This window comes from Halichoerus grypus, chromosome X, assembly GCF_964656455.1.
Source record: "Halichoerus grypus chromosome X, mHalGry1.hap1.1, whole genome shotgun sequence".
Lineage (NCBI taxonomy): Eukaryota > Metazoa > Chordata > Mammalia > Carnivora > Phocidae > Halichoerus > Halichoerus grypus.
This window is the reverse complement of record NC_135727.1, coordinates 43,748,936-43,812,819: the sequence shown is the minus strand read 5'-3', so window position 1 is coordinate 43,812,819 and position 63,884 is coordinate 43,748,936. Positions and strand designations below refer to the sequence as shown.

General features: G+C 39.2%; 1 protein-coding gene across 2 annotated transcripts; it reads left to right on the top strand.

Moving 5' to 3' along the window:
* The first annotated feature begins 32,883 nt into the window (after nt 1–32,883).
* FAM199X (family with sequence similarity 199, X-linked) lies at nt 32,884–62,463 on the top strand. Of its 2 annotated transcripts, none has more exons than XM_078064960.1 (6): nt 32,884–33,410; nt 41,658–41,877; nt 51,221–51,370; nt 51,620–51,781; nt 54,631–54,768; nt 56,198–62,463. In XM_078064960.1, exons 1-6 carry the CDS (start codon nt 33,214–33,216, stop codon nt 56,366–56,368), a joined length of 1,038 nt encoding a protein of 345 aa, XP_077921086.1. In that variant the 5' UTR covers nt 32,884–33,213; the 3' UTR covers nt 56,369–62,463. The 2 variants fall into 2 exon arrangements, with proteins under 2 accessions (XP_077921086.1, XP_077921085.1); XM_078064959.1 differs by having other exon boundaries at nt 32,889–33,410; nt 54,631–54,897.
* The last annotated feature ends 1,421 nt before the right edge of the window (nt 62,464–63,884 follow it).

Here is a 63,884-nt window from a genome sequence, read left to right as displayed (position 1 = left end):
CCCTGTTCACTCCCTTATGTTCATTGAGGAATATGGCATCTCAATTAATTTCTACTTCTCCACCCCCAAGTTTTCCCATTATCTTAAGTGATTTCAAGTTTCACATTTTTACTCATCTAACAGCTTGACCTCTTATTCCCTGATCCTCTTATCTCCAATGACCTTCTTCCATAGTCATTCCTTGAACTTTGTGATCACCTAGAATTTTCTTTACCCTTGAAACAATGAACTTTAGTCTACTACTATCTCTCTAACTCATTCCCTCTCTGATTGGGAGGGTCTGAGATGGTTTCCTTCATGCCTGGTGCCTTAGTGGGAATATCTAGAATGCTGGGCACAGCTGGGCTGTGTGCGGGCACACATGTGCATGTGCACTCTCTCTCTCTATGTTGTCTCATGATCTTTCCATGTGATCTCTCCAGCAGGGAGATCAGACTTCTTACATGATTGCTCAGGGTTCCAAAAGACCAAGGCAAAAGTTGCAAGGCTTCTTATGACCTACCCTTAGAAGTCAGGTAGCATCATTTCCCTGCATTCTACCAGTTAAACTTATTTACAGAACCCACCTGATTCAAGAATAGGGGACAACACAGGGGAATGATTATTGGGACGAATGGTTAATAGGAGCCACATGTTAAAGCCTACCACTCCTCAATCCACTGCAGTCTGGCAACACTCCTTGTCACTCTACTGTAATCACAATCTCTGAGGTAAAGACCTCTCAGTTGTTAAATTCAATGCATACTTCTCAGTACTTACTTTGCTTGCTTTTCCTGCTGAATTGGGCCCTACTGACCACTAACACTTTCGTGAAACTCTCCTCCCCTGGCTTCTCTATACCATTTTTTTTTTTTTTTTTTTTTTTTTTTTGCTGTGCCTTTAATTTTTTTGGCTGTTTCTCAGTCTCCTAAAGTGACTCATTTCTTATGGCTCTCCCCTTAACTACTGGGCTTTGTTATCAATTCTCTTCTCACTCTGCATGTGCTCTCTGTTTACATCATCCACACCCATGGCCTTATCTATTACTTACCTACTGAGGATTCCTCAATATACATCTCCATCCCAGATCTCTCTCCAGTCCTCCAGACTCATATGTACTCTGACTTGGATGGTACCTCAAATGTGGCCAAAGCCAAATTCACCTTCTCCCTTAAACCTGCTGTCTTATAGCCTCTATCCTATATTGACCAACCTTCCAGATGGCCAAGGCAGAAACTTGAAGTCGTCCTTAAGTCTACTCTCTCAAATCCCCCTCATATACTTTGTTACCAATCCCTGACCATTCAGCATGCTATGAAGCTCCTCAATTTATCCATTCTTCTCCATCCCAGATACTAGATCTGGCAGAGGACTGAGGAGGGGTCTTGGCATGTTATAAGGATCTATAAATTGCACAGAAAGTATAGTTTACTGCAATAAACTCAAATAATGTTTTTAAAATTTTTAAAAAGATTTTATTTTTAAGTAATCTCCACACCCAACATGGGGTTTGAACTCACAACCCCAAGGTCAAAAGTTGCATGCTCTATGGACTGAGCCAGTCGGGCTCCCCTCAGATAATGTTTTTGAAAAGCAGAGGTGACCAAGAGATACCAGGATAGGGGATATTTAAAGAGTAAAGCTCCTCATGGAAAGACACTGAGCTTGGTGGTAGCAGGATTCTGCCTGTTCACAAGGAAGTTATTTTCAGCTCATGGGAAAGCCCAACTAGGGGCTTATCAGGCTTCTCCTGAACCTGTCATCCTGAAACTTCATCACGGCTAGCTTATCTGGTTATAACAACTGCTTTTATCAAGCCACATCATCAGGAACTAACATCAGGATCCTGGGTACAATTTCTTACTACCCCACTAGAATATTCTTGCCCTGTTGGCCACAGGTTATATAAAAGTGACCAGTTTCTGGCTTTCACTAAATGACCAAGTAGCTTCTATCAAACCCACCTTCCCTCAAATTAACAATATACTCTGGACAAGACAGTAAAAAACAACTACCTGAAAGTACTGACAACCCAAAGCAGGCAGAAACTGGAAGAGAATCTATACTTAAAAGATAGGATTAGAACTAGGTGGTATTACCATTCTTTAAGGCTTTTAGCTATAGGGCAGGCCTTAATCAGTGGATAAAACTGAATCTTTACCAAAAGGCAGAATTCAGGATTTCAGTGGCTGAAATATGTGGGGGTAAAATCCTGGAATGGAGAGATCCTGACAGGTGGAACCCTAAATTCTTTGTATAAACTCTGTCCAAATCTCCGGCTGACCTATGAACCATGAATGCATGGGGCAGTCTCCAAACATCCCCTAAAGCTAAAAGAACTGAATAGAAACTTCAGCTGCTGCTTACTACCAGGGAGACTGAGTATGGAATTTGAGTTCAGTCAAGTTAACTGCCTGTTAAAACAAACAAAAATCAATACTCTTCAGAGGGACATAATGGAATCTAGATTCTCTACAACATGTCTTCTATGATGTTTAGGAGACAAATCAAAATGACTGGATATGTCAGAAATAGAAAATGTGACCCATACTGAAGGAAAAAGGCAGTCAACAAAGACTGGTTCCAAGACAATCTAGATGCTGGAATTAGCAGGACTTTTTTTTTTTTTTTAGATTTATTTATTTATTTGAGAGAGAGAAAGAGAGAAAGAAAGAAAGAGTGTGGTGGGAGGGGACAGAGGAGAGGGCAAGAATCCCAAGCAGACTCCCCACTAAGCAGGCAGCCTGCCACAGGACTCAACATGGGGCTTGATGGGAGCTCGACAGGGCGGGGGGGGGGGGGCCTCGACAGGGTTGGCTCAGTGGGGTGGGGCTTGATCCCATGACCCATGAGACCATGACCCAAGCAGAAACTAAGTTGGACACCTAACCAACTGAGCCACCCAGGTGCCACTGGAATTAGCAGGACTTTCTAAGCAGTTATTATAACTATGCCCAAGGACATAGTGAAAAATATGTTCATAATGAATAGTGACCAGTTGCACTTCATCCAGGTAAAGATAACCAGCTTGCAGATATGGGCAACTAGTTCTAGGTCTAGAAGAAACATGACAAGCCTGGCCAGGAGCTATAGTGTCCACTGACATCACCTTAGTTCAGATACTTATTGTTTCTCATGTTGACTATCAAAACAGTCTCATAGATCACCTCCTTGCTTCTGGTTGCTATTTAGTATGACCCCCACCCCAACACACACACAGACCCTAAACACATCTACGCTGATTCCAGAAATAACTTTTAAAACACAGCTTTAATCAGGGCTTTAATTGCAAGGGACAGAAACACAACTTTAATTCAAGCAAAAGAGGAAATTTATCGGAATTTTCATATAATCATAGGAAGGACATGGATGTAGGTGGGCCTCAAGGACGATTAAGACCAGAGACTTGAACACTGATAGGAATCTACTGCTCATCCTGCATGTTGATGGCGTTCTCTCAGATAAGCTTCCTCCCTGTGGCTGTTAAAGGGCCTATGAGCAGTTCCTGGCCACACATCTCCCAGCTATACCACAAATGTGGGACACAATATTTTCCCCCATTTAAGTCAGAAAAAAATTGAAGAATTCTGATTGTTCTGATCTAGATCACATGCCCATATATCAACCAATCAAATCAACTACTATGACTGGAAGCCCTCATTAGAACTGCATGGCTGGGGCACCTGGGTGGCTCAGTGGGTTAACCTGCCTTCGGATCAGGTCATGTTCAGGCTCCCTGCTTAGCGGGGAGTCTGCTTCTCCCTTTCCTTCTGCCCCTCCCCCTGATCATGCTCTCTCTCTCTCACTTGCTCTCACTAAGTAAATAAATACAATATTAAAAAAAAAAAAAAAGAACTGCATGGCTGGGGTACCTGGGTGGCTCAGTTAAGCGTCTGCTTTCGGCTCAGATCATGATCCCAGGGTCCTGGGATTGAGTCCCGCATTGGGCTCCCTGCTCAGCAGGGAGCCTGCTTATCCTTCTGCCCCTCCCCTGCTCATGCTCCTCTCTCTCTCTCTCTCTCTCTCACTCTCGCTCTCAAATAAATAAATAAAATCTTAAAAAAAAAAAAAAAACTGCATGGCTGGACAGGAAAGAAGCAGCACCCACCCCTGCCAAAACAAAGGGTTTTATTTCTGGGGGAAGGGAAAGACATTGGGAAAACAATAAAGATCTACCAGATCTCCTGTGTTCTCTATCTCAACTGGTGGTAACACCACCTTCCATGCAATCATTCATGGCAGAGTCCTGGAATTTCTCTTATAGCAGAGACTGTTAGTTGTCCTCAGTATCTGTTCTCCCCTTTCCTCCACCAGGCATTCTGCTGCTTGGAACATGAATGTGATGGCTGGAGCTCTATCTTGTATCATGAAGGAAAGTGTCACACTGTGGAGATGATAGGACATTAAGCCCTTCAGGGTTTAACATGAAAGAGAAATGAATTTCTATCCTGTTTAATCCAGTTATTTTGGATGTCTGATAACTCACAGCTGAAACTGATCCTGACAACCCCCTCACTCGCCAATGTGATCCGGCAAAATAATCTAGAAATTAAGAGTGAACCAGGTTAGAGTACATTAGAGCCAACCACCTAGGCTTGAATCTATGCTCTGTAGCTTCCCAGCTCTGTGATCCTCAGCAAATTGCTTTATTTCTCTGTACCTCAGCTTCCTCGTATATAAAATGAGGTTAATAACATTATCTATATCATAGGTTGGTTGTGAGAATTATGGAAGATAATTCACATAAGCACTGAGAATAATGCCTGGCACATAGTAAGTGCTCAATGAGTGTTAACTACCATTTTTAATGCCTGCCAATTTTACCTACTAAAGATCTTAAAAGACAGTCCCTACCTTCACTGCCCAAGAGCCACTTTATTCTGCTCGAATGAGCCCTGCTTCCAGTCCCATTCCTCCACAGCATCCTCTACAATGTCTCAGCCTTGATTATCTAGAACACCCAGATCTGTTCAGATCACTCTTGTTTTTTGTTTTGTTTTGGGTTTTTTTTTTTTTTTTGAAATTTTATTTATTTATTTTAGAGAGAGAGAGAGCACAAGCAGAGGGGGGGCAGAGGGGGAGGGAGAGGGAGAGAATCTCAAGCAGACTCCCCGCTGAGCATGGAGCCCCATGTGGGGCTCCACCTTAGGACCCTGAGGAACCTTAGGAACCTGAGCCAAAACCAAGAGTCGGATGCTTAACGGACTGAGCCACCCAGATAGTGCCCTAGGCCATTCCTGTTTTAAACTCGGTGATGCCAAAATACTAGCCAATAGGATCCAACAGTACATTAAAAGGATTATTCACCATGACCAAGTCGGATTTATCCCTGGGCTGCAAGATTGGTTCAACATCCGCAAATCAATCAACGTGATACAATACATTAACAAAAGAAAGAACAAGAATCATATGATCCTCTCAATAGATGCAGAAAAAGCATTTGACAAAGTACAGCATCCTTTCTTGATCAAAACTCTTCAGAGTATAGGGATAGAGGGTACATACCTCAATATCATAAAAGCCATCTATGAAAAACCCACAGCGAATATCATTCTCAATGGGGAAAAACTGAGAGCTTTCCCCCTAAGGTCAGGAACGCGGCAGGGATGTCCACTATCACCACTGCTATTCAACATAGTATTGGAAGTCCTAGCCACAGCAATCAGACAACAAAAAGAAATCAAAGGCATCCAAATCGGCAAAGAAGAAGTCAAACTCTCACTCTTTGCAGATGATATGATACTTTATGTGGAAAACCCCAAAGACTCCACCCCAAAACTGCTAGAACTCATACAGGAATTCAGTCAAGTGGCAGGATATAAAATCAATGCACAGAAGTCAGTGGCATTCCTATACACCAACAACAAGTCAGAAGAAAGAGAAATTAAGGAGTCGATCCCATTTACAATTGCACCCAAAACCATAAGATACCTAGGAATAAATCTAACCAAAGAGGCAAAGGATCTGTACTCAGAAAACTATAAAATACTCATGAAAGAAATTGAGGAAGACACAAAGAAATGGAAAAACGTTCCATGCTCATGGATTGGAAGAACAAATATTGTGAAGATGTCAATCCTACCTAGAGCAATCTACACATTCAATGCAATCCCCATCAAAATACCATCCACTTTCTTCAAAGAAATGGAACAAATAATCCTAAAATTTGTATGGAACCAGAAAAGACCCCGCATAGCCAGAGGAATGTTGAAAAAGAAAAGCAAAGCTGGCGGCATCACAATTCCGGACTTCCAGCTCTATTACAAAGCTGTCATCATCAAGACAGTATGGTACTGGCACAAAAACAGACACATAGATCAATGGAACAGAATAGAGAGCCCAGAAATGGACCCTCAACTATATGGTCAACTAATCTTTGACAAAGCAGGAAAGAATGTCCAATGGAAAAAAGACAGTCTCTTCAACAAATGGTGTTGGGAAAATTGGATAGCCACATGCAGAAGAATGAAACTGGACCATTTCCTTACACCACACACAAAAATAGACTCCAAATGGTTGAAAGACCTCAATGTGAGACAGGAGTCCATCAAAATCCTAAAGGAGAACACAGGCAGCAACCTCTTCGACCTCAGCCACAGCAACTTCTTCCTAGAAACATCGCCAAAGGCAAGGGAAGCAAGAGCAAAAATGAACTATTGGGACTTCATCAAGATAAAAAGCTTTTGCAAAGCAAAGGAAACAGTCAACAAAACCAAAAGACAACTGACAGAATGGGAGAAGATATTTGCAAATGACATATCAGATAAAGGGCTAGTATCCAAAATCTATAAAGAACTCATCAAACTCAACACCAAAAGAACAAAGAATCCAATCAAGAAATGGGCAGAAGACATGAACAGACATTTTTCCAAAGAAGACATCCAAACGGCCAACAGACACATGAAAAAGTATTTAATATCGCTCGGCATCAGGGAAATCCAAATCAAAACCTCAATGAGATACCACCTCACACCAGTCAGAATGGCTAAAATTAACAAGTCAGGAAATGACAGATGTTGGCGGGGATGCGGAGAAAGGGGAACCCTCCTACACTGTTGGTGGGAATGCAAGCTGGTGCAGCCACTCTGGAAAACAGTATGGAGGTTCCTCAAAAAGTTGAAAATAGAGCTACCATATGATCCAGCAATTGCACTCCTGGGTATTTACCCCAAAGATACAAAAGTAGGGACCCGAAAGGGTACGTGCACCCCGATGTTTATAGCAGCAATGTCCACAATAGCCAAACTGTGGAAAGAGCCATGATGTCCATCAACAGATGAATGGATAAAGAAGATGTGATATATATATACAATGGAATATTATGTAGCCATCAAAAGGAATGAGATCTTGCCATTTGCAACGACGTGGATGGAACTGGAGGGTATTATGCTGAGCGAAATAAGTCAAACAGAGAAAGACATGTATCACATGACCTCACTGATATGAGGAATTCTTAATCTCAGGAAACAAACTGAGGGTTGCTGGAGTGGGGGGTGGGGTGGGAGGGATGGGGTGACTGGGTGATGGACACTGGGGAGGGTAGGTGTTCTGGTAAGCGCTGTGAATTGTGCAAGACTGTTGAATCTCAGATCTGTACCTCTGAAACAAATAATGCAATATATGTTAAGAAAGAAAAAAAGAAGAAGAAGAATGTAGCAGGAGGGGAAGAATGAAGGGGGGGAAATCGGAGGGGGAGAAGAACCATGAGAGACGATGGACTCTGAAAAACAAACTGAGGGTTCTAGAGGAGAGGGGGGTGGGAGGATGGGTTAGCCTGGTGATGGGTATTGAGGAAGGCACGTTCTGCATGGAGCACTGGGTGTTATGCACAAACAATGAATCATGGAACACTATATCTAAAACTAATGATGTAATGTATGGGGATTAACATAACAATAAAAAAATTTAAAAAAAATCACACACACAAAAAAATAAACTCGGTGATGATTCCCCATTATTTACAGAATGAAGCCTTAACTCCTTAGCCTGGTGACTAAGGCCTGTGTGTGTGTGTGTGTGTGTGTGTGTGTGTGTGTGTGTGTGTTTTGCCCTTTTGGACAAGGCCTTTCTGAGCTTATTTCCTGTCACTCCTCCACCAACCACACCCTGGCTGCACTGAACTATTCTCAACCACCATCTCTTTACCTGCCTCAAAAGTGTCAACCATCCCCACTCCCTCTCTCCTGAACTCTTTCCTCTCTTGGCTTCTGTGGCAACACATTCTCCTGGTTTTCTTCCAATATTCCTGGCTATTCCTTTTCCATCTTTTTCATGCGCTTCTCATTCTACAGCCCCTTGGTGAGTGTCAGGGTTCCCTCCTTAGTCCACTTCCGATTTCACTGCCAGTCTTCTCCCTGAGTGATGGCATCCACTGTCAGGCTCTCAAGATCCATCTATAGGCAATGACTCCCAGATCTTCACTCCTGACCTCTTGCCTGAGCTTACACATCATATGGATATTATCTCCTGAAGATCAGACAGACAAACCCTTAGAATGTCCAAAACAGAACTCATCTCCCCCATCCCAAACTTGCTTCTCTTTTTTACTCTGAATCTATTGATAGCACCACCACTAGCACCCAAGTCAGAAACCTGGAACTCCTCATTCTCTCCATCTAATAAATTACCAAATGCTGCCAATTCCACATTCTCTGTAACTCTCCAATCTGTCTTCTCTTCTCTATACTCACTGCCCTTGCCCTAGTCTGGCTCTCATCCTCTCTAGCATGGACTCAGCAAGAGTCCCCTCTCTACCTCCAGTCTCTCATGCCTCCAATCCAACTGACAACCTGAGTTACCTACCTAGAATGAAAATCTTATCATGCTACTGCCCTGCTTGAAACTCTTCATTGGTTCCCACTGCCCAGACAAAATTACCACTTCCACCCCCCAGTTGTTAAATACCTACTATGTACTAGGGACTATGCTAGGTATTAGTAATATAAGGTTGACCATAAAATGGCCCTTGCCTTTTAAGGAATTTGCCATTCTTCTGTGGGAAGACAGATACATAACCACATATTAATAGCATAATGTGATAAGTCCTATGATACATTCACAGAGCATTACAGAAGCACAAGATGGAGTTCCCTGAGAGCAAAGACTTGTGCCTTCCTAATCTTTGTATCCCCAACATATGATACCAGATCTGATTCAGTAGAGAAGTGTTTTTGAACTGAACAGATGATCTTCTCTGATCCTCAGTTTCTCTCCATGTAAAATGGTTCACAGCTCACATATCAAATGAATGCAATCTATGGGTCTTGTTTGGACCCTACTTTGAATAAAGTAAATGCAATTTTTAACAGTGAGACAACCAGGTAAATTTAAACACTGGCTAGATGTTTTATGATGTTAAGGTATTATTACTTGTTTTTTTTTAGTGTTATAATGGTATTGTCGTGTGTTAAAAAGTCCTTATCTTTTAGAGGTATGTAAGAAAGTACTTAAAAATGAAAGAATGCAATGAAATATGAAATTTGCCTGAAAATAATCCAGTGGTGTTGAGTGGGGGTATAGCTGAAGTACAATTGGCCACAGCTATGTTAATAATTGCTGAAGCAATAATAATAATAATAATAACAATAATAATAATTGCTGAAGCAGAGGGATAAAGTAAATGACAAAATTAATCTCTCAGGGTTTTGTGGCAGTTTAATGAAGTGATTATATAAAATTGTTGATATAGTGCTTGCTGTCTTGAAAAATGTTAGTTTTGCTTCTCCCCTCAGCCATTTACCTCCATCTATGGGGACATAGCAGAAGCAACAGCAAGTCAGTGGGTATGGGAATTAGAAACCCAACATCCAAAGAACTGACATACTCAGCCTCATTTCTCTCCTCTGCTCAGTAAAGATAGAGTGGCTAAGAGTGCCAAAGGGCTCCCAAGCAGCCTTGGGCAGGAATGGCAGTGCTCCAAGACCAGCAGAACACTGGGAAAGAAATCATGGTTTGAAATTTTGGGGAGGACAGAAAAACTGTTTCAGATATAAAGGAACTCTTGGATGGAAAAGGCTGGTCAGTTCCTCTGCTGCTTGAATCCCTTGGCAATACTGCCACCTGGTGGCTCTTTAGCATATTGCTTTACCTTTCCTGGATGCAGTCAGCTCTCCTGGTTCCACACTGAAAATTCTGGAAGGGAACAGTCCCTCTCAATGAAATGTTCCTTGAACTACTCAAAGTTGAGCATATATCATATCATATCCCTCATATCAACAATGAACAAAACTAGTTGAGCATATAAACAGAATTAAACATGTAAACAGAGAGTTAAAATAGCTACCTTCCCACCCACTATAAAAATAATATTTAACATTTGTTGCACACTTAATATATGCCAAGAACTTATCTAAGTCCTTTATGTATATATACATTAACTCATTTAACTCTTTTTCTAAAGATTTTATTTATTCATTTGAGAGAGAGAGAGCACGAGCAGAGGGGAGAGGCAGAGGGAGAGGGAGAGGGGGAAGCAGAAGCCCTGCTGAGCAGGGAGGCCAATGGGTGACTTGATCCCAGGACCCTGGGACCATGACCGAAGCAGAAGGCTCAGCTTAACCAACTGAGCCACCCAGGCATCCCTAACTCATTTAACTCTTAACAACAAATCCATGAAGGTTGTATTAGGTAATGTTATTATCCTCATGTTACAAATGAAGCAACAGAGGCACAGCCAAGTTAGGTAAGTTGGCCAAGGTCACAGAGCTAGGAAATACCAGATAGAACTCAAATTCAAGCCTGACCTGGGTCCAGAGCCCATGCTCTAGTTAAAAAAAATACTACTAAACCCACATCACTTCCCAATGTCTGTTTGATGATTGAATAAATAAAAACCTTGGACCTCTGAAACCCAAGGAGAGAAAAGCTTAGGTAGTAGAATCTCCTAGTAGGAGGTTAAACTGATCAAGACCTCATCCCTCTGAAGCTCACCTAGTCCCTGGAGTTGTCTCTGCTGGATCACTACCTCTTTCACACCCTTTGCCCCCAAAATAAGTGCTCTCCCTTTAATGTGTTGTCTTAGATATAAACAAAAAACACTCCATGATTCTTCCTAACATGAACAAAACATGCTGGCATTTTCAAAAGATGCTACCAAATTCTAAAGGTAAACAGAACAGAAATAGGGGCACCTGGGTGGCTCAGTTCAGCTGAGCATCTGACTCTTGATTTCAGCTCAGGTCATGATCTCAGGGTCCTGAGATAAAGCCCAGCATCAGGTTCCATGCGGAGTGTGGAGCCTGCTTAAGATTTTCTCTCTCTCCCTCTCCCTCTTCCCCTCCTCCGGCTTACACTCTCGTTCATGCTCTCTCTCTCTCAAAAAAAGAAAAAAGAACAGAAATAAACAAGGCAATGGTAGAGAGCATTCAAAAACAGTTTAGATTCTGACCACACCTATGTGGTTTCCAGGCTTTGTGCATTTCAGTATCTGGATTTGTGGCTGGACTCAGATAAAAATATAGCTGCCTTTTGGTGAGCACTCACTCTATGCAAGGCAGGGCAATGAAGAGAGAAAAAGAAATAACAAGCATCCATATTGGAAAAGAAGTAAGACTACCTCTATTTATAGGTGGCATGATCTTGTATATAGAAAATCTTAAGGAATCCACAAAAATACTATTATAACTAATAAATTCAGCAAAGTTGCAAGATACAAGGTCAACATACAAAAATCAACTGCATTTTCTATACACTAACAATAACACTCCAAACAGGAAATAAAGTTAATAAAACAAGTCCATTTACAATAGCATAAAAATACTTAGGAATTAGTTTAACAAAAGAAGTGCAAAAGTTGTATACTGAAACAAAATAAAGTTGAAATAAATATACAGATATTCCATGTCCATGGATCAGAAGATTTAATATTATTAATATAATACTCCACAAATGGATCTACATATTCAATGCAATCTGTATCAAAATCCCAGTAGTCTTTTATTTCAGAACTTGATGAGATGATCCTACGCTTCACATAGAAATGCAAAGAAGCCAGAATGGTCAAAACAATCTTGAAAAAAAATAATAAAGTGGGAGGACTCACAGCTCATGATTTCCAAAATTACTCCAAAGCTATGGTAATTAAGATTGGTACTGGCATAGGATAAATATATTGATCAGTGGAATAGAACTAAGAATCCAGAAATAAACTCAGACCTTTATGGCCGTTGATTTTCAACAAGGGTGCCAAGACCATTCAATAGGAAAAAAAAAAAGTTTTTTCAACAAATGGTGCTGGGTCACCTAGATATCCACATGCAAAAGAATGAAGTTGGACTCCTACTTCACACCATATGCAAAAGTTAACTCAAAATGGATCAAAGACCTAAATGTAAGAGATAAAAACATAAAACTAGAAGAGAACACAGGTGTAAATCTTTGTAATCCTAGATTAGGCAATGGTGTCTTAGATATGACTCCAAAAGCACAAGCAACAACGTGTAACTGAGATTTGTTTTTAGCAAAGGATTAAAGCAACCAAAATAAAGCTCCCGAAAACACTCTTAGATGTAATTCCTTAATTGCTCATGTTTTGCTTCTCTAACACCTATTTGTTACGTATGTGGAGTACCACTCACATCTCCCTTCCAGCCTTCTTTTTTTTAAGATTTTATTTATTTATTTGACGGAGAGAGACAGCGAGAGAGGGAACACAAGCAGGAGGAGTGGGAGAGGGAGAAGCAGGCTTCCTGCAGAGCAGGGAGCCCGATGCGGGGCTCGATCCCAGGACCCCGGGATCACGATCTGAGCCGAAGGCAGACGCTTAACGACTGAGCCACCCAGGCGCCCCTCCCCTCCAGCATTCTGATGGTGCATACACACAAGGATCTGATTTAATAATTTTAATGATAATAATTACAGATATAATAATAACTAACATTTATTTTTTAAAAATATTTTATTTATTTGACAGAGAAAGTATGCACAAGCAAAGGGAGCGGCAGAGAGAGAGGGAGAAGCAGGCTCCCCACTGAGCAGGGAGCCCAACATGGGGCTCGATCTCAGGACCCTGGGATCATGACCTGAGCCAAAGGCAGATGCTTAACCAACTGAGCCACCCAGGCGCCCCAATACCTAACATTTAAACAGCACTTACTCTTTACCAGGCACCATCCTCAGTGCTCTACATATATTAACTCTGCAAATCCTAACAACCCTCTCCTCTATTTTACAGATGAGGAAACTGCAGCATAGATAGATTAAACGACTTGCCCTGGGTCATCAAAGCCTATAGAGCGTGGAGCTCAGATTCCAACACAGGAAGTCTTGCTCCAGAGTCTGTGCTCTTAATCCGGGCAAGCCCCCTTAACTCCTCAGATGGAGTGGTTCTTATAAACCATGTGGCTTAGGACTGGACTGGGGCCAAAGCAGGATTCTTACTCCCACTTCCTCTGCCACATGTTTTATTTTTTTAAACAGTATTTTATTATTTTTTTAAGTAATCTCTCTGCCCAACGTGGGGCTCAAATTCATGACCCTGAGATCAAGTAAGCAATACCCTCATCCTTAAAGACTGTTGTTATCGTCCGGGTACATGAATGCCTACTTACATCCATCACTTATTATGTCAGTAAATATGTATCGAGCACCTATTATGTGCCAGGCACTGTCCTAGGCACTGGGGATGCAGCAGTGAACAAAACAGACACAAAGTTTTGCCCTCAGGAAGCATACTACTTCCTCTTGCTTTTCTTCTTCCCCTTTTTGCTCCTTTTTCTCCTTCATCTAGTGGAGAACATCAAGCTGTGAATTCAGAGATCCGAGTTCTGGTACCTAGTTCTGCCACTAATGTGAAGATACGTGATCTTCACTAGCGTCTCCGGGCTTAGGTGCGTCACTCTACAGATCCTGAAGATGAAAACACCCATCATGGACCTACGGTGAACCCACAAATCAATCAAATACAGACTGTTTTCCAGGAGTTCACAGACCAGCAGGAAGGCCAGACATGCATCCAGATAACTATCATGCAAAACTGAAGATTGAAGGTGACAGAAAAGAGAAACAGGGCAAGAGGATGAAGAAGAGAACAGGAGATTTAGGTTTCCAAAGAAGTGTTGCTGACTTTGGGTCTTGAGTGTTAGATAAGATTCAGGTATGTGTGAATGGACAGAAGTCCTTTTCAAGGTAGAATGCACCTAGAGGGCATAAGCAGATCCAGTAGCAGGAACCGGACAATCAAGGCTCCCATGGGGGAGCGGAGAGTAGTCCAGTGCGGCTGGAACACACTGAATGAGCCAAACACCAAATTCACATGCATTTTTACAATGAAACAAGAGGCTGCAACATTTTGTATTTGGCCCATAACCATGAGGTCAGTTGACAACCGTATTCAACATTTATAATCGGTATCTTTGAGTGCTCACTGATTACATAATTCCAGTATAGTACTAGGACTTCTAACTTACCGATAGACTGACTTACCCAGCAAGAGCTATTTGTGTGTGTAACATATAGACACATATGGAGGCTTTAAAAGTGAACCAGATTCTGCCAAATTAAAAGAATAAAACTCCTATACATGTCACTGGAAACAATATTGTTTGTGTTTTCATCTGACCTCATACAATGAGATAGAGAAGAGCAAATGTCCCTTACCCCTTGGTTACTAAGTACTGTTACCAAGAAAGATTAAAGAGCTAAGTCGTCACAGACAGTTTCAACATTAATGCCATCAAATTGTCTTACCTAAATACCTCAAATAAAGTACACTGAGGCAAACCTTCATATAACTACAGTAAAATTGAAATTATTATTATTATTAGATTTATTTATTTATTTGAGAGAGAGAGCATGAGCGAGTGAGCATGAGCGGGGTGAGGGGCAGGGGGAGGAGCAGGCTCTCTGCTGAGCAGGGATCCTGATGTGGGGCTCAATCCCGGGACTCCGGGATCATGACCTAAGCCAAAGGCAGACGCTTAACCGACTGAGCCGCCCAGGCATCCCCGAAATGATTTGTATAAATAACACATGACTGACTGAAAATGATTAGTGGGATTTTTTTCAAAGGATTGTTACCACAGGCAATTATAATATTAAATTTTGTTATTCATCAAGTAGTTTGCTAGTGTTAATATTACTCCTTTTTTCCTTAGGGAAAAAACCCCCACAAACTTCGTTAATTTTACTCAAAAATTTCAGTTAAATAAATAGTTCAAGATCTTATCTTAAGGGATGCCTGGGTGGCTCAGTCAGTTAAGCATCTGCCTTGGGCTCAGGTCATGATCTTAGGGTCCTGGGATGGAGCCCAGCATTGCACTCCTTGCTCAGCAGGAAGCCTGCTTCTCCCTCTGCCTGCCGCTCCCCCAGCTTGTGCTCTCCCTCTCTCCCCGACAAATAAATAAATAAATAAAATTTTAAAAAATATATATTATTTTAAAAGGAGGTGCAAATTATCTGCAGAAGTTTCTTTTAGCGTACTGGGTAACCTCTTGTTCCACGCTTCCTTCTGTCCACTTCTGTCCACTCCGGGTCTCCGGGACCAAAGAGCCCAGCAGCAGTAGCAAAGCTAAATGCTTTGTCACTATCCTGTGTTTCCTCTACCAATTACCTTCTTTGCTCCTTTCACTCCATCCTTTTTGTTTTAACCAAAATTTCTACCTCTGATTGGATCACTACTGCTTTGCGATAAACCAATCCAAAACAGTGGCATTAAAAAACAATCGTTTTATTCTGCTTTCTGATTCTGTGGTTCAGGAACTCAGACAGAGTACGGCAGGGATAGCTTGATTCTGCTCCATGCTGTCTGGGGCCTCAGCGGGAGACTCAATGGCTAGGAGCTTTAATCATCTAGGGGTATCTTTATTCACAGGTCTCCTGGTGAATGTTGGCTATTAGGTGGAACCTCAGCTGGGACTGCTGACTGGAGGACTTAGAGGTGGCCTCAACATGGGCCTGGACTTTCTCAAAGTATGGCAGCCTCAGGGTAGTCAGACTTCTTACAAGACAGCTCAGGACTCTACAGGTCAACGTCCTTGTAAATAAGGCAGAAGCTGCACTGCCTCTTATGGCTTCGCCTCAGAAGTCACAGGTCTCATTTCTCCCTATTCTATTGGTCAGTACAATCAAAGTCTGCCCAGATTCAAAGCAGAGGGTACATCAACCCTAATTCTCAATGGAAGGGTGGCAAGATCACATTGTAGAAGAATGTGGAATGGGAGATACTGTTGTGGCCATCTTTGAAAAATTCTGCTACATTCTCCCATCTACTTCTCTTGCTTAAGTATACTCTGATCTGATGTTTTTGTTTGTTTAAGGAAAAACAACCTCAGGAGACTACTATTTTCACTGAGGCTTTTAAGTTCTACTAGAGGTTAACCAGAGTCCTTCATCCATATCGACATCCACTGCTCAATCTTTCCTCTTCAGCACATTTAACCATCTTCCTGCTATATACGGCTCCTGGCAGAAATGGAATTTGGTTCCCTACAGGCTGTTGGGCCCAGCACTGATCACTCTTAGGAGAAAAGCAGCCACTGACGAAAAGCAGCTGGCCTAGTCCTCACAGCTAGGCCTTGGTGTTCTTGGCATAAAACAATTTCATGGGCCATCGACATCAGACAAGGCCACTATGTCATCACTGTGACGGAGACAAAAGCAAGACCACTGCATAATCAGGTCTGAAAAGAGGCAGAACATGAACTTTGACCAAACCACAAAATGACCAAACATCCTTCTATCCTGGCTAATGGCCACCACTGCTACTTTACCAATTAGCCTCCTTCTAGTTATCCTCCCTCTAGATAAGATTAACGAAGATACCCAATTATAGCATTACCCCTATATTCTGCAACTTCCTAACAGAATCCAATCCAGAGCAAAGCCTCACTTCTTTAAATCCTCCTCCAAATCACCTAACACAAGTCCAAAACCTATAATAAATCCTTTCTAACACCCTTTGAGACACCCTGCAAGTTCCCAATTATGGGCACTCTCCCTCGATGTAGTGAGTAATCAACCCAACTTGTTCAACCACAGGTATGTTCCTGGTGGTCTTTAGCTAGAGGGCACTGACAACTCCTCTGAGGACCTTGAAATTAGAGAACATATTTCTCACGAGGTCACTTCTGATCTGCAACTCCAGCTTTCAGTCAGACTTTGGATTTGGCTCTTTTACAATGCAGTTTTGGAAGACAATTATATGCATTACTCAGACCTCCAAAAGCTATTAAAATGACCATATAGTTAAAAATTATATTTATATGAGATTCAGTCCTCCAGGTTTCCTCATCGCCTTACCAAGTGCAGGAAAGTTATCATGATAATAGAGGCAATAGCTGCTCTGTCCCCATGATGGTCACAGGACCTAAGGACAACCTGGCTGCAGGCTACAGGTGCTTAAGCCTCTGCTTCTGCTGTGGGAAGAGCTAAGCAGGTATGCACCTGCCAACTGGCTTTTCAGTTTCAGATGCCAGACTCTAGAATATATTTCTGCCTCCTTCTCCTCCTTCTAGTGAGTTCTTTATTTTTCTCTAATTTATTTTACAGTTCTCACTCACTTTATGTAGGGACTCTCATCCTTAGAAAGGCAATTCCAAATAACCTCCATAGCCTTGTGGTTAAGTGCCTGATCCGAAACCCTACTCTAACTCAGGTTAGAGACACTTACTGATTTAAAGTTGTTTAGAGAATCAGCTGCAGCAACCAGGAAATTTGAATTGGAAACAGTCCTATTTGAATTTGGATTGTGGAGTAATCATTTGTGTATTACATGGCCCAAAATTCCCTTCTATCTGTCCACTCTCAGAGATTGTGAAATATTGAGTGCTCAAGCAACAAAATTAAATCATTTCTACCTAGGAATCACTTAGGACACAGTGACGCACAGTTCAAACTAACATAGGTTTGTTTTCTTTCTTTCTTTTTTTTTTTTTTTTGAGAGAGAGCACGTGTGCGAGTGAGGGGGAGAGACAGAGGGAGAGGAAGAGAGAGAATCTTAAGCGGGCTCCATGCCCAACGCTGAGATCATGACCTGAGCCGAAATCAAGAGTCAGACGCTTAACTGACTGAGCCACCCAGGCGCCCCTTCATTTCATAGAAAATTATACTCTCTGTAAGTTTAGGTGATTAGGTAGAGATGAGAACTGGTGTGGAGAGGAGGAATCATTGCACAAATATAATAAGTGAGAGTCTCACTGACCACCTGCAAAATTTGATTAATATTCAAGAGTCATGTATATGAGTGTTGAGGGGGCTCAGGACATGCTATCCCAAAATATGGCACCTTGGCATATTGAATGATTTAAGCTGAAGGATTTGGAAAAAATGGCAGAAGCAGAAAGCTCATTTTGACCTCCTGTTCTCTGAAACAGGACATAAAACACTCATGTGAGAGGTGGCCTCCCAATAGCATGAAGGAAAGCGTATCTTTATCTTCAAAGACAAAGGGATGCTGCGAGAATCCTAACAGGCCTTTGCTAAGTTTCCTCCCGTTTACTATGCTTGCTTCATACTCATTATCATATTCCTCCATGACTGTCCACTCTTCATCAAACCTAGCATAAAATACTTAGGTCTGTTTCTTAGGGTCTTAATTTCCTTATAAAGGTTCCTTTGTCATATAAAACTTAAATACATTTGTATGCTTCTCTCCTGTTAGTCTATCTTTGTCAATTTAAAGACTCAATCAGGAACCCTAAGAGGGTTGAGGAAAATTTTTTCCTTCCATACAGTGTCCTGCTGACTCCCTTGGGTTGTGGATATGACAGATCCTTAGATTTCTGAAACATCCAGAGTACTGATAATCCTAGCATCTTGCTGGTCCCTACAAAGACTCATAATAGACTCAGGCCAGTGCGTTTGGACTTTTTTGGTGTTTTATGTGTGCATGTTTGGTTTTGCAGTTTTGTTTCATAACTGGCCTGGGGAGAGATTTGGGATCCAACATTGATAGGGGTCTAGAATGATTACTGTCACTCCTAAAAATGTGTCTTGGCCTTTTTTAGGCTCATGGGAGGGGTTTGGAGATTAGGTAGAAATGTGGACTGTCTCCCTCCAAGAGCCTGTCTAGGCCATTCCCTAAAGGGAGGTTTCAAATTAAGCTTTGGCACAGTAAGATTCCTGGTTCTATCTGCACTCTACAGTGAATAAACTGATTGTTTCTTCTGAGAAGGTGGGGTTTCATTGAGGATGAAAAAAATAACTATTTATCACACCTCAATTCTAGCTCCTTATACTAATCTCTGTTGATTAGATTCACTTTTTTTTTTTTACTTTTAAACTCAAACATAATTTATTACGAGAAATTAGGAACACTTGAGGGATTTAGGTGATGACATAAGCTGGGGTGTGAGTTCCACTGTAAATACCTAATACCTGAATATAACTGAGCAAGGCATCTGAAAAGAAAATAGCTACGTTGTTTTTTAAACAATTTATGGTACAAAGAAATCTGATACTTATTTGGGAAGAAAAAAACTGGTGCCAGCCTTGCTTTGTTTAGTTCAGGAAGATTCACCTTTGTTCCTCCATCCAAAGCATACAAATGAACAACAAAAACAAATCCATTTCGTATCTACTGAGAGTTAACTCAGACATGTCTAACCTTTAGGAGTGTGTCTGGTTTTCCCTAGAGATGTCCTTTACAGTTTAATGTTAGTTCTGTTAGGACCAGTAGTTCTCCTAGTGTGGTCTCAAGAACCAGTAGCATCAGCATCTCCAGGGAATTTGTTAGAAATGTAAATTGGGGGGCTCAACCCAAGACCCACTGAATCAGCAACTCTGTGGGTAGGAGCCAGCAATCTGTGTTTTAACAAGCCCTCCAGCTGATTCGGATGCACAAGAAAGTTTGAGAACCACTGACTTCGATTGTCCGCTACACTTTTGTTTCTCTGGTAAACAAAGCAGTAGGTTTAATGATTCGGAAGTCTTAAAACATTGCTTAGGATTCCAGGTGGATGCACAATTCTGTGAACTGAATTTGCTGGAAAACCAAAGAACAGGCACAGAGATGTTTCAAATGCTTAGGGCAGAGAGGCCTTGTGTCCTGCACTGTAGTTCTACCCAGAGCTTGCAGGCTATATGTGCAAAGGGAGGCCTTGTTCTCAGGTAAGACTGATTCTCCAGCAGGGGCCCTGGAAGTGCCATTGTGATGGACAACTGCTCTCACCAGGAATGAACTAGCTTGGGCCTTAAGTGTTCCTCAGTTCTCCAGGTAGCTACTGCTCCTGAACTAAATAGGCTTGGAAAATTTTACAGTTTTGCCCTACTTATATTATCTTCAAAGTATATGTCAAATCATCACATCAAAGACTGTCTCGGATTGCACCCTCAGGTAAGTTTGGTGGCCCCCAGCAGGTTTTCAAAAACACTTGATGTATCTATCTCTGTCTTCTTATATTGCAATTGACTATCTCCAAATGCATATCGTTAACTAGCAGGCTTTAAATGTCGAAAATAATGGCTAACTCCTTTCCTCATCCAGAGCCTTTAGTACAGTACCCAGCACAGACTGGGTACTTGGTAATTTAAGGGAATCAACCCATCAAAAGTAAAATCTGAAACCAGGGATCCATTAAAATCATTCCATAAAATCATCCCGTACAGGTACGATTCATAGATGCTGGTGTCCAGCTTTTCCCTCCGTTCATCTGTTCGCCGCTTCCCCCATCTCCAAGTAACCAGGATATTCACGCGTCTCAACAACAGCACTACACAACACATTACACTTCCCTCTCCGACACCTACGCAATCAAGTCTCGCCGCTGGTCCGTCAACCTGTCAGTTCCCCCTACTCCTCATCCCCTCTCACTTCCGTTCCCCTCTCCCTGCGCGGCTGGAGGCAGGATGTGCCTATGCCTTCAGCCCAAAAGAAGTGCTTACAAACGTCCACCTCATCCGCTCTCCAGGCAGCGGCCGACGGCCACTGCCTTGCGGCCCCGGAGACCAACTGCGGCGGCATTAACCAGATCCCAGCTTGCCGTGACTTCACTACGAGTCGGTCATAATAGAGAGACACACAGGATATTTCCCAGGAGCCCACGGGGCGACGTAAAACGGGGTTCCCACAATCCTCTTCGCCTTCGTTTCCCCCATCCGTTCTCCCCCCCGCAAAAAAAAGGGTCAACCATTAACCCTTTCGTGTCTGAGCTCATTGTCCCATCGACGCCTTCTTGTACGCGGATTGCTTTGCTGAGATACAGGTAACTTATCTGGTAAAAGAAATAAAAGACCAGGCCTGTTCTCTTAGTCACAGTCATCTATTGAACATTTTCTCAATTTGCTTGTAAATTGACCTGTAAGTTTACCATTTTTAAATAGGAGCTTAATTTACTTGTTCACAACCTCAATAGTTCATAATGATGCCTTTAAGCTTCTGGACCAGCCGAAACTCCAACTTTGTAGTTGATGATTGTTCACCTTGAACCTGTGCCCTTTCTATCCTACGTTCCCCATCTCCTTTGGTTTGACTGTTTAACTGCTTACCTCAATGGTTAAGAGCAGGTACTTTCTAAACCTGGCTTTCTGGGTTTGAATCTCACTATACAACCGCGGAATCTTGGGCAAGTGATTTAAGCACGCTATTCCTTGGCTTCCGCATCTGTAGGATTGATATAAGAGTAGTACCTACCTCTAGAGTTGTAGTGAGAATTTTATAAGTTCGCATGTGAGCAGCACCTAGAACATTGCCTGGCAGAGAGTTAAGCAGTATATCGAAATAGAAATGTTAATTACTGACCTTGAGGGTGATGTCATCTCAGCTAAGGCCTTCTAGCTAATAAATACTAAATGATAATAACGATTAACGTGTGGGCATCTATGGACCAAGTACTATATTAATTGCTTTAAACCCATTTTGTTGGTTTTTGTTGTTGTTGTTGTTGTTTAATCCTCGTAATTATTGGTGGTAGTTACAAATATTATCCTTCCCTTTCCTCCTCTTTGTTTTTCTAAAGCAGCTAAGAAAATTCAGGTCAGTGAGATAGCAGATAACTCTATAACTTTCCCGTGGTCACAGAGTCAGTAACAAATAGAGCCAAGACTTAAACTCAGATAAACTCAAATATATATGTCCCTTTCAAATATCACTGAGAAAATGGCAATAAAGTATTTTTGAGTGCTCTTTTTTCCCCTAAGAATTGCCTCAATATCTGTGCAGGTGAGGAAGACTAGGTTCTCTTCAGAGGTAGAAGGGCAGCAGGCAATAAAGCAAGGGTCTCTCTTGAAGACTGGCAGCAAAGGAGATGAGCAAAATAGCAATAGTCATAACCAGCTCACTTATTGTGCCCCACTGTGCTAGGCAGGCCCCATTACTGCCTAAGGCCACCAGAGATAAAGATGCAGGATCCCCACCTCACCTGACCATCCTGTAAAGCTGGGATATTATCAAAGATCATGCTTGTTTTAGGACAGCACCAAGAGACTGTAATATACTATTCTGACTCCAGCCAAAGTGGTAGTTATTTCCACATTTGCAGTTCATAGAATCAGATATTTCTACCTCAGCCCAAGAGCACGGGGATATCTCCTTTCCCCTCATTAAAACAAAAAAGGAATTCCCTCCTTTCTTTCAAGAGCCTACAGTACCCAGGGTCTTGTTATTCTTGCTTCACACCCACCTACTACCGCTTCCCAACTTATCCTCAGGCTGTTTATAATGGTTTTTCCAGCAGAAGGACTGGTGATGGTAAAGAGACTGGGGAAGGAGAAGGTAAATCCCCAATTTTCCTGAAGGTAAACCAAGTACTGCCTTGTCCCCACCCTCTACCACTTCTGCTGATCCCTGACCTTCTTCAATCCCTCTTGGCACTTCAGAACCCATTATTCTGCACACCCAGGAAATCTCTGGGCTTGAATTGTAGAAGAATCAACTTCTTGTCTTTTTTCCCCCCAATGCCCATAATAGCATACATGACCGGGCTTGGTCTTCTACTTAAAGAGGTTAAATTTAAAAAGAAAAAGGAAGAGAGATAGCAGGGGAAGGCGTTTTACTTAATCTTCTTCATTATTTCTAGCTGTGAAACTATTAGAAAATGTCAGCGTAGGGGTAAACCTGCAAGAAGTTCAGTTCCAGAGGCTAGGAAAGATAGAAATCTTGGTGCAAGGCAGAAGCGTTGTCAGAAGACAGACAAACAGTCAAGGGTGTCTCTAGGGCCAGTAGAAATAAAGAAAAGGGGGATGTTGGGGTGCAGATCTCAGACACAGACTAGAGACCTTGCCTTTATAGCTCCTTTCACCCTAAACTACATAGCACCATTCCAGAGACTTCATCTGCATTAAATCCTAATCAACCTGGTCCTTTCACTGCTGGGCATCCTGTCCTGATCACTGAAGCCACCACCAGCTGCGACGGCTTAGCAAATAGAATAGGTGAGGGGGGAGGATATTCCTAAACCCAATGCTAGAAAGGGAGATGTGTTCCCAGCATCCCTAACTGTTCTCATATTTTTAGAAACACCATCATACGTAGTTTAAGTGTTCAAGTTTTGCAATGCTTTCTGTAGTATGTTTCAGTTACATGTTTCTTAATGGCCGATTTGGGGTCCTAACATGCAAATGACAGTGTTTCTGTATTGTAGTGTATGTTCACTGCTGGTGACCAGTTCAGGCCCACTTTATAGGGCAGATGGACCCATCCCCTGCAGCTCTGGGTTTTAGCTGCTAACTCCAGCTGCTTCCTTCGCTGGAGAATTGCACTCTGCAAAATATGAGCTTCAGTACTCTGCAGCACCTCCTCTCCTTACACACCCCTGCAACCTGCAGTCAATGACTGAATGATGATGAGGGTACATAAGGCCAGCCACTTTGCCTCAAGGTAAACCAATTCTGTGGGGCAAATCCTACTCCAGTGTTCCTTGTGGGGTCAGGCTAAAGCTAGTCTCCAGTGGCTTAGTTGTTTCCCCCCTTGCCCTGTCCTTCTTCCTTCTGAAATTCCTTTTACCTGAGAGCAGTTCCTCAATAAATGACTTGCATAAAAACCACCTCCTCTCAGGCTGTGCTTCAAGCAACATTCTCTAAGATTCATTCTTATTTTAGGTTTATCAGAGGACTAAGTAAAGAAGGCCCTCTGTAGTCCTCCCTTCCCTCCCCCATTGTTGGCATCCATCTCTCGGGAAGCCAGTGGTGAGTTAAGATGCAAGGCCCCTCAAATCAAACTTGGACCTATGACCTAATTCAGATGAAAACCAGGCCCAGCCTATTCCTAATATCTTTTTCTAAGATTTTATTTATTTATTGGAGAGAGGAAACTAGAGTGGGGAGGGGCAGAGGGAGAGGGACAAGCAGACTCCCCGCTGAGCAGGGAGCACCATGTGCGGGGCTAGATCCAAGGACCTGGAGATCATGACCTGAGCCAAAATCGAGTTGGATGCTTAACTGACTGAGCCACCCAGGCGCCCCCGTAATATCTTTTGTCTTGCTGACACGAACAGACCACATTCTATCAATCAGAAATAAAGGTACATTCATTCATGCTTCATTGTAATTCTTACTACAGAATATGAAAAATTCTTATAATTATTAGAGCTATGTAGCATTGCTTAAAAATTTGGTTAGATTATAATTCTCTTGTGATATTCTTGCTATAATAGTGTGAATCTTAAATTTATTTATCAGCTGTTGGCTGTTTTATTTCTGTTAACTGTAAACTGTTAAGATGACCAAAGAATGAGCCCAAGTTTGGATACCTGATAAAGATGTGCTGATTAATCTAGAAGTGTTAAAAAACAGACCAGATTACCAGTTTGCAAATAATAAAAATATATCCTAATTTAATAATTCTGCTATGATTCAGAAGACATATTGGGGTCATCATTATAAACCTCAATATTGTAGAAGTGTACAGGTATTAGTTAAGAATAATGTTCAGGTTGAAAAAATGTTCAGATTGAAAATGACCAGATTTTAAAAATTTACATTTGCAAAGATGCAAATTCTATAACATCTGGCATCTTGTTCAGTTTTTTCCTCCAATATATATATCCTGTTATGTATCCCTTATATAGCCACCAATACCAGTATCAGTTGACTAAATCCACTCTACTGGGGGCGCCTGGGTGGCTCAGTCGTTAAGTGTCTGCCTTCAGCTCAGGTCATGATCTCGGGGTCCTGGGATCTAGCCCCGCGTTGGGCTCTCTGCTTGGTGGAGAGCCTGCTTCTCCCTCTCCCACTCCCCCTGCTTGTGTTCCCTCTCTCGCTATGTCTCTCTCTGTCAAATAAATAAAATCTTTTATAAAATTTAAAAAAATAAATAAATTCACTCTACTGGCTTACAACAAAAGTGTCAAGACAATAATTTTCACTGGGATTATCTTCTCAATTAATTTCCACCTAAATTAGGACCCAAATGTACCTGAAAACCTATATCTGTGTATATTTGAATACATTCCTTTTGGTGTGACTTCTCATAATTAGTTCCCTTTTTATTGTTTTCATTTATTTACATATATCTATATATAATTTATTATTTTAATTCTTTTTCATTTGTTATTTAGCAAAATATATTGATCATCTCTTCCCTGTAAAAAATTTAAATTATGGAGGGTCTTTTAAATGGTTTCTTTTGATTTGGTAACTGAAATAAACATTCTTTATTTCATAAGAATAAAATATTAATTAAAAATTTCTATTGATCTGAGAAATGTTTGTTGTTTCTGAAAAGCACTTCCTGCATTAGTCAAATAAATCTCAATATTTATAGGTCTTGTACAGTATTTTAGTTGTGTGCAAGATTTGCAATATAACATAGGAAAGAGTGCTATACTTGCTTAACACAGACATATACTGAAGAGGAGGTATGACTTTCAGAACTTCTCTGTAACAGTGTTTAAATGAAGGTTTGGTAAGAGCAATTGAAGAATGGACAATTATCCACTCATTAAAACTTTTAAAGTACTTGAACATTAGGATGGACAGAATTATACAGGAGAAGATTATATCTTACTTCCTTTTCAAAAGTAAGGAGAAAATTATATGAGGGCAACTATGTAAATTTTATTATAATAGTCCCCTTTGTTGGTATTTCTCAAAGTATTTCTGGCCATCAACCCTTAAGGGTTTCCATGGTTGTATATGATTAATATTACATCATCCATTTCTTTTTTTTAAAGATTTATTTATTTATTTGAGAGAGAGAGAGTGCTTGGGGGTAGAGGGTGGGAAGAGGGAGAGAATCTCAAGCAGACTCCTCGCTGAGCACAGAGCCTGATGTGGGGCTCAGTCTCACAACCCTGAGATCATGACCTGAGCCGAAACCAAGAGTTGGATGCTCAACCAACTGAGCCACCCAGGTGCCCCTCACATCATCCATTTTTAAAAAATTTTTTTATTGTTATGTTAATCACCATACATTACATCATTAGTTTTAGATGTAGTGGTTTTTTAAGTCTATGATCTATCTTTCAAATTCACCAGTTTCACCACAGAAATGATACTGAATTTCATTGTCACACTGTTTTATCTAAAATGCCCACCTTAGGGTGCCTGGGTGGCTCAGTCAGTTAAGCATCCAACTCTTGATTTCAGCTCAAGTCATGATCTCAGGGTGGTGGGATTGAGCCCCATGTCGGGCTCTGCTCTCAGCACAGATTCTACCTGAGATTCTGTCTCTCCCTCTCCCTTTGCCCCTCCCTCTGCTCACAGACATTCTCTCTCTCTCTCTCTGAATAAATAAACAAATAAATAAAATCTTTTTTTTAAAAAAGTAAAATACCCATCTTTCGTAGCCTAGCAGACAGCTATTCATATTCTTTTTTTTATATGTTAAGTTAGCCACCATACAGTACATCATTAGTTTTTGACGTAGTGTTCAATGATTCATTAGTTGCATATAACACCCAGTGCCCATCACAACACATGCTGTCCTTTTTTTCTTTTAAAGATTTTATTTATTTGACAGAGAGTGAGAGCACAAGCAGGGGGAGCAGCAGGCAGAGGGAGAGGGAGAAGCAGGCCCATCGAGAAGGGAGCCTGATACGGGGCTCGATCCCAGGACCCTGTGATCATGACCTGAGCCGAAGGCAGATGCTTAACAACTGAGCCACCCAGGTGCCCCAACACATGCCCTCCTTAATACCCATCACCCGGCTACCCCATTCCCTCATGCCCCTCCCCTCAGAAACCCTCAGTTTGTTTCCTGGAGTCCATAGTCTCTCATGGTTTGTTTCCCTCTCTGATTCCCCCCCTTCAGTTTTCCCTTCCTTCCCCTTTTGTCCTTCGTGCTATTCCTTATATTCACATATGAGTGAAACCATATGATAATTGTCTTTCTCTGCTTGACTTATTTAACTTAGCATAATCCCCTCCAGTTCCATCCAAACTACTCATATTCTAAAAGCCCAGGCCAAATGTTACTCCCTCTGTGAAGCCCTTCCCAATCTTTCTCCCAGACAGAATTCATCCTTTCCTTAAATGTGCACTCATAGGTCTTTATAGATACAGACCTTGCATCCCAAGGTATTATATGTTGCATCAGTTAGGAATTGTGTTTGGCTGTCATTAAGAAACCAATTATTTTTATATCCCATAAAAGAAATCCAAAGGTAGGTAGTTCAATATTATTATGGTGGCTGCTTTCATCTTTTTGCTCTATTTTCCAAGCTCAGGCTTTGCCTTTGTAGCTTGAGATTTCCTCAATGTAACAAAATGGTTGCTGTATCTCCAGCCATCACATCGATGTCCTAGAGAAGGATGAGTAAGAAAGTAATACAAAATGGCCTCCCACCTTAGCAGCCTCATAAGCACCGTCTCTCTTCTTCCCCCACCCCAGTACATGCATGCAGACACACACATACACATGGACAAAATTATGAATCTTTCTAGAAAGGCCCAATCAACATCTTCAACCTCTATACCATTGACCCATATTATAGTCACATGGGCACCCCGTCTGAAAGAAAGGCTGAGAAATTACATTTTTCCCCATTGAGTACGTAGCCAGCCTCAACAAAATCAGGTTTTGTCACTTAGAATGAAGAGATAGGTTATGTGATAGACAACTAGCAATCTCTGCCACATTTTCCCACTTTTTCTTTTTTTTTTTTTCTTTTTTTTACCATATCTGTTTCTTTACCTAGATTGTAAAATAATCTTGGGAGGTTTAGAATATGCCACATTCATTTTGTATTTCTAGAGCCTAGCATAGTACAAGACTCTCAGTGGTTTACTGTTTATTTCCTTCACCTACAATATGAAGGGTCATTCTGTGTAGTCTGCGCAGATAGAAAAGATTCCATGTTTTACCAGAACAATTTTTTGTGCTTTATGTTGACTTTATTATGTCCTCAATTATTTAAGAAAACAAAGCTTCCTTATTTATGTAAGGACCAAGATTCTTAACAATCATGTTACCTTCTATATTTATCTTCAAACGTCTTATTGTTCCCTTCATATGAATAGCCAAATATTGTTTCTTAGCACCAACTATCCTATTTTAAGTGTTCAAATCTCTTGATAACTTTTGATTTTTTCCTTTCTAAAATTGAATCCTAAATGTAAAATGAAATAAAATAACTTTCAGGATATCTTTTGCACCTGTAGTTATCTTTAACATTTTCAAGAGGGTCCCTGGACAATCAAAAACTTGTTCTTTCACCTTATAAAAAGAGAGGTGCTAGAAACTGTTATGTTTATTCAATGTTACTATTGATGAGTTGCATGGGAAGAGTTGTCCAATCAGAAGAGATGCTCAGACTTCCCCAAATTAAATTTGTATGGAGAAAATGTTACTATAAAAATTTCAGAAATTATATGCTATATGGGAAGTACCTAGAGATTTCTCAATTCCCTCAGTCTCCATGATGTTTCTATTTATCAGAGTCCTAATAGTGCTTTTCCTGAGAATATTAGGTAACAGCAATATAGTGTTACCAGTTATAATTTCAGTTATTATTATAAACTTTTACTTGGCCACATCTTATGAATTTGAATCTAACATCTGAAGGTGAGTATTTTTTTAAAGATTTTATTTATTTATTTGAGAGAGAGTATGAGACAGAGCATGAGTAGAGGGGGAGGGGCACTGGAAGAGGGAGAAGCAGGCTTCCCGCTGAGCAGGGAACCCAACGACGTGGAGCCCCATCCCAGGATCCCGGAATCATGACCTGAGCTGAAGGCAGATGCTTCACCGACTGAGCCACCTAGGCGCCCCTCAAGGGCAGTGGTTTTTAACTGAGGATGCACGTCGGACTTAATTATGGAGTTCCATTAAAATATAGATTTTTGTACCTGCTCCAGACTTACTGAATCACTTTATTTGATACTGTTCATATTCTACCAATATGTATTCTCCTGTATGTTTGGTATGTTCATAGCATAGAATATACATTATATCTCTCTATTATTATATGTTATATCTTAAGTTTTCTCTTTTTTTAAATTTATTTATTTATTTTAATGAGAGAGAGCATGAGCGGGAGAGACAGAGGGAGAGGGAGAAAGAATCTTAAGCAGATTCCATGCTGAGTGTGAAGCCCAATGCAGGGGCTCAATCCCACAACCCTGAGATTACAACCTGAGCTGAAACCAAGAGTCAGATGCTTAACCAACTGTGCCACCCAGGAGCCTCAAGTTTTTTCCTTTATAAAAGTTATTTTCATTAATTTTTTATAAGGAGGTAATATTCGCTATCTTTGCTGAAAATAGGCTCAGTAATTATCCTTATAGATATTTTTTCTAAAACTTTGAGAATTGGCTTTATTATTGGGATTGTCTCTGATATCATACATTTGGGCCCATTGGTTTGTCCTCTAGCAAAAAGGATCAGCAGATAATTTAATTCAAGAAAGAAAAAGAAGTTAGGGGTCTCTGATTTGAGAACTGAAACCCTAACTACGTTAGAGGAATTCTGGATTTCTTTTTTCTCTCCTCAGCCCTCTTGGTTTCATGTTTTATAAGAGGTCCAGAAAGTAGAGCAAGTCCTACATGCTGTGGTTCAGAGCCTAGCAAGCAGTTTAGACAATGCCACTGCAACAGGCTGAATGGTAGTCCCCTGATGATATTTCCACTTCCTCATCCCTGGAACATGTGACTATTACTTAATATGGCAAAAGAGCGAGTGTTACTATATATGGCAAACCAAAAAATGTGAATAAATTAAGGATTTTGAGAGAAGGACCTTCTCCTGGATTATCTGGGTGGGCCCTAAGTCCAAAGACAAATGTCCTTATTAATCAGAGACTGGGTAATTTGGAGAACAACCTCATACCTGGTTTGACAGTCTTTGGATTGGGGCTGAGATCTATTCCCTTGCTTTAATATGGGCGCTTGGCTCCTGGCTGAAAAGTGAACCACAAACTGTAATAAGTAATACACTCAAGCTTTGTTTTATCAGTAGGTTGTGTTGGTGATCTTTGGGGAGCTAATTTTATATATATGTGTATATATACATACACACACACACACATATATACACTTTATATATAACATTTTGTATATCTAGATGTAGATATAGATAGATACAGATATAGACACATACACACACATACACATACATACACGTCAATCACATTAAAAATTAACAGGGGTTAGATCATTGGGTCAAGTCTAATATATTTCTATCCAATAGTAATCCAAATGATAAAGACTGGCTGACAATTCTCAATCTTGTTTAGTCTCCATGACCCTCTTGCAGCCCATCAGCTCTCTGGGAGGTAAATTATGCATCTGAAGGCAGGTCACCCCAGGGATTCTTTCCAGGCCCAGACCCTCAGAGAAGGTAGGGAACTACTATATCCGTGTTTTCAGAGAAATAGGAATTAGGAAAGATCTTGTTGGAGAATGGAAGGGAAGGATGAATTGGGTAAATGCATTCAGACTAGGTACACCCAAGGGACAAACCAAACAAATGGGCAAGGAAGAAGGATGCACAGCAGTCATCAACTCCTAGTGGCGAAGAGCTTGGTAAAGATGTATTAGTACATTATTACCTTATATTTAAGTAGACGTTATACACACAGTGCATATACCCTGTTTACTGCTCTCATTATCTAATTAGTGTTTCTCAATTGAGAAATATATTGGAGGGACCTCTTTTAAAGGAAAAACGTTCTCTTAGACTCAAGCATTTATGTAAATTCTTCTTATAATATTTCTTAAATGTAAACAAACATAAAACGAAATAGAAACTGCTGTTCATAACGCTCTTATACAAATTTAACATCAAAGTAAATTTACAAATTGTGCACAAATAAAAAAAATGTTAATTTAATGTGGTACATGATGTTTACTGAGACAAAACTGCTCTTAGAAACCTGAACAAGCTACTGACTGGCCAGCGTGTGTTCTTGGCTTTCAACATGCTTGTATGTGAGTCTTGTGAGGACCCTGCTTTCCCATCACTTTCCTTTTCCAAACTACCAATCTTCATCTGTATAGTAAGCCGTGAAGTAGGAGGTACACCTAATTTATTTTCTTACTAGCTCATGACAGTTAAAGTAGTATTGTTGCCAACTTGTCAAATACATGTCCTAATTATGTCCTAATTAGTTACCATTGTCGTCCAGATACTCCAGGATATGCTTAAAATTAAATGTAAAAGTAAAACATACTTGTAAAAAACTCGCAGACTCTGAGTACCTACATTATTATGCAGCACTTGACTCTTGTTAGTGAGGACTAAGCCATTGCCCATTCAGGCTCACTAGGAATGGTGCATTGGGGACCACAAGTCAAACCATCATCACCCTCACATTCATGATTTTTAAAATAAATGAAAGAAGAGAGGCACACTCAACAGTTAGGTAACCAAATAACTGAAGCAAGACCATATATACATTTTAAAGAAGTGGTTGAGTTGTTTTCATTTTCATTTCATTTCATTGCATTGGTAGGACATGGCACAGAGATTAAGACTGTTTAGGGCTCGTGTGTGACAACTCCCCATTTCTCCCAGTCTCCTTTCTCCTTCCCTTCCTCCTGGGTTCTTTCACCTTTCCTCTTTTTTGCACCTAAGTTTTATGTTTCCCTCAAAGTTCAATGTAATGAGTTTTTCCATAAAGCTAAATATATTTAATGTTTTTATTAAGAGATTATGCCCTCATTATTTTATATGAAAATGTGCTTCCTTTTATAAAGTAGTAGCAGTTTAAAAAATTGTCTTCATTTGGCGAAATAAGAAATTGGAAATCTTGTGTTTTCCTCCAAATATTAAAAAAATTTTTTTACACGTCCAGTATCTGCAACCACTTGTCTGGAAAGCAGAGAAAAGAGAACGAGACAGGAGGATAGAATGGTATGTGACACCTAGTAAGTCGACTTAAGTTGCACAAGTTAAGCGCCATAATGCACTTTCTACTGGAGCACTGACAGGAATATGCAAGACTCATTGGGAGTCAGGGAAGGCTTCACAGAGGAGGTAACTTTTGAGCTGGGGCTTTAAGGATTAGCAGGGGAGAACCCGCAGGGCATTCCAAGCAGAATGCATAATGCGACCAAGAGCACAGAGCACAAAAGAGCATTACGTGTCTAGCAGCTCTGAGTAGCCTGGTGGCTGTTATGTAGAGTTCTCAGGGTTAGAAGATCAAGGGTGAGGCAGGGACTATTTTTTTTCTTACTTGGCTCATTTCCCCTACAGCTCATTGCACAGTGCTGGGCACACACATTGCAGGAGCTCAATATAAATAAATACTCATTGAATTGGGACAGGGTGGTCGAGTACGCTGGGAACCAGGGCATCTGGATTCTTTCTCACGCACTCGCAGTGTGACCTTGGCCAAGTCCCTTTTCTCAGGGCTGCCGCTTGCTGCTTATTAATCAGCCGTGGGTGAAAAAACAGAGGTGGTTGGCCTGAAGCGCAGGGCCTTTCCAGCGCCAGGAAGCCGAGGTTCGACGCGTGGAGGGCGGGCGGGCGGAGGTTCAATTCCTCCTCCGCTCCAGCAGGGGGCACAGGGAGTGGCTTCCCAACGCCTTTCTCCTCCCGGCCGGCGCCGGCGGATTGCAGCAGTAGCGAGTGGCGAGCGCGGTGGGCGGGCCGGGCGGCGGCGGCTCTGGCGGCGGCGCTGCGCTGCGCTGCGCTGACTGGGCTGGGCCGGGCAGCGGCGGCGACTCAGACGGCTGTCGAGGCCACTGAGGCGCTGACCGGGTGGCCAGTCTGCTGCTGTGCCCTCTAGCAGCCCCTTAGCGCGGCCGGCATTGCCCCGGCAGCATCCGGCCACGGCGCTCAGCCTGCTAGTGAGCTGCGGTGGGCACACCCCGGCTCGGCGGCGGCGGCGGCGGCGGCGGCGGACAGGTTAGAGTGGGGGAAGGGGCAGGCGCGGGAGCAGCCCGGGGCCAGAGAGGGAGTCCAAAGCCAGGCGGTCTCCAGCCATGTCCGACGAGACGTCGGCCACCACTTCGTACGAGAAGTTTCTAACCCCCGAGGAGCCCTTCCCGCTTCTGGGACCCCCTCGCGGGGTGGGCACCTGCCCGAGCGAGGAGCCAGGCTGCCTGGACATCAGCGATTTCGGCTGCCAGCTGTCCTCTTGTCATCGCACGGATCCACTCCACCGCTTCCATACCAACAGGTATGAACCGTCTCTGAGGGCAGGGGCGAACTGCCCATACCCCTGCCTCAAACGGGAGAACGCAGGGTCGCTCCTAAACCTGGCGCTCCGCCTCGGGTCTGCGCTTCTATTCGTCCCCTCCCCCACCTTCCTCCGACCAGTGCTCCTTCCCTGGCTCCTTCCCTGTCCCCCTCCCTGTTTTCACCCCTGCCCTCCGATTTTCCTTTCGCCCGGCATTTTACTTGCTCCCTTTTCCCCATTCATCTTCTGACCAGAGTGATGCCTGCCTTTCCCCTCCTGCCTTATCTGTGCCCGGAGAATCTCAAATCTGCACCCTCAATTTTAAGATGCATACCTGTTTCCATCCACCTGAAAAAGTTTAACCCCTTCCATTTTCCATACGTTCTAGAGTAGATTTCGGATGACTCAAAAACCAATCTATGGTTCTTTTGAAAGATGGCACTTTTAAAGCTAGAATCTTCCTTTTCCCGATTTTTAATCTGCCTCACAGCCCCATTTCCACTCCCACCCCAATTTTTTTTTGGTGAAGCTCTAGGAAACCAAACGGTCCTCCTCCCGCCCCTCCCCCCTTATGAACTCTTTGCTTTACCGCTTTAGGCCCTGCCAAAATGTATAAGCTTAGATCTGGAAGGTTCCTTCATGTAGCTTATCCCTTGGTTTGCTCCCCCAGTGGAGGGATGGAGCTAAGCTTAGGATGGGCTTGCTTATACAAATTTACTCAGAGGGTGCATCTCCTAACCGATTTTATTGGAAGCTAGAGTGTTCTGGAGAATTCTCTCATGCAAGCATTTGAGTGTTATGGGGGATGTGAAGATGTACACATAGCCCCAACCTATAATATAGGTGGATATTTGAGAGATATATACCAAGGCCTGGGAGGGTGTGTGGAGAACAAGCGAGGAGATGGGTTTAACTATGGAAAATATTGGCATTGAATTAAGGAGTTTAGTTCTGATTTCTGGTCCACAATATGAGCATGAACAAATCCTTCCACATTTTAATGTCTTTTGCATGCCCTCCCCCCCCTCTTAAATCAGTCTACAGTTATACTGAGCTTCTGCCAGGTACAAGGAGTGTATAAAACATCATTCTTCCCTAAAAGAAAGTTAGAGTCTGGAAATGAGGTGTTATAGTTAAATAGAAGATCAGCATAACACATTTGAAAAGGAAGTGGTAGTAAATTTGTTACGACTTTTCCAAATCTTCATTGCAAAAATGAGGAAACTGAGGCCCAGAGAGGAAAGACTAAGTTCAAGGTCATAAAACTGAGTTAGGCAAAGCCAAGATTACTTCTTTGGAGCCAGTGATGAAACTTGGAACAGAACTAATGGCTCAGATGTTATAAATGGTTGTTACAGTGTCTTAGACTGACTCACAGAAGCTTACTTAACCCATGATGTGATTTTAACATGAGTGTAATGTATTTATGAAATCAAGTGTGCTTAGGATTGTTTGCATTGGAAAACAATATGAAAGACTACTTTTGCACATATTTGGTATTTAAGTTTTACAGCATTGGAGCAAGTCCTATAAACAGGAAAGTGAAATGATTTCAGAATTAACCTGCTCTGATGATGAGGGCAAGGGAGTGGGAAAAGAGGCTAAGGGTAAGCACTGCCAAAATTGGTAGGGTGATGAAGAGTGAAGCAAGGAGAATACATTTCTTACATCTTGTTCTGTTCCTTTTTCTTGTTTCCATTTTTCTCTTGTGTTTTTCTATTCCTTTTCTTAGAGACCGAGATAAGGCCAAGGTTGTTTTCCAGAATGGGGCAGTTAAGATAGAGGAGGTTCCTGTTCAGCCCCAGTTTTCCGAAGTGAAACATTTTGCCTGCTTTTTAAAAACCTCCATCTCCTACCCTACTTTTCCGAAGGCTTGGAATGGCACTAGGATGTCTAATGTATTTTGATTTGTACCCTTTTCAACAGAGATTAGGGCAAACAGAAGTAGCGATATTTACATCAGATGATGTTTCTGCCCTAGGCTACCTTGCTTTTTAAAATTTTTTTTTTTTAGATTTTATTTATTTATTTGAGAGAGAGAGAGACAGATAGTGAGAGAGAGCACAAGTGGGGAGGAGAGGAAGAAGCAGGCTCCCCGCAGAGCAAGGAGCCCGATGCGGGACTCGATCCCAGGACCCCGGGATCATGACCTGAGCCGAAGGCAGACACCCAACCAACTGAGCCACCCAGGTGCCCCTACCTTGCTTTTTAAATTTTTTCTCGTTCTGGAATGTTCTTCCTTCCTGCCCCTCCTCAAGGTGGCATTTGAGAGGACCATATACTTCCAGTCAGTCCTTTTCAGGGAGAAGCAAACAGCTAAGTCATGTATGCAGGCAAAGTTTAGTTTACAGAATTCTTTTATTTTGGATTTGCACGTGTCACATCTTTTCTTCACATCACCAGTTCAAGCAGCAATTCAAAAATCAGATCTCCATACTTGAGTATTGATGTTCTGCTTTGGGTTTAATCATTATAAAACACGTTTTATTGGAAATAAAAAGCTTGTCAGTTGGTAAATACTTGGTTTACCTTTATTTTGCGTCTTCCTTGTTACCTGATAAGAAAACTATGGAGATTATTTAATGCCATTGATAAGAGCCTTATGATGATGGCAGTTTGGTGCCTGCTCATTTACTGGACTCTGGGCTCTATTTGTAATCTTCCTTAACCAGGGGGCTCAGGGCACTATTAATTTATGATCCCTAAGTTTGAATGTTTATAGTGTTCATATTAGAGTCACCTGTGACTGAGGTTGGCATGTCACTACTCTTGGTTCAGTGGAAAATTACATGAACACAACCACTTTCCTAAGAATTCACACGTTCCTAGGAGTATCTTTTAGGATTTTATGACCGAGTTGGGTTTGTCTGGAAGTTTGGTAGAATAAAATAAATTTCAATAAACTAAGAAACTTAATTATATTTTTAAAGATGTATTTATTTGAGGAAGAGTGCACGTGTGCGAGAGGGGGCAGGGGCAGAATGAGAGAAGAGAGAGAATCTCAAGCGGACTCTGTGCTGAACCGGATGCGGGGCTTGATCTCAACCTGAGATCATGACCTGAGCCAAAACCAGGAGTTGGACACTTAACCGACTGAGCCACCCAGGCGCCCCAATTATTTCTTAACTTAAATGTATATATGGAATATATGTGGTGTTTAAGACATTTTTCTTTGGTTTTGGCACAGGATGTTTCTGGTGTAATTGTGGGTTTTCTTTTAGCATTTGTCCATGGCAGCCTCCACCATTATCAAAAAGGGAAGTCATTTACCAAATTGAAAAAATTATAATGATATTGGTAAGTTCTATAATTAAATTGTGAGATGAAGGAGGTTAATACGAACTACTGGATGTGTTATTCTCTTCATCTTTTAGTAGTACATCAGTACTTTGACACTGAACAATTGTGAAAAGTATGTGAGAGGACAGTGTCTCACTTTTGTTCACCCTATTGGCAGGATAGGAAATGAACTATTGTATAAAGCAGTTACTCGATTATGTGATTTTAGAACCCTATTTCAATCATTGTTAACTAGAAGAACCCCAAGACTACTATGTACCTTTTGTACTACCCACAGTTTTCCTATCTCAATATAGAATTAACACTTGCAGCAGAGCTGTGAGTTACAGGTGGGAGAACCATGGTCCATGAAGTAACATTATAGAGGCAGGAAGAATTTGGTTTGGGGACTTGTTGGGACAAATTGAGAATGGGGATCAGGCTTGGGAGAGCTATCCAGCCTAATGTGGATTTGGGAGCATTCAGAATGGGAAGAACAGTAGAATAGTAACGTGTTAGGGGTAGAACTGTGGGTTACAAGGGTTGAGAGAAGAAACTTTTCAATAAATTTAGCAAGGAGAGGAAGGAGAAGAGATGTGGTAATAATTTGAAAAAAAAAAAAAGGTGAAGGTTTCGTTGTTGTTGTTGTTTGTTTGCCTTGTTTAGTTTTTCTTTTCCAAGAATAGATATTTTTAGCTCCTTAGAAGTAGCCCACAGGAAAGGGAGAAACTGAAAATATGAGAGAGTGTGGGATGACAGGAGATGGCTGGGATGAACTCAGAACATGAATGGAATATTTATTCTTAGAAATGACATGGAATGTTTTTTACTTCCGAGACCATAGAGAGGGTAAGAGGGATGGATAATGATACCAAGACAATTGAGATCGCTAGGAGGAGAGTTGGGAATTTGAGTAGAGTGGGGGGATTGTGTCATCTTCTCTAACTTGGGACCTTGATGGCCTACTGTGCTCCAAAATTGTAGCAGAGGTGGAGGGGTGGCTATATGCGGGTTTTGGCAGATAAGCTTTGCAGATAAATGTTCTTGGCTTTACTTTCTTTAAATTAAAATTTGGGCAGCAAGCCTAGTTATTGCATTAAATTCCATTTCATTAGGATTCTTTTCAACATTTTTCTTTTAAGGTAGAAAGTCTCCTTTGTCAATAATTTTATGGTTATAGCTAGGATCTTAGTGTTAGGTAGCTTTCTCCTACTGGAATAAGATGTAAGGACTTTGTAGATTTGAATAGTTCAGTGCTGAGCACATTTACACAGTGGTCATTCATTACACATTTGAAACCAACGGAACAGTCTAAAAGAATCACACTTAAATTTTTATTACAAAAGCTCACTTTAGAAATTGGCATATACAAAACTGTAAAGATCACTCATGATCCCTTTCAGTAAAGATGACAACAGTCAGCATTTTGATGTTGTTACTTTTAATGCTCTTTTTATGTTCATATGTAATTTTTAAAAATCAGGATATATAATTTGACCAGGTTTTTACACTTACATTGTGAGTGTTTTTCTTTTCAAAAAATAGTCTGAAAATATAATTTTTAGTTTTTTTATTTTTTAAGATTTTATTTATTTGAGAGAGAGATAGCAAGTGAGAGAGCACGAGCTGGGGCAGGGCGCGGGGCAGGGGGAGAAGCAGGCTCCCTGACGAGCAGGGAGCCTGAAGTGGGGCTTGATCCCAGGACCCTGGGATCATGACCTGAGCCAAAGGCAGACGCCTAACTGACTGAGCCATCCAGGCGCCCCTGAAAATATAATTTTTTTAAAAGATTTTATTTATTCGAGAGAGAATGTGAGAGAATGCGCGAGTTGGGGGGAGAGGCAGAGGGAGAGAGAGAATCTCAAGCTGACTCCACAGGGAGTCAGTGAACAGAGCCCCACAGGGTGGAGGGGCATCCTCCATCTCACAACCCTGAGGTCATGGCCTGAGCTGAAATCAAGAGTCAAGCGCTCAACAGACTGAGCCACCCAGGTGCCCCCTGAAAATATAATTTATAATGATTAAAAAACACCATTATTTAGGATATGTTACTTAATTATTCCCCATTTTGGGGGGCATTTCTTTTCCCTTTGTTGGCTATTACAAATGATATTGTTTGGACATACATTTTTTCCCAATTTCTATTTGGGGAAGTGATAGATTCCTGAAAGGGCAATTACTGAATCCAAAGGAATGAACTTTTTTGAAGCTCTTGATATATATACAGTAGCAAATTGCTTTTCAGGAAGATTATGCTAATTTAACACTCTCACCAGCAATGAATAAAAGTACTACCTATTTTGTTTTTGTTCAGATTGCCTTAAAGTAATAATAATATTTGGAAATTAGAAGATAATAGAATTTTTTTAAATCTCTAGTAGTAAAGATATTATTTTTCTATTTTGTAAATGATTGGTTCCAAGTATGAACCCAGTATTTTTTACCACTGTTAATTGAAAAAAAAAAAGAAAAAAGAGCAAAAGCTTCTAAGAATACCCAGAATCCTGTTAAATCTGTTAGAAAGTCATGGACCTAGAAAACTGAGAAACATACTGATTTTGCCCTACATTAAGAGCACAAAACCAAGCAAATTCCTGGCTTGTCAGTGATCTAACCATTAGGTTATTAAATCTAGCATAGTTTTTTGAAAAGGAAAGTCATTATTAGTCACGGAGGGAAACACATTTCTACTGAATTTTTGCAAGCTCAGAAAAAAGTTCTCATTAAAAAAAATTACCTAACAGCTTTTCCTACCACATAACACAGTACTTGGCCCATAGAAGATACTGTTTGTTGAGTGGGTGAATGAATAAAGATTGAAAAAGCTCACATGCAATTTGAAGACACAAAAGAAAAAACAGTTTGCCCAGAATATGGCATAGATAATGGTTTACTAAGTCTAGGAGAGTGATTGCGATTTTTTAGCTTTTATATTGTCTTATTGTACATCCAGAACAATTTGGTTAATTCTACTAGGTTTGTTGATTTTTTAAAAAATGAGGATACTGCCTGCCTAGTAAGCATGTGATGAAACTAGGTAATATTACAAGGTATTCTAAGATGTTAGATGAAGTTTAGATTTTTGCCTATTTATAAAAGCTTGTTGACATCTGTATTGATGGTTACTGAACCGTAATAGTTTAGAGAGTGTGTGTCTGTGTGTGTTTTGATCCTTTCAAATATTCTACATTTAGCTCAAAGGAAAAAGTGCCATAAAATTGTCAGATTGCCCAAATTTTGTATATCAAGAACTTTGAAATTAAGATTAATAATACAAAATAAGGGGGGAGTTAAAAAATGAAAAACATGGTTCAAGAAAAAAATGGGTTTAATGAATGATGAGAAACAACCTAATAATAGGTAAGGAACAGGCTTTTCTTCAGGAAGTCATTATTTCAGTATCTTACTAGTATCGGATATACTAAATCATTATCTTAAGGATTAATTCCCTAGGCTACTGCCTAAGCAATGAAGATTATCTTGTTAACAGTATGAAGCTAGTGGAAATTTACAAAAGAAAATAGATTTGTAGATTTCAAGAAAAAAGTAACCCTGCAACAAATACCACAGGCAAAATGTTAATATTCTTAATGCATCAAGAACTCATAGAATCAGTAAGGAAAACATTAACACATAGAAAAACACTAGAGCAAAATAGCTAATTAATATTTTAAAATTTGATCTTGGCAGTATTTGAAGAAATAAAAATTGATATAAAAAAATTTTTTTTTTCGGGACGCCTGGGTGGCTCAATTAAGCGTCTGCCTTCAGCTCAGGTCATGATCCAGGGTCCTGGGATCAAGTTCTGCGTTGGGCTCCTTGCTCAGTGGGGAGCCTGCTTCTCCCTCTGCCTGCCACTCCCCCTGCTTGTGCTCTTTCTCGCTCTCTCTGACAAATAAATAAAATCTTTAAAAGTTTTTTTTCCCCATCAGATAGGTCAAACTTTAAAAATGAAAATTCCAGGGGCGCCTGGGTGGCTCAGTCGTTAAGCGTCTGCCTTCTGCTCAGGTCATGGTCCCGGGATCCTGGGATCGAGCCCCTCATCAGGCTCCCTGCTCAGCGGGAAGCCTGCTTCTCCCTCTCCCACTCCCCCTGCTTGTGTTCCCTCTCTCGCTGTCTCTCTCTCTGTCAAATAAATAAATAAAATCTTAAAAAAAGAAAGAAAATTCCAGTGCTGTTAAGGTTGTGGTGAAATGAGCATGTTTTATATACTGCTTTGGGGAGTGTAAATTGGTGCAGCCTTTCAGAAAGTCATTTGACTAAGTATGATATGACCTTGAGAAGTGTTCATATTCTTTGACTTAGTACTTTCCTTTCAAGTAATCTATCTTGAAAGATTATGTATTTTGTTTTTGTTTTTTTAGTCTTTTATTAATTAAATTAAATTAATTATAAATTAAAAAGTCTCATGATCTATTTGACCTTCTTCCTTCAATAATACTTAGGCTGTTTCCATTTTTTTGGTATTACAAATAATACTGAGACGAACCTTTCTAATTATAATTATTTATCAAAATACATAAACCCTGCGATCATGACCTGAACCGAAGGCAGATGCTTAACTGACTGAGCCACCCAGGCAGCCCTAGATACAATTTTCTTTTAAAATATTTTTTTATAAAAAATTTCAGACAAATAGAAGAGTAAAGGGAATAGTGTAATGAGCGCCATATATCCATCACCCAGCTTCAACAATTATTCACATATGGCAATGTGTTTTATAGCATTACTCGTTCCTCAAACCCTTATTATTTTGTGAAAAATCCTAAATATATTTCATTTATAAATGTTTTAGTATACATCTTTAAAAGATAAGGGCTCTTTTGAAAATAATTACAGTATCATTGTCATACCTAAAAATATATTTACATTCTTCATAAGTGTCTTGAATGTATCTCCTATGAATATCTTAAAATTGTGTGGCTTCTGGAGTTCGTGTTGTGATTTCTTTTGTGTTGTGTTTTTAAGGTGGAACTTAACTTCTTGTGGAACAAGTGTTGCCAGCTCAGAATGCAGTGAGGAGCTATTTTCATCAGTTTCTGTTGGCGACCAAGATGATTGCTATTCACTGTTAGATGACCAAGACTTCACTTCTTTTGATTTATTCCCTGAGGGGAGTGTCTGCAGTGATGTCTCTTCTTCTATTAGCACATACTGGGATTGGTCAGATAGTGAGTTTGAATGGCAGGTAGGTTTGGTTTTTTTTTTCCCCCTTATATTACCATCATTACTCCATAAATAGAATAATGAATTTCTGTTTTGATATTTTCATCTCTGACAACATTAAGAATTAGATGGAATATGTATCCTTTATTTTTGCTGATGTACCATTTAGGCTTCTGATGCTACAGATACCTTTCTGTGGATTTTCATGTAATTTAATACTTGTATAATGTTCTCATTATTATATATTATCAGTACTTTTCTATGCATGAATCCAAGCAAATGTATTCTTCCTACATTATAGTAAATAGCCTTTGTGTCCTTACAGGCACAATATCCTTGCATCAGGGTTATGTTCTATATATCTAAGATCACAAACCACTGTTATCATAAAAACATAATTTTTGGTTCTGTTGTCAGAAATATAACAATTTCTCATTTTGTAATCTCTTCATATGTAGAGATGTTTTTTTGCCCTACAGTGTTTGTGTGTGTGTGTGTGTGTGTGTGTGTAGCATATATACCATGTAAAATGGCCTTGTGGCAAATTGTTTGGGAATTCTGCCATATAATGAGTGCAGTCTATCAGAAAATGTAAATCATGTTATTGCAATATCCATTTTCTGATTGTAAAAGACAGTAACATTTGAGGAAGCTTTCCTTGCATAAAGCAAATGTTATATTCAACAGATACTTGAGTGCCTGCTATGTTTGAAAGCCATCCAAATCTTTGAATTTATATTCCAAAAGAGGAATCAAATATTATTTTATTTCAAACATTTTCTTATTAAAATATGAAAACAGACCGGCATGAAGTTAAAAATAATTCTCCAAATCCCACTCTGCTGTGGTTACCATTGTAAGAGCTTGTGTAGATACAAGTACGTTTGCACAGTGTTAAAAACACACAAATGGGATCATACTTCAGCCACTGTTTGGCCCTTTGCTTTTTTTCAACTAATATCTCATTCTTTTCTATAGCTGTGTCATAATTTATTTAATCTGTTCCCTAATAATGGATATTTAGATTGGTTTCAGTTTTTTTTGTTATAAAAATGCGACACTTAAGAGTTTTTAAAGAGGAAAAAATAATCTAAAACCCCTCTTTTTATATTATTTCAGATGTTTCTATTTTATGTACAGTTGTAAATATGATTTGCATAAAAATTATAAAATATTTTCAGCTTTTAAAAATTGAGATAAAATTTGCCATTTTAATAATTTTAAAGTGTATAATTCAGTGATTTTTTATTCACAGTGTTGTACAGCCATCACAACTATCTAACTCAGGAACATTTCCATCACTTTAAAAAGAAATCCATACCTGTTAGCAGATAATCCCAATTCCCCCCTGCCGCCATCACCTGGCATCCACTAATCTACTTTTTCTATGGATGTGCCTTCCTGGACATTTCATAAAAATGTACTCATATGTGGCCTTTGTGTCTGGCTGCTTTTACTTGGCATGTTTTCAAGATTCATCCATGTTGTAGTGTGTGACAGTACTTCATTTCTGTCTTAGCTCAAGCTGCTATAACAAATACCATAGACTGGGTGGCTTAAACAACAAACATTTATTTCTCACAACTCTGGAGGCTGAAAGTCCTAGGTCAGAATGCCATCGTGGTCGGGTTCTGGTGAGGATCCTCTTCCTGGTTTGCATATGGCTGCCTTTTGCTTTATCTTCACATGGAGAAGGGAGAGAGAGCTGTGGTCTCTTCATCCCCTTATAATTATGGTTACCAACCCATCATGGGGGCTCTACCCTCATGTAAATGTAATTATCACCCAAAGCCCTACCCCCAGATCCTCCTAATTGGGGATTAGGGCTTCAAGATAGGGATTTGGTGGTGGTGGTGAAGGGAGGGTGCACACATTCAGCCCACACCAATTCCTTTTCATTCCTGAATAGATATGGACACATCACATTTTGTTTATCCATTCATCTGCTGATGGGTGGTTTCCAGTTTGGGGCTGTTATGAATATACTGCTGTGAACATTCAGATATAAGTTTTTATATGTATGTATCTTTTTTATTATTGAAGTATAGTTGACATATTATAGATGTATATTTGTAATTCCCTTGGGCACACACTTAGGAGTGGAATTGCTGGGTCATGTGATAACTTTATGTTTAACTTTTTGAGGAACTGCCAAAATGTTTTCCTAAGTGGCTGTACCATTTTACATTTCCACCAGCAATATATGAAACTTCTAATTTCTCCATATCCTTGCCAAACCTTGGTATTGTCTGTCTTTTTGATTATAACCATCCTACTGTGTGTAAAGGGGTATTTCATTTTGGTTTTAATTTGCATTTCCCTAATGACTAATGATGTTGAGCATCTTTTCATATGCTTACTTTTCATTGATTGGTATTCTTTTTTGGAAGAAGGTCTGTTCAAATCCTTTGCCCATTTTTAAATTGTATTGTCTTTTATTGTTGCATTGTAAGAGTTTTTTATATGTTATGGCTACTAGACCCTTATACATGACTTACAAAAGATCTTTCCCTTCCTGTGGGTTGTCTTTTTACTTGATACTGTCCTTTGACACACAAAAGGTTTTAATTTTAGTAAAGTTCAATTTATTTTTTTCTTTGAATACTGTGCTTATTATGTCATATTTTAAAAAACCATTGCTTAATCCAAGGTCATGCAGATTTTCACCTGTTTCCTTCTTAGAGTTTTACAGTTTAAGTTTTTACATCTAGTCTTTGATCCATTTTGAGTTCCTTTTTGTATATGGGATACAAATACAAATGTATAAGGGGTACAAATTCATTCTTTTGCATGTAGATATTCAGTTGTCCCAACACCATTTGTTGAAAAGACTATATTCTTTGCTTATTGAATGGTCTTGGTACCCTTGTGGAAATGAATTGGTCATAGATGTGTAGGTTTAGTTCTGGGCTGTCAATTCTATCCCATTAACATATATGTCTATCCTTATGCCAGTACCACACTGTTTTAATTGCTCTAGCTTTGTAGTAAAGTTTGAAATCAGGAAGCATGAGGTTCTTTGTTCTTCTTTATTAAGATTGTTTTGGCTATTGGGGATTCCTTCTGCAATTCCACATGAATTCTAGGATCAGGTCGTCCATTTCTGCAAAAAGGGCGGTTGGAATTTTGGTAGGGATTGCATTGAATCTGTTATTTTTGTGTCCAAGCCTTGTACTTCCTTGGTTCAGTTTATTTCCTACATATTTTATTCCTTTGATGCTGGTGAAAATGTAATTGTTTTCTTAATTTCATTTTTGCATTGTTTGTTGTTAGGGTATAGAAATAAAACTGATTTTTGTGTATTGATTTTGTATCCTACCACTTTGCTGAACTCATTTGTTGGCTTAAGTGATTATTTTTTTCTGTGTGGATTCTTTAGAGTTTCTATGTTTAAAATCTTGTCATCTGTGAATAGAGATAGGTTTTCTTCTTCCTTTCTAGTCTGGGTAGCTCTTTTTTTCCTTGCTTAATTGCCCTAGCTAGATCGCCAGTGCAGTGTTGAATAGAAGTTGCAAAAATGGGCATCCTTGTCTTTTCTGATCTTAAGAGAGAAGCTTTCAGTCTTTCACCATTGAGCATAATGGTAGCTGCAGGTTTTTCATAAATGCCCTTTATCATATTAAGGAATTTCCCTTCTCTTCCTAGTTTGTTCAGTGTTTTTATCTGAAAGAACTATTTAGATTTTGTCCAAATGCTTTTTCTGCCTTTATTGAGATGATCATGCAATTTTTTCACTTCATTCTATTAGTATGATGTACTACATTGATTTTTGTATGTTGTGATCCACCCTTGCATTCCTGGAATAAATCTGAATTGGTCATGGTACATATTCGTTTTAATATGCTGCTGGATTTCATTTTGCTGAGAATTTTTGCATCTGCATTCATAAGGGATATTGGTCTGTAGTTTTCTTGTGATATCTTTGTATTGCTTTGGCCTCATAGAATGGGTTAGGAAGTATTCCCTTCTCTTCTGGATAACATACTGTAATACAGTTTCCCATTTAACATATAAACTTTTTCATGATCTTCATAATGACTCTTTTAATGACTATATAATATTCCTGGTACTATTCCTGGTACTATAATATTCCTGGTGCCAGAACTTGTGAGACCATTCCTTTTACATCTGTTTCAAAATTTTTTCCACTATTGGTAACACAGCAGTAAACATCTTTGTGTGGGTACCTTTTTATTCTGTGCTTCATTTTTTAAGTGCACACTTTGTATTTAAAATCAGACTACTTGGGGCGCCTGGGTGGCTCAGTCCTTAAGCGTCTGCTTTCGGCTCAGGTCATGATCCCAGGGTCCTGGGATCGAGCCCCGCATCGGGCTCCCTGCTCCGTGGGAAGCCTGTTTCTCCCTCTCCCTCTCCCCCTGCTTGTGATCCTGCTCTCACTGTGTCTCTCTCTGTCAAATAAATAAATAAAATCTTTAAAAAAAAAAAAAATAATAAAAAAAATAAAATCAGACTACTATAAGGATTCTTAATAAAGTATAATTGGATGGAGTTCTGATAATGCTGAGAATTATTTTTTCTGATTATTTGATTTAGAGTTTTTATCCATAATGTTGCAAAGTGGCAGGCGTTTTTTAATTTTAATTGCTGACTTCACTAATTTCATGAGTAGAGTGGAAAACTATCCCCAAATACTCACTAAAAATGTACATGGCTGACTAGAACATTGGAACAAAAATGAGGCCTGCCTTAGCATTGTGTTTCCCCACTTCTGAAAGTGGAGTGTGGGTACTCTGTTACCATGGATGTTTGCTATTTAAATATTCTGAAAGGTTTAAAATGCTCTCTTCTCTTTGTGGGACCTTGTAATGATGAGCAGTAAATTATCCAAGAAGATAATTATAAATTATGTGTTGGGATTAATATAGATTAAAATCATTAACTATAACTTAAAAATTCCTGTTACCTCTGTTGTGATTAAAAACTACATTTGTTTAAATCTTTTTAACAGATGTTTCAGTTACTACTAAAGTAAATATAAAGGATTCATAGAATCTCTGGGAAGAGAAATACTAACTACTTGATAAGGCAGGGTTTTAACCTTACAGTAAAGTAGCATCAAAGCATTTTGCTTTTCTGATAGTCTTCTTTGCCTGCAGTCCTTTTATTATTAAAGCTATATTTGACTAGTGTTAGAGCTTGAGAAATTATTTTACTGTTGAGCAGGGAACCATAGAAAATTTAAAGAGTGAGTAATTCAGCTGTCACACTAGAAACCTAAAGGTGCAATTTGAAATTACACATCAGTTGTTACAGAAATGAGCTTACTCATAAAATTTTGCTGCATACTGCAGAAAATATGGCAGAGGTTTGATTTAATTCTCCCTACTTGTCACAGTTATTGATTATAATATAAATATACTAAATATTGTCCGTGAAAAATATGGAATAAGAATTATTAAGCATTTTTAGCTTGAGATATAAAATGGAAAATTGCTCGTCTAATAAATATACAGGAGCTCATACAGTTAATTCTGATGTACATCTGCAGCTCTAATCCCATATCTCCAATTGACTACTTGACATTTCCACTTGGATGACCTTATTATTTAATGTACCTATTATCTGATGCCAAGTCCTTGATCAGTAATGTAACTTCCAATTACAGTGTTTCCATGGGAAAAAAATAGACTCCGCTTTGTGACATGTCTTACAGTGTAGTGAAAAATGACTATTGCCATTTTGAAGGACATTTGCACTTGCTTCTTTCATTATCACTACAAACTTTCCATATTCCAAATTGCCTTCTTGTCTCATTCCAAACTACCTGCAAGGCAAGACAGCCCAGCATAGTTGAAAGCACCAGACTTGTGTCCCACTTTGGATACTGGCACTAGCCATATGACCCTCCCTAGACATTATTTTTCCTTATTTGTAAAATGAGGGTGTTGGACTAGAAGATCTATAATATTGCCTCAGGTCTCTTGCTATAAAAAATTGAGGTCTTTTAAGTGCATTACCCTGGATGGGTTGTATGACTGTGAAATGTGGCCAGTTTTCTTCTGGTTTCAACAAATGGTCATCTATCATCCATTCAGTTGTCAAACATCTGGCTGTCTCAGTCAGAAAAACATGTGACTCTTGATCCCAGAGTTGTGAGTTTGAGCACCATGTTGTGTGTAGAGATGACTTAAAAATAAAATCTTAAAAACAGCCTTGTGAATTGTTTTTCATTTGAAATTCTCCCTGTTTATTCCCATTTTTTCTTTGCATTTTTATCTTAGTCCAGGTCTAGATCAAATAAGAACTTCCTGTCTGATTGTAGTCTTTCCTCTCTGTTTTGTCCCTGTACTGCTTTTTAACTCATCTTCCCTCAAGACTAGTTTCATCAAGTTACTTCTACTTAGAAAATGTTACTGGCCTACTTCTGCATATCATATAACAGCTTGTTCATCCATTGAGCTTTCAATTCCATAGCACTGATTTTCTGTTGTTTTTTTTTAAGATTTTATTTATTTGAGAGAGAGAGAGTGAGAGAGAGCATGAGAGTGGGGTGAGGGGCAGAGGGAAAAGCAGACTCCCCACTGAGCAGGGAGCCCAGACGCAGGGCTCGATCCCAGGACCCTGGGATCATGACCTGAGCTGAAGGCAGACGCTTAACCAACTGAGCCACCCAGATGCCCCTGATTTCCTTTTTAATTATATTAGTCTCCTTATCCTCATCCTATTTTTTTTTTTAATCTGTGGTTTTACCAAGTTGTTCTTTTTTTTTTTTTTTTTTTTTTTTATTTGACAGAGCACAAGCAGAGGGAGAGAGAGGGAGAAGCAGGCTCCCTGCTGAGCAAGGAGTCCGATGCGGGACTCGATCCCAGGACCCTGGGATCATGACCTGGGCCGAAGGCAGTTGCTTAACTGACTGAGCCACCCAGGCGTCCCCCAAGTTGTTCTTCTTACTTGAATGCCTTCTCCTTTTCCCCATTCTGTGATTCTGAGAGTACCTTGTGAAACTTCACCCACTTTAGCAGCATGTAGCATTCTCTGATGGCTTATGCTACCTTTTATAAGGGTACAAAACCATGGAAAGAGATGGAAAAAGGAAGACACATTTGTTTATTGAGGGTTGCCTTGTGCCAGGCCTATCACCTCATGTAAATTTCTCAACAATCCTTTGAGATGGGTGGCATTAACCATAACTCTGGGGCTCAAAGAAGCAAACTAACCTCCGCAAGATCACGTGGCTAGTGAGCAGCAGAACTGGGATTTGAACTCTGGCATCTTTTTACTTCTCCCTGAAAAAAAAAATAGCTGAAGAACCACTAGTTGCCTTCTTTATCCCACCCTCCACCCCCCACCCCCAGCAAACACATAAATAGAACCAAAGGCACAAATTTAAGTGCTTAACATATAGTCTGTTACCTAGCAGATATTCACTAAAGATTTAGATGGAAATTGTTCTTAAATTTTGAGAGTATACATATTTTGATAGTTCCTTTACCTAATACATCAAAGGAGCTTGAAGTAGGGGAGGCCTTTCATCCGATAAGGACTGTTTCATTTCGTTTTAGGAACCCCAGGGAGATCTTTAATGTAGTAGTGTTGTGATTTGAAGTCTTTCAAAGGGAAAATAGCAAAACATTTTCTTTTTTGACATTAAAGACTGAAAAAATGGCCTTCATCTATGCATTCAGCAATCATTCTTTCATGACACTGACTAGGTAACATCAAAGCTAAGGGTGAATGAACAATTCAAGCAGTGTTAATTAATGAGATTTTAACGGAAGTCATACAAATTGTTGGTAGTCATTTATGTACTTGGACTCATCAGTGACTGTTAAAATGAAAATGTGGTTTTTAACAGTAGTAGGTAACTTAGACAATTTCATTCTAAGCATCATGGTCACCTTGCATGGTGATCAACCCCATTTTTGTATCTTCGTTTATCTCTTCTGTGCAGCTGACTCCCCATTGCCTGTCCCCTTGTAGCTCTCCTAAGCTTTAATCCTGCAGCTTTAACTCACTGCTAGATATTTCTATTGATGACCTATCATTTCAAACCTAGCATTTGTCATTTGCTATTTTGTATAATTGTATTTTTGTGTTATTATCTTCCCCAGTAGAGTATAAAGTTTTTGTATAAGGACCATGACTTAAAATCCTTTGAATCCCCTGTACCTATTAGAGTGCTCCAGGTATAGTAGGAGGCCAGATGTGTGTGATTGCAATAATCTTCGTGGCAAAAGTAGCTTTTCTCTTTTGGTAACCTCAAAAGCCTGGTAATCTTCCAGAGTTCAGATGCAATTGCAAAGGACAACAACAACAAAAAGGTGATATTTTGTACCTTGTAAAAATGAAAGCATTATCTTTGAAAATTACGTACTCCTTGTAGAAGAAATTATCTTTCTGGTGAATGACTTAAATTTATTTATTTGTTTATTTTTAAAAGTTTATTTATTTAAGTATCTCTCTACACCCAATGTGGGACTCAAACTCATGACCCCAAGATCAAATGTTGCATGTTCTTCCAACTGAGCCAGCCAGGTGTCCCTAAACACATTTATTTAAAATTAAAACCATTCTGACTTTTGGAGGTGATATATTTATTACCCTGATTGTGGTGATGGTTTCATGGGCATATGCTTATGTCCAAAGTCCTCAAATTATATGTATTAGATATGTACTGTTCTTTGTATCACTTATGACTCAAGATAGCTGTTAAAAAATGAAATCCATTCTATTTTTATTAGGCAGTATAAAATTATAGCACATTTTTTTTTGGTGTGCATCTCACTTTAAAATGATTTTCTGTGTATTAGGCTTGCTTGCTTTTCTCCTTTGTCTACACATTGTCTCAGTATTTTTCTAATTTTTCTTTTATAATGCTTCTAATTTTTAAAGTGTTTTGCTCTATATTAACAGCATATTTTAAATTATTTTAATTGCCTTGTTGTTAATACTGACTTGAGCACAAGGACCATGGCTTATTTGTCTTATATTGACGGTATGTCCAGCATAGTGTTAGGCAAACAGCCAGGTAATGGCAGATCAGTCCTGTCTCCTGAGATGGAGACCAGTGTTCCTTTTTCATCACGCTGTGTGAGCCCTAGCCTACATTCACACTGTGAATTAAAAACCCTAATGATGATTGACTCTTAAGTTAGCATTTTATTAACAAGTCTTGATTATGATTTTCAGCTTTTGGAAAGTATCTCATTGAGTAAGTGACTGTATACAAAGAATATGTTGATGTTGCTGCTTTGTCTAAAATAGGAGTGATTCAGAATTAATGTCTTCTCATTCTGTATTTGTCATTAAAAAGTAATTTTTAATCAATATGAAATATGTTGTGGTATTTAAAATGTATTTTTGAAAAATTTTGCTTTTCCTACCCCCTTCTTATTTTTATAAAGTTACCAGGCAGTGACATTGCCAGTGGGAGTGATGTACTTTCTGATGTCATACCCAGTATTCCCAGTTCACCTTGCCTGCTTCCTAAAAAGAAAAATAAGCACCGGAATTTAGATGAACTTCCTTGGAGTGCAATGACAAACGATGAGCAGGTAGGGATTTTGACGTTCTTAATTGAAAGCATATACGTAGAGACTATGTGAAACTCAGTGTATTGCCTGTTTAAAGCTACTGGGTAAATGTGGATTGCTTAGTAAAATCTGAGTGGGAGCTTTAACTGTTTTGCAGGGAACACCTATCATGTTAAGTGCTTTTGATATTTGAAACACATTATAAATGACACAATAAAATATCAGAGGTTTTGGCATTGATCTTGTTTATTATAATTTTTTATCACATAGGTGGAATATATTGAGTATCTGAGTCGTAAAGTCAGTACGGAGATGGGTCTTCGGGAGCAACTTGATATTATAAAAATAATTGATCCTTCTGCTCAAATTTCCCCTACAGACAGTGAGTTTATTATTGAACTTAACTGTCTCACAGATGAAAAACTGAAGCAGGTATGTAAAGAAAATACAGATTGTACAGCTATGAAGAAAACCATTATTTTATAGTATGTAGACTTGAATAATCATATTTTAAAATACACAAATAATTAAGGTCCAAATCACTGCTCTGAAATGTAATATTAGAAAAAATGATGGCAGTATTTGAGAGCACATGGTTGTAAGGTTTTAGGTACATCTCACCTGGCAGTGCCTTTCTGGGATCATGTGGATCTAGAACCTCCTGTTTAGTTGTGTAGGCTTTGCAACTTAATTTTACCACTTAAGGGGTGGTTATGCTGTTTGTTTATTCTAACTCACCTTAAAAAAGAGTAATTGACAGAATCAAAATACTGATTATTGAGGGCTATCTATACTTGAGTGAACATCTGAATTGGGGGATTTGAGTAGTCTTATGGAGTAATTGAGCCTGGCTAGGGTAAAATGTAATTTTCCTTCTGCTATTCTGAAATACACATTTCTGGTATCTTCTAAATAGTCTGTACTGCTCTATTTTTTTTTTTTTTTTTTCGGTACATAGTTGAATGAATACTTATGTTCTCTTTTCATTTTTTAAGGTTTTTTTTTTTTGCCTTTATCATCACTTTTAAAATTTTTTTTATTTCACTATTTCTCTCAACAGACATACTATAATTTTCTACATTCCAGCTCATTTTTCATTAGTATTGAAATTGTGCCTTGCATTTGAAGACAGGTACCATGGGCCCCTAGCTAAGATTTAGGAAACACCCTAATCTTAGATATAATCAGCAACTCACTTAGGGCGCCTGGGTGGCTCAGTTGGTTAAGCGACTGCCTTCGGCTCAGGTCATGATCCTGGAGTCCCTGGATCGAGTCCCGCATCGGGCTCCCTGCTCAGCAAGGAGCCTGCTTCTCCCTCTGACCCTCCCCCCTCTCATGTGCTCTCTCTCTCTCATTCTCTCTGTCTCAAATAAATAAAAAAAAAAAAAAAAATCTTTAAAATCAGCAACTCACTTAAATCATATTAAGACCTTTAAAAAATGCCTAATCTGATGTATTTTATTGTTAATTTCTCTGAGTGTTATTTTCTTTTTTTTTTTAAGACTTTATTTGAGAGAGAGAGAGAGAGTAAGCCGTGGGAGGGGCAGAGGGAGAAAGAGAAACCAGCAGACCACCTGCTCAGTGCAGAGCCCAACTCGGGGCTTGATATCATGACCCTGAGATCACGACCTGAGCTGAAACCAAGAGTTGGACACTTAACGGACTATGCCACCCAGGCTCCCCTAAGTGTTATTTTCTTATAATCCTAAATTCTGGAGGCTCGTAGCCTCCCATTTGCTGATTATATTTTATATGTTTTTTTAAATTTTTTTTTAAGGGCGCCTGGGTGGCTCAGTTGGTTAAGCGACTGCCTTCGGCTCAGGTCATGATCCTGGAGTCCCGGGATCGAGTCCCGCATCGGGCTCCCTGCTCTGCAGGGAGTCTGCTCCTCCCTCTGACCCTCCCCCCTCTCATGTGCTCTCTCTCTCAAATAAATAAATAAAATCTTTAAAAAAAAAAAAAAATAAATAAATAAATTTTTTTTTAAGATTCTATTTATTTATTTGACAGAGAGAGAGAGAGAGACAGTGAGAGAGGGAGCACAAGCAGGGGGAGTGGGAAGGGGAGAAGCAGGCCTCCCGTGGAGCAGGGAGCCTGATGTGGGACTCGATCCCAGTACCCTGGGATCATGACCTGGGCTGAAGGCAGATGCTTAATGACTGAGCCACCCAGGCATCCCTGTTCATCTGTTTTCTGTCTTAAATTCCACATAAGAGTGAAATCATACAGTATTTGTCTTTCACTGACTATTTTGCTTAGCATAATACACTCTAGCTCCATCCACATGGTGGCAAATGGCAAGATTTCATCCTTTTTGATGGCTGAGTAATATTCTATTATATATATACATACCCCATCTTCTTTATCCATTCATCAGTTGATGGACATTTGGGCTCTTTCCGTAATTTGGCTGTTGTTGATAATGCTGGTATAAACATGGGGGGGAGCATGTATCTCTTCGAATTAGTATTTTTGTATTCTCACAATACCTAGTGGTGCAATTGCTGGATCATGGGGTAGCTCTATTTTTAGCCTTTTGCAGAGCCTCCATACTGTTCTCCAGAGTGGCTGCATCAGTTTGCATTCCCACCAACAGTGCAGGAGGGTTCCCCTTTCTCCGTATCCTCACCAACACTTGGTGTTTCTTGTGTTGTTGATTTTAGCCATTCTGACAGGTGTGAGGTGGTATCTCATTGTAGTTTTTTTTTTTTAAGATTTTTATTTGAGGGAGAGAGTGAGCGGAGGAGAGAGAGAGAACATGAGTGGTGGGGGGGGCAGGAGGAGCAGAGGAAGATGCAGACTCCCCGTTGAGCAGGGAGCCTGATGGATTGGATGCGGGGCTCCATCCCAAGCCTCCAGGATCATGACCTGAGCCGAAGGCAGATGCTTAATGATTGAGCCACCCAGGCGCCCCTCATTATAGTTTTGATTTGCATTCCCCTGATGATGAGTACATTTGTAGCACTTCTGATAATGTCTTTCATTATGTACAATGTTCTTTTTGCCAGTATTTTGAGGGAGCATGTCAAAGAACGACACTGGGGCGCCTGGGTGGCTCAGTTGGTTAAGCGACTGCCTTCAGCTCAGGTCGTGATCCTGGAGTCCCGGGATCGAGTCCCACATCGGGCTCCCTGCTCAGCAGGGGGTCTGCTTCTCCCTCTGACCCTCTTCCCTCTCGTGCTCTCTGTCTCTCATTCTCTCTCAAATAAATAAATAAAAAATCTTTAAAAAAAAAAAAAAAAAAGAACGACACTGACCAGTTTTTGTCTGTGTGTTCCAAGGTCAGAAACTATATCAAGGAGCATAGCCCTCGCCAACGGCCTGCAAGAGAGGCCTGGAAGAGAAGCAACTTTAGTTGCGCAAGCACCAGTGGAGTGAGCGGGGCCAGTGCCAGCGCCAGCAGCAGCAGTGCCAGCATGGTCAGTTCTGCAAGCAGCAGTGGGTCCAGTGTTGGAAACTCTGCTTCAAACTCCAGTGCCAACATGAGTCGAGCACACAGTGACAGCAACTTGTCTGCAAGTGCAGCAGAGCGGATTCGGGATTCAAAAGTAAAATGTCTAATCAATACAAAACTTTACCTTTCAATATTAACATTAGTACTCCTTCATATAAATATCTTGAAGAGTTCAAATCACCTTGCTCTCTAGATGCCTGTGGATTTTGGCTTTAAGTGAACAAGCAGGATACTCTGCTGTTGAGTAAAGCCCTTTAGGCTGAGTGCTTTGAAATACTGTTTTGACCCACAGCCATATCACATTCAATTTTATCTGATTTTTGTGTCTGTTTTAAGTAAGATAAATTGATGGAAATAGTGAGTCTCAGGATTGCAGTATTGACTGCAACTCACTACTGAGCAGATCTCACTATGTTGCTGATGTTGCTGTCTATTAGCTCCTAAGAATGTTCTGCATGTCTTGTGTGTGTGTGTATTAAATGTTTTCTTAATGTTTTAATCTTGAATGTTCTTAGATCTTTTAAAAATATAATAACACCTTCTCTAATTTCTGTCTATTCACAGCTGAAGAATTCTTTGTAATACTTTTGGGCACATAAAAAAAATAGGGAGGTGTAAGTGTATTTAGAATGGTTTTGTGATGCTTAGGTAAGTTCGGTTCCTTGCAGTGGTGACAGTTTGGAGCCAACTTAAGGAAGAGAAGGGTATCTCTATAACTCTTTGGGAACCCAGTGGGTGACTAGAAGATAGACAGTGATTCCTTCCCTGGCTCTTACCAAAGTAGCAGAAACATAGCCAGCTTTGTTGGTTGCCTGGGGATTCCTCTGGATATGTGGTCATTCCTTTTTTGCATCAGTTCACCAGTGACAAGGAATGGGAGTACCCACTGGGTTTCTAATGGGCTTTTAAGATGGTATTTGCCTAATATGGAAAAGACATGATTCTCTCCCAGCCATTGTAAAATCGCTTCTGCTTTTGGATAAAAGACACCTTAAAAGCATAAGCATTAGAGATTTTGGCAATGTTCTCTACATTGGTATTCAGTATTGTTTATTATGTGTTCACTCCGCAGTGACACCAATGTACCTTAATCTGGTAAAAAAAAAAAAAAAAAAAAAAAAGAGGCTTTGAAATGACTGATTATCCATAACTAGGCAAAATGATCGGGTTTCAATTCTTCCTAAGATTCACTGGTCAAATACCATAAAAATAGGATCTTGAAGAATCATTTTCAAGTCTAAGCCAGTGGCTCACTTACTGGAACCAGGATCGTACTGCAGAGGAATTTGAACATCTCCAGAGATTCTGAAAATATAGAATTTGATCCATAAAGTATTCTGGGGTGGATATGCCAGAACTGAACCTTACTGATTTAGAAATTTGTATTTTGACAGAAGCGATCCAAGCAGCGGAAGTTACAGCAGAAGGCTTTACGCAAGAGGCAGCTGAAAGAACAGAGGCAGGCTCGGAAGGAGAGGCTCAGTGGGCTCTTCCTTAATGAAGAAGTGCTGTCCTTGAAAGTGACTGAGGAGGACCACGAAGCAGATGTAGATGTTTTGATGTAATAAGGGTGAATTTATCAGCATTCTTTCTAAGCATTTAAGTATTCTGTCCTTTTATTTGTTTACATGCATCTTGACCAAACTTTTGGTTAGGGCTGTGCTGATGTACCATTAATTTAGGCCAGTGGTTCTCAGCAGGTGGTCCCCGGACCAGCAGCTTCAGCATCACCTGAGAAGTTGTTAGAAATGCATACTACCAGGCCCCATTCCAGATCCAGTGAATCAGAAACCCTGGAGGAGGGGCCCAGCATTGTGTTTTAACAAGCACCAGGTTATTCTGCTGCACGCAGCTCTTGTTTTAAGAACCACTAATTTAGTAAATGTTTTGACTATTTAGACTTTAGGGTGGTTTAAGTGGGCTTTTTCAAGAATTAGTACTTTTACAGTTTAGAGGATTTCAAGGTACTGCTGACAAGTAGTTTATTATGTCAGTATAGGTACATACATAGCGATCATAATTCAGTTTCCTTTTTAATGTTACAGTTCCTTAGTTTGCTTTTTCTAAAGGGCCATAGTATAATTCTCAATTCCTAGTGAAAATCCTTTTTTGAGGTTGTGGGGGTGGGGTGTGGATTGCTGTTTACAATAGTGCCTTCATTAGGTTTGGTTCTGTTTTCATTTGTTATTAATTTAAAGGTGTAATAACAGGCCCTAATGTCTTTCCTGTTAGGTTTGTTTTTCACTTTATGTAAATTCAGAATCCTTTTGTAAGTGAGGACTACTGAGGAAATAATGTTACTAGTAGCTGAACTTTAGACTTGATGCTATATTGATTAATATTCAAATGGAGAAAGCAATTAAGCAAAACAACCGATTCTGCTTTTCCACTGCTTTTTGAAATTTTAGGCTGTGAAGCTGTCTCAAAGGCAAAAACTATGTCTTAAGTTCTTTTTGTAGGTCATTTTTTTTTTCCAGCACAGCTCTAATTTTTAAATATTTGGTATAACAGCTTCTGGCATGTGAACAGGTTAATGTTCAAAGTTAACTAAAGAAAACCCTTACAGTTCTCCTAAACTTCTCTATAAATCACTAGAAATACACAGAACAGTGAGATGTAGAAAAAAACCATAGCTTGTTGGCTGTTAATAGAAGTCTAATTTTAGATGTGAAATCATGGAGTTTCTTTAAATGTTTTCATGGAGAGTTTGTTATCATGAACATTAGGAGTAGTGTAATTCCTTTTCTTCTACCACATGTCTTTAAGCATTCACGTGGGTTAAAGAAGATGGAAACTGATACTACTGACAATCAAGCTGCTGACTTTCATAATTTTCTTTTTATTGTGGATAACTTGGGAGGTAATCATGATTCTGTAGAAGGAGTTGTAATCAATGTTTTTTTAAACTCTAGAGTCAGAGGTTGATAGGATTTTTACTTTTTTTAACTTTATCATATCAAGTGACTCGTTAAGAAAGAGATAGACTTAAATTCTTAATTCTCAGTTGATATAAAGGCTTAACCTTGGCTTACAATCATGTGTTTTGAAAACTTGATATTATTTTAGTTCCTTGAAGGTTAAAGAATTGAAACTGAGGATAAAAATTGATGTATTGCAGCTTTGCTGAGGTCTGTGGTATGGTAGATTATGAAGACTACTAAATTCATACTTAAAAATTTTACCTAAAATGAAAGTATGTGTATATGGTTATCAATTGGATTACTCCCTCTGACTTTCCTCTTACCCTTTCTTTGATGCTCCTAACCACCTTTAGAGGGCCCAAAGAGAGCTTGGGGTTAAACCCCAGAATACTTTGAGGAAGGTGACCCTCATTGTGTTTTCCCTTCCAAGTATAGGAGGAGTAAAAGGAGAGAAGAGCAAATAAAGCTGAATTTTCTACCTGCTCTTAGCAAAAGCAAAATCCCAGAGAATGACTTGTCTGTTCTCTTTACCTACTCTTCCAGGAAAACAGGCCACTTTTGGAGACCATAGAGCAGCATTTATCTGTTAAATACTTGGAAACAATTGACAATGACCAGTAAAAGAAAGTCCTAACAGGGTCATGATAAAGTAAGACCAATTTTTCCACTCTCCCAACAATCACAGTCTTATTACCTTAGATTTAACTTAAGTCACTATTAAACAAGTTTACCAAAGCACCACAAAGCCAGTTTTAAAAGTTTATAAAGATTTGAGTGTTTATAGTAAAGTATGCCATGAAATTTTGTGTAAATCTGGATGCACTGTCTTTACAGTACTAAAATTAGAGATTGCCCATAAAGTTGGTTTAGAGGAGATTGAAAGTAATTCCTCTAATTAAAAGAAAAAAAATTAAAACAACTTGGGTTTGCTTGTGATGTGGAAGAGGGAGATTACAAAGTCTTTCTCCATCTCTCCCACCATAAAAAAAAAAAAAAAAAAAAAAAAAAACAGTAAAAGACAAAAAGTTCTCTTGTTTTTGTTAATGTGCTATACTGTGTTTTTTCTGTTTTAATATCTCATGTAGATAATTCAAGTTGGAATTCTTTCTTTCTTGGAATAAGTAATAATTTATTCAGTCTGGTATATCTCTGAGTTTAAGACAAATCCAACTCAGTATTTTTTCTTTTTAAATATAAATCTAAGCTAACCAATTAATAAAAACGTGAGACTTATTTGCTCCAGTGTCAGTTGTCATCTGTAGAGAATAGACACTGGAGCAAATAAGTTTCTTCCCCCCTTTAAACATAACCTTTGTTTAACTTAGGGCATGATCAAGTTCCCTCAGATTTTTCAAAAAACATTTTATTAGAGATCTTTATGTAAGTTTAATTATATCTCAATAAAACTGGAAAAAAAGGAGCTCTTGTAGAAGTCTGTCAGTGCCCACCACATGTATGAACTTTGAGTTAAACAAAATGGCATGTCTTTTTCTACAGTTTTACAGCTGAATTAAAGTATGGCAAAGTAGTATAATGTTTAGTGGACTATAAAGAGCGAATTCATTCTGCCCTAACAAGAACATAGAATAAAATAATGCTTTTTTTCATGAGAGAGACTTGTCTCATTTTTTCTTAGGCTGGGGCAGTTTTGTCCATTTAACTATAGATAGGTATTGCTGAATTAATCCCAGAAACTGACTTGTAATTTAATGACTTTATGAATTGGGTGGAGACCTCATTTTATTTAGCTCCTAAAAGTGTTAATTCCCTCTTAAAGGAAAAATTCCTAGAAACTACTGTATAAAGGTATCCAGATTCTGATGAGCTTTAAAAATTGTGAAATTTACCATATATCTTCATATTTAAGCCAAAAATGTTAGTACTTGACAAATATAGAAGTCTTGTTTCCAGATTCTGTAGCAGAGACTTTTGTTCATGGCTTACTTTATAGCCTCATGTGCCTTAAAGGTGAACTCTGTACTTTTTCTCAATATCAGGCTTTTTCAAACTCAAAAAGCATCTAAATATTGTAATTTGTTTTATAAAATCCCCATGCTGTTGGATATCAGTAAGCAAAAACATTAAATTGAACCAATCAGTGGTAATAGTGTATAACAAAACAGTGACCTTTCAGATCTTAAATTTCATTATATAACTTCATTTTTGGCCCAGCTAGGTCACTGAAGAACACTGAAAGTTACCTTAAGTAGAGCTTAATGTATTCTCTCATTTTTTCCTCTGAAAAAGGTCATAAGCCAGAATGCTTTTTTAATGCCAGGTAATTCTTAGTATCTGGAAAGATAATTTTCAAGACAAAAGTACGTCAAGAACAGAGATTATATAGCAGCTTGATTCTCTTGTTAGAACTATAGGGATTCTTTGCATTCATTTGTGTAATAGCTGGAACACTCCCCTCCCCTTTAACAGATTACCTGTTAGCTCTTCTATCTTCAAGAAATGTTTGCTTAGAATTGGGAGGGGGTTACTCTAAGTCAGTTTATAGTTTGAGACAGTTGATAGGAAAATTCCCAGTTGTATTTCAAATATGGTATTGGTGTTGAGCACACTGACATTCAACATGTCTAAACTTAGAGGTAAATCTAATCCTGAAAAGGACTGTTAGTTAGAAAATAAGTATTTGTATACACATGTATTGTGGTAACTTTGGATTCATTTTAAGTCTGACAAAGTAAGATAAATTCTATCTTTACAATGAAATTATGTTAAGTGGGTGAGAAACATCTGAGATATTTAGACCTAGGCATGTCTGTCAGCATAGTATCTGGAACATAGCTCCTTAGAATTCTAGCTTAATTCTCATTTCTTTGGAAAATAATTTACTTATTCCAAAGGCTTAGAAGGAACCCTGAAAATTCCTCTAATTTACTGGCTATTAATAGAGTACAGAAGTTGCATGCTATAGCTGCAGATCTAAGTTGACTCACTAAAATTGTATTTTCATATTTTTTCTAATATTAAAATTATTTATTTTAAGCCCCCCTCACAATTTTATTTTAAATTAAAGTTATTAATGTTCTAACCTAGATCACATGATGGTAAGTTAATTTTTAATTTGATATTCATACTGAACTCTGAAAAACTGGTTTAGTCTTCTCTGATTTCAATATATAGTATTTTTTCTTTATTGTCAGGTTTGTTACATCTTTGTGGTCAGTGGAACCTGTGGAAATCTGTGTTCTTTTTTTGTGGTGAGGGCTAGGGGTAGAAAAGAGGAGAATTGCTCTAATTATACATATGCATTTTGACTATATAAAGGTAGTTGTAGAATTAATATGTATAAATGACAAGTTAACACTTACCTACTCTGACTTGTTCTAAGGAACAGTGGCCTGAAGCCATGGCTTGTTTTTTGGAGCTGCTTGCTCTTCAATAGTAGCTGACCAATTGGATTTAAGTTTGGACTTTGGGGTTAGGTTATCTAGCTGAGGCTTTTAGGAATGGATCAGACTATGTCTGTTCCTGTAGTGGATCAATTTAATTTCCTCTTTGAGTACTCTAATTTAGGTATGGTTATTATCCATTCTAAATCTTTGTGTTGGGAGTTTAATAGGACTATTGTCAAAAGCTATTAAAGATAAACACAAGTATATATAAAACATTTCATTTCACGGATGATTAAAAATTTCACTTTTTTTCAGTTTCAGAGGTTAGTTATGTAGCATCAATATCATAACCAAAGCAAGTAGGAAGTTGACTGGTTTGGAGAATCTTCAAGTAGTCTTAAATACTGTAATGTATCAGATTGTTAACCAGGATTTTTTTCCTGTATTTCTGCTAAATGTATTACTATATTAATGCACTTTTGTATATATAACTGTCTTCTGTACATTCTGTACTTACTACAGTGTATATAAAAGTTGTTTTTCCTGAAAGCTGTAAGGGAAAGACAATAGCTGTAACACAGGTCGTTTCTATTTTGAGTTCCTTCTTGTACTTGAAAGTAGTAGTTCTGTAGTTAAATCTGAATGTGTATGTATGGTTGTAATTAAAACTGGCAATGTGGCAGAGCTGTCTTTTGAAGCTGAATATCAGACTGAACAGTGTGTTGTTTTGGGTATTAAAATCTCTTGTAATATTTTAATTGTTTCTTTTGATGTACAGTGAGTTTTTACAAACCCCACTGCTGCTTACTACTTTATACTTCATAATTCACTCCTTTACATGTTCCATCCCAGCACATTTATCAACAGAGAAGAATTAGGTCTCCTCTCTTTTGCTCACAGTTTGGTTAAGGCTCCATAAACTTTAGTTTTGCTGAAAGCCACGATTTCCTTTGGCAAATCATTTTTTCTGGAGAGATCAGATTTCTAGAGAGATAGCATTCATAGCAAGTGAAAATTCGGTCTAACTTTTGTTTACAAAAAATCATATCTGTTTTCCTTATATATTAATCTAGAGTCTTTAGGTTATAATTATATAAAAGAAATGTCTGTGAGCAGTTTTATATAGTTTCAGAAGCAACTCAACTTTCAACAGCAACTTTATCTCTTGCCACTAGAGGGAGGTGTGTGGTTGCTCTCCTTCTGAAAATGTCTTAGCTGCTTTTCTTTTGTTTTTAATTTCAGAGGTTGAAATCAACCTCATTTTCAAAATTCCTTTTGTGATATTAAATACTTTCATTGATTATTGGAAGGTAAGTTAATTGAGCTTGTTTAATAAAGCAAATCTTACGCTTTTCTGTAATCTTCAATTTTTAATAAATGTGAGTTAGCTATTAAGTGAAACGTGTGTGTGTATTTTTCTTCTCTTAGGTACTTTAGAACTGTACTGTCCACTGTGGTAGCCATTAGCCATATGTGGCTATTTAAATGAATTAAAATTTAAAATTTAGTTCCTTGGTCCCATTAGCAATACTTCAAGTGCCCAGTAGCCACATATGGCAAGAGGCTACCATATTGGAAACCCCAGGATACAGAACACCTCCACCATCACAGGAAGTGTCTACTGGACAGAGGAAGTTCTACTAGAGATTTGATGGTTTATATAGTGCCCACTGTCATCATCTTACCGGTGAACAGTAATCAGTGATTCAAAATTGCTGCCCACAGTTAACTGTTGTAGGTGATTTGTGTAAGGGGGGGAGCAAGCTGGGCTTCATTTTTCTACTTAATTAAAGCCACTACCAAAGTTGGGACTTGGTGGTTTAATAGAGAAATTTCTCAAATACTGAGTATTTCACTTGACTGTGAATAAGATTTCTTAAAGACTCCATTTTTCCAAAACTGCTTAGAGTGTTTCTTTGTTCTTGTGATGTGAGAGCCTTAACAGGGTCACTGTGTTGGGACTGATAATCCTCTGCCCTCTCCCAATCAGTTTGAATCTCATGGTTAAGTGGTATTTTTATATTACATTATCTGTGTTTCTTAGTAATAGGTTGATAGATACTAGATTTAGGTACAATGTTATTTCCCTTTGTAAAGGGTAAATAACATTTTTAACATTTCAGTTTATTCATTTGGTTGCCAGGATCTCATTGTATGCCTTTTCTTTTTAAAAGCAGCAGATGACTGAATTTATATATTTTCAGGTTTGTCTTATAAAGATTGTCAAGTAACACAGTAAAATGAATCCCCACATACCCATATCTACTTCCACTCTTCTCTCATGGCCAATCTTGTTTCTTTTAACCTCTACCCCCAGACACCTTACCTGAACTCCCAATGATGCTCAGGCTAACCCCAGATGATATTTCATTTTTAAATGTTTCAGTATCAGATTTTTAAAAGATAAGGACACTCCTATTTTATATATAAATATGGCCATATACCTCCACAAATAAAAATAATTCCTTAATATCAAATATCTGGTTTACTTGATTGAAATCAAAACCGTAACTTTAATTTCAAAATCATTCTGCATTTTGTTAGCACTAAGGTATAAGAATAATTTTTGTTATTGCTTGGGTAAGTCCTGACAGTATATCTTCACATTTTTATTGAAAGTGAGATATCTATTGCTTTTAGATAAAAACCCAGCTGTTTTCCTTACTATTTTGGTAAGCCATGAAATAATTTGGGTAGCAGGAAGGGAGGGAAGTAACTGTTAAAGATGAGTTGAACAGTTATTTTCTGTCTCACCTACCTTTGAGTTCAAGAATGCTCTTTGTTAGCCAAAATTGGCACACATGGTAAAGATCTGA

Excerpts from the sequence above, each read along its gene's own strand:
- FAM199X (XM_078064959.1), top strand. The coding sequence starts at position 33,214 with ATGTCCGACGAGACGTCGGCCACCACTTCGTACGAGAAGTTTCTAACC. Across the intron at positions 51,782-54,630 it reads CAGATGAAAAACTGAAGCAG|GTCAGAAACTATATCAAGGA; the intron begins GTATGTAAAGAA and ends GTGTGTTCCAAG. Across the intron at positions 54,898-56,197 it reads AGCGGATTCGGGATTCAAAA|AAGCGATCCAAGCAGCGGAA; the intron begins GTAAAATGTCTA and ends GTATTTTGACAG.